We start from the raw sequence: 72,089 nt of genomic DNA on the forward strand, positions 1-72,089 counted from the left end.
AATCATCGTCATCCATAAACTCCTTCGTATAAAGCCCTAAAGCGACGTTGAACTCAGGTACGCTCAACTGGCCGACTAACTCGCTGAGACAAAACTGGACCGTTACGGGATCATCGAACTCCGATATAACTACTTGAAGGTGGAAGGTCGAATAGATTTTGAGTGTGAGCTCGAGGTACGTCGGCTTGACGATCTCAAAGAATAGTCCCCACGGGTCAGTCGTCAAGAGGGCTTGGACTGCATCAGCCAGTTGGATTTGTTCGAGTGTGGTCTAGTCAATGCAGCAACCCCACCTAGGGATTGGCCCCGTAGTATTTGAAAAAGTTCCTCCTATGGTCCCGGTGGGAATTGGAGGAATGGGTGCCTGGTTTCAGTAGTAGGACCAGAGGATGACGTTGCTCCTTTCCTTTTCTTCGAGACGGGTATGGCGGTTTTCTTGTCGCGTGGATTTGACATAGTATGCAATAGGTTGGTGGAGGGAGGAGCGGAAAGATAAGTTGGCCACGGGTATGGGTAGTGATTTCTTAGCCGTGCGTGTGCTATGGTGGAAGGGGAAAAAGAAGGAAAAAGAAAGGAGAGAAGGGAATGTGGAAAAGAGAAAAAGAAAGGAAGGTTGAAGAGTGGCCAGTCGGTTGGCGCACGGCCGTGGCAGGGAGGGCATGTGAAGAAGTTGCGGTGGCTAGGGTTATGGATTTTGGGGAAGGGGATGATGAATAGTGGGGGTTTATATAGGTATTGGGGCACACGGCTGTCAGACACGATCGTGTACCCTTATTTTAGCCCGTGTGTTTCGCGATTTCAAATTTGGGCGCATCTGAAATTCATCCCATGCCTGGGTTCTTTGGGCGTGTCGCTGCACACGGCCGTGTTGCACGGCCATCTTCTACTTTGTTCGCTTCTCCCACGCCCGAGTGTATAGGTGCATGCCCGTGTTGGTTTATCAGTATTGAGCACAAGTGGTGGGCACGGGTGTTTTGCACGCCCATGTTAAATTCTTAGTTTCAACCACGGTTTCTAGACATGGGCGTGTCGCACACCCGTGTTGTTTTGACAGACTCACCCACGGCCACGTCGTACGGTCGTGGCAACTTATCACATCTCGTGTTGGGAAAAAAATTTGCCTTGTTTTCACACAGCCGTATCGTATGGTCATGTCTCCGCCTGTGGTGTTAGCACAGCCTAAGGCACACCGGTGTGCCTGGCCTTATGGATTAGAAAACCTGTGTTTCAAGGACTTAGTTAGTGATTAGATGTTAAAAACTAAAATTTTAAAGATATCAATATTGTTAGTGGTCGAGTTGCCTCCCAAGAAGTGCTTATTTATAGTCTAAGGTCGACTTACCTCGAATTCGCATAGTCATGGTGGTTTGAGGAGTTTACACTCCTCATCCTTGTTATCAATTTCATCAAAATAAAGTTTTAGACAAGTATTATTTACCTTGAACGTACCGAATTTGGGATGAATTACCTTGACTGTGTCGTATGGGAAAATGCTAAGTACCGTAAGAGGGATTTCTCCATTAAGTTCAGAGGTGGCAATCCGAGGGTCTGCTGTATCTAGTAGTACTTTGTCTCCAACCTTGAGTTGATTTGGTGAGATATTGAGCTTGTCATGGCATGGTTTTGGTTTATCATGTGTCCTCAGTTTATGTGTCTGCCATTCATCTAGTTCCTCAACTCGTAGCCTTCGTTCTTCATAGATAGGTCCCTTATTGTTACTCAAACATAGCTCATGTGTGCTCTTCGAACGTGTTTCCTACACAGAGAGTTTCACCACATGATCAGTACTAGTAGCGTGATTACCCTCGATTTTTGAGGCGTTTTTCAAATTACGAGCTTAAAGAGTGATTGTTTCATCACCCACACAAAGTGTGAGTTCACCTGTACCAACGTCAATTATCGTTCTAGTAGTTACTAAAAAGGGTCTCCCTAAAATTAAAGGCACGTTACTATCCTCCTCTATGTCTAGAACAACGAAATCAACTAGGAATATAAATTTGTCAATTTTAACGAGTACATCTTCAATAATACCCCTAGGAAATCTGATTGTTTTATCTGCTAATTGAACGCTCATCCTAGTTTGTTTGGGTTTCCCAAGTCCTAGTTGCTTAAACATTTTATAAGGCATGACATTGATACTAGCCCCTAGATCAACCAAGGCATTATTAACATCTAAGCTACCAATTAAACAAGGAATCATAAAACTCCCTGGATCTTTCAATTTGTTGGCCAGCTTATTCTGCAGAATGGCTGAGCAAACTACATTCATCTCCACATGCGATGCCTCGTCTAACTTCCGCTAATTTTCTAAAAGCTCCTGTAAAAATTTGACTACGTTCGGCATTTATGAAAGAGCCTCAATAAACGGTAAGTTAATATGTAATTGCTTTAAAAGTTTAAGGAATTTACTGAATTGTTCGTCTGAGTGGTCTTTCCTTGTCGCATTAGGGTATGGTACACGTGGTTTGTACTATTTACTCACCCATTTTTGGTCAGTGTGGTCCACCTCACCTTTACCTTTACTTACCATAGTTTCTTACCTCGGTTCTGGTTCAAGTGCAACTAACCCTTCCACATCTTGAATGGTAATCGAATTGAGCTGCTCTCTTGGGTTAGATTCAGTGTTACCTAGTAGGCTACCTTGTGGTCGTTCAGATATCAATTTAGCGAGCTGGCCTATCTGAGTTTTGGGCCCTTGGATCGACGCTTGTTGATTCTTAAGTGTTGTTTCAGTATTCTGAAAATGAGTTTCTGACACCGAGATGAATTTTGTTAGTATCTTTTCAAGGTTCGGCTTTTTCTCTTGTTGGTAAGGTGGTTGTTGGAAGCCTGGAGGTGATGGTGGTCTCTGATTCCCTGGCCTCCCCATGAGAAATTTGGGTGGTTCCTCCATGCTGCATTGTAAGTGTTGCTATAGGGATTATTTTGAGGTTGAGGATTATTACCCATATAATTTAATTGCTCATTTTCCATGTTGTGGCCATAAAGTGGGTATTTTGAATTGCTCGCTCCTCCTTCACTTGCATTGTATTGCATCACTGGGTGAACCTGTAAAAAACCAAGAAAACCATTAATTTTTCTATTCAAAAGTTATACCTGATTAGAGAGCATGGTGACTGAATCGATGTTAAAAACGTCGAATACTTTCATTGGCTTTGTCCTCATGACTTGCCACTGATAATTATTCAGTGACATCTCTTTTATAAATTCATAAGCATCCTCAGGTGTCTTATTATTGATAGTCCCACTAGCAGTTGCGTCAACCATCTGTCTAGTTGAAGGATTCAGGCCATTGTGAAAAGTTTGAACATGTAGCCAGAGTGGTAGTCCTGGTGAGGGCACCTTCTCAATAGGTCCTTGTATCTCTCCCATGCATCATAGAGTGTTTCTAGATCCACCTACACAAAATAAGAGATATCATTCCTTACTTTAGCCGTTTTAGCCAGTGGAAAATATTTTAGTAAAAACATCTCGGTCATTTGTTCCCAAGTAGTGATTGACCGTCATGGTAACGAGTTTAACCACTGTTTAGCCTTATTCCTTAATGAAAAGGGAAATAACCGAAGATGTATGGCATCATCAGAAACGCCATTGATTTTAAATGTGTCGCAAAACTCCAGAAAATTCGCCAAGTGATTGTTTGGATCCTCATCCTGCAAACCATCAAACTGAACAAATTGCTGTATCATTTGAATCATGTTAGGTTTCAGTTCAAAATTATTTGCAGCAATAGCAAGACTAACTATACTTGACTCAGTTCCTATTAAATTTGGTTTAGCATAATCATACATAGTGCACGGAGTAGGATTCTAATTTACTGGATCAGCAGTAATTGCAGGAGGTAGCGAATTTTCTTGATTTTCAGCCATCTCCTCGTTTGTGGTTTGAATATCGTCCTCTTGCTCTTCCTTTGTGTATCTTAAGCTTCGCCTTATTTCTCTTCAATTTTTTCGAGCTGTGCGATCGATCTCACTATAAAAAAGTAATGGTCCTGACGAGTTTCTTCTGGTCATAAACTAGAAAAACCTGTCAGAAGCAAATAAAAGAGAAAATTAGGAAAGAAAAGAAAATTTTAAATTGCAAATAAAGTAAAATGGCTAAAGTAATAAAAATTGAGTGTTCCTAATATCTTAGTTCCCTGGCAACGGCGCCAAAAACTTGATATGTGATATTCGCGATAGGTTTTAAAAATTTATAATTAATCGTTCTTGAAACTAACTATTGTCACGATGAAGGCAAGTGTACCTATCGAACAGTAGTATAGCTTTAGCAAGACCGGATTATCGAACCCAAAGGAATGAAGAGTACTAGTAATTACTTTCTTTTTATTATCTAGCCTAAAAATTAAGGGATTTGTTTATCTAAACTAATGGTGCACAGAGAGAAAATTGAGAAAAGGATTTTGGGAAGACTCAATTGATTAAGACAATACCCAAGGAAAAATCTACTTAGACTTCACTTCTTATTTGACTCTGAATCAGATGAGTTATTCATTTGACTTGATCTGTAGAAATCCCTAAGTTATATTATTATCTCTCTCAAGACTAATAACATCTAACCCTAGGTTGATTAATTGAAATCTCTTTCTAATTAACACCCTAGTGTTGCATTAACTTGATCTATGGACTCCCTTATTAGGTTTCACCCTAATTCGGCAAAATCTTGTCACCCTATCTCTAGGCATGTAATCAACTCTGCTTAATTACGATAAATTTACTCTTAGACAGGGACTTTTGCTCCTCTGAATAACCGCATTTACTTGAATCAATATCCTGGAATATTAAAACAAGAATTAAGAACACATAATTAAGAAAGTCAAATATTTATCATACAATTCAGATAATAATAACAAGATTCGTCTTAGGTTTCATTCTCCATAGGTATTTAGGGGGTTTAGTTCATAATTATGGAAGAAAACATCTCAAACGGATAAAGATAACAAAACATAAAGAAATCCCAAAACTCCTGAAGGAAATTGAAGGGAGATCTTCAGTCTTGAAAATGAATCCTGCTTCTGAGATGGATCAATCGGCTTTCATTGAGTAATTCCTTGCCTCCTACTCTATGTGTGTCCCTCTAAGTGCCTCATCAGGTGTTTAAGTACGCTTTAGAATGCCTAAAATCCCTCAAAAGTAGCCTTTTTCGAATAGGACTAAACTTGGGCTCGATAGGGACACGCCCGTGTGACACGCCCATGTGACACGCCCGTGTGCTATTTCCCATGTCAGCCCGTTTTCTCCATTTTTTGGCTCGTTTGTCTCTCTTTTATCCCTCCTATGCTCACCTAAGTATAAAACATTAAATTAAATAATTAGGAGCATCGAATTCACCAAATCTAAGGAGAAATCATTCATAAATGTGCTAAGCATGGGATAAAAATATGTATAAGTTACGGTTTATCAAATATGCATAGCTATATGCTTGAAAGTATGATGCTTCTAGGTAGTGTGTATAAAAGCTATGATATTTTGAGATTATTTTCTAAGCTATGTGATTGTCTAACTTGAAAGGTTGTTGTTGTTTAGGCTAATGCCAAGTCATGTTGGATTATTTCAAATTGTTTTTATGCTTATAAATTGAAAAGGTAAGCTTTGTTTATGGATTACGAACTTACTAAGCATTACATGCTTACTTCATGTTATTCCTTTTGCTTTTCTAAAGAGTTGGAAGCTCGTTCGGATTGGAAGTTTGTTAGAGATCCATCACACTATTCATCGACTAAATCGATAGATTTTGATTTTTTTTGGGTAATGGTTATAATGGCATGTATAGGTGTCTTGTTTAATGAATTTAACCATTATATGTGGCTTGTATATATGTTATTTTGGTTGATTAACTAGTTGGTGTGATATTAAGATTAAATGGTGTGTTTTGTGGTTGTTAACTTGATGTTGTGATGGTTAAGATGATGGTAAGGAAATGTTGATGGAAATGGTATGGTAGCAATTAATGGTTGGAGTGAATGAATATAGCATGATGTTGAAAATGGCTAGGTTTGATAGTTTTAAAGTGATCATATTTTGGTAAAATTGGTATGATACATTTTAGTTGTAGAAATGGTCATTTGGTATTGGGTATGCATGCATTTTTTGGTATATGAACATATGGTAAAATATGGCTTACAAATTGTTTAATTGGTAATTTTTAGTGAATGAAATGGTTAGGTGTTAGGTAAGTTTTATTGTTGAAATTGAGGTGCTATTTTGGAATATTGTTTGAATGGATAGTTTCTATGTTGTGTAAGCTGGAATATGCAAATGTAAACTGTGTTTTGGAAGCTTGATTTTAGGAGTAAATAGCTTGTCCATGAGGTGTGAGTTTGGTGAGAAAAATGGCTTGGAAATGGCCTATTTTTCGTCCACACGTGGCTAGAGGCCCCATGGTTGAGACATATGGTCGTGTCTCTTCCCGTATGTTTACTACCATGCATGTTAACCTAAAATTCAATGTACAGAGGACACACGACCGAGCGACACGCCCATGGGGCTGACCGTGTGTCACACATGGCCTAGACACATGCCCGTGTGTCTACCCATGTGGACCATTTGGGGGCTACTCTCCAAGCCATTGGTCACCCTTAAAAAATCATACACTTCCATATGTTCAATGGCATATCCCATGATATATATGGACACTTAAACATGCAACATTATAGCATCACTATGACCCCTTTTCATACTAGTCCATTAGTATTCACACAACCTTATCTTTTAGTCATTCCACACCAATTTCATGGTTTACCATATTCCTTATTATCAATCCATTATTAGTGCTAAATCATGAAACCACATACTAGCAAATAAATAGACATCCATCAAACCAACACATGCACATCTTAGTATGCATGTAAAGGTAAACTTAGGGATACATCCCAATCATTAACATGGACCAAATCACATGGCCAAATACAAAATAATCAATGCCAAACTGAGCCATTACACTTGGCTACTTCAACATGACACATATACACAAAATATACAAGTTTCCTATACATGCCATGACCAAAACAATGAAACCCTTTTACACTCAAAATCCTTGAAGATAGTGTGATCCGAGGTCCGACGTCTCCCGATCCTTTGAGCTAGCTTGACGTATCTAAAGGGAAGGGAAAAGAGAGGAGGGTAATCTTTAAAGCTTAGTAAGTACACATACAAATAATCTACATTTTGCAACTATTGATAATCTAAGCATAATTACTTATCCATTATGATACTTTTCATCATGTCATATGTATAATTACCTTCTATATTCATATGCACATGCTTATCCAAATACATATCTTTCATAATATCATCATATATTAAGTCCTCATAGGGTTTTAGTACATACTTGTGCCATCTTGCACACATATGGCTTACTTAAATTTTACTTTCGAAATTCATATTACGTTACCCGTTGAACACTTGGAATATGATTCGGACACACGGAAGAAATGCATAGAAGTGCCTGAGTGTAGCCTTGGCTACCTGACAAAAAGTGCCCGAAAGTGCCTCATATCACAGAATCACATGCCGCTCTCAACGGGACTACTCAAATAGCTAAGAGAGTATTCGAACACAACTCAGGATACCCATCACCTGAGCCCTAGCATGTATCACATATTAAATGAGCTCATAACACACATGACTATCCTAGTGACATGTCACTTGTATCCTCAACTATTCCTAAGGTTCAAACGGGATTTTAAACTTCCAGACCTTTACCGAACGTACTCGCATAATGGTTTCTTTCACATAGCCAACGTCTCATAATTGTATAGCAAAGCATCAAAACATGATATATTATCAACATATCCAAATAAGCATATTAATCATACATATATCAATAAATCATTTAATAACAATATTAATGTATTTATTTGCATATGTACTTACCTCGGAACAAAATATTAGAAATTGAGCCTAAACTTGTAAACCTTATTCTTTCCGCAATCAAGGCCCGTGTCTCGTTTCTCTTGATCTATAATACCAAATTTAGCTCATTTGATACATACATTACTCAAAACGACCCAAAATTCAGACTTGGGTAAAATTACTATTTTACCCCTATACTTTCATATACTTGCAATTTAGTCCCTAGGTTCGAATAATACAATGTATGGGATTTCTTAGTTACCCAAGCCTAGCCGAACATTTTTCATGTTCATAAAAGTCCATATTTTCCTTCCTTTCACATTTTTCTACCCTTTTCTACAACTTTTACAAAATAGTCCTTAAAGCCCTTTTCATGAAAATCTACTTAGTAAAAGTTATTTACCATCCTTTAAACTCTCATATCCCTCCAAAAATCATCAAAACATAAGCTTCTCATGCATTGGTAAATTTCTTAACATGAACCCTAGCTTGAAATATGGGTAGAAAAAGAGAGAGCGAGTTACCGGGATTTTAAAAATACGAAGAACATTAAAAATGGGACTTGGGAACACTTACTATAGAGCTTGGAAAGCTTGAAAACCCTAGCTATGGAGAATCCTAAAATTTTAGCAGCAACATGGAGAGGATGATTTGATTTTTTACTTATTTTCCCTTTTTTTTTCATTGATATACCGAAGACCAAAATGCCTCTCAATACTAAACCTTCAAAAATTTCCATTCATGCCCATTTTTGTCCAAAAACTTAGAAATTGGGTAAATTGCTCTTTAATACCTCCTAATTAATAATCCAAAGCAATTTCATACAAATTTCTTCTAAAACACAAATTTTGCAACTTATTCAATTTGGTCCCTAATTTCCAATTGGACACCTTATACTTAGAATTTTTTCATGAAACTTTAACACATGCATATATTTATATTCTAAACCTCATAAAAATCATAAAATCAATATTTTAACATCAGATTTGTGGTCCCAAAACCACTATTCGGACTAGGCTCTATTTTGGGATGTTATAATTTTGGTCATTTGGTAATTAAAAGAATAAAAAGGGAAAAATAAGTCAAAATTGGTGTCCACCTTCTTCCTTCATTGCCAAATTGCAAGACACCATAGCTAGGGTTTGTTCAACATTTTCAAGCTTGATTGTAAGTGGATCCTGGCCTCGTTTTTAATGTTCTTTGCATTTTTGAAGTCCTTGAAGGATGATCTACCCATTTCTAACTATATTTTGAGCTAGGGTTTATGTATAAAATTTGACCCATGTGTAACATGCTTGTATTTTGATGATTAATGAAGGAATATGAATGTTTAATGCATGATAAACATCTTTTACTAGGTGATTTTTAGTGAAAACACCTGAACAAGGGACTGTTTGTAAAAGTGAAAGAGAATAGAAATAATGTGAAATAAAAGAAAATATGGGCTGATATGAGCATAGTAAAGGTTTTTCTAGGCTTGGGTAACCATGAAAATGCATGCATTTCATTTTGCGAGTCTAGGGACCAAAGTGCAAATATGTGAAAGTTTAAAGGTCAAAATGTAAATTTGAAAAGTATGAATTATGGACCCATATGAACAATGTGAATAATAAATAAGTTAAATTTGGCATTATAGATCAAGAAAAATGTGAATCGGGACTTGATCGATGAATGAATACATTACACGACGATTAAGCTCAATTCTCATCATTTTGTACTTAGGTAAGTACACATGCAAATAATGTGGTGTTGTAGTATGTTTTAATTCTTTAATATGTTACAATAAATGTTTCATTGTAATTATGAGTTATATGCTTGCTGATTATTATGAAAGCATGAATATTATTATGGTCCTTATCCACGACGTTACGAGCAAGTACAATGGAGATACTATATGCAAGTGCGGAAAAATCCCGTTTGAACCTTAGGAATAGTTTAGGATACAAGTGACATGTCACTAGGAACTAAGACATTCGAACTCGTTGAGTGGTCTGGGTTCGTGAGATATGTGGCATCCGAGCTTGTTGAGAGGTCCGAGTTCATTATAGATGTGTTACATGTTATGTGGTAGCTTTGGCTACGTTTGTATATGTGGCACTTATGTGCAAGGTTTTCGCTTATCCAATTGTATTTCGAGAGTTCAACGGGTAATGTAATGAATGTAATGAAAGTCCCGAGGAAGACATATGGATACTTTACGATGAGTACAGGTACGTATGCTAAACCTATGAGTAATGCCTTAATAAAATCGATTTACAATAAGCAAGTATATATGTGCGTATGATGAGTAAATAGAAAGGTTTGAATGATGAATAATCTTTATGTATATGTTGCTATGTTTCTGCATGTTTATTCCTTACTATCAATTCATATTATTTGTATGTGGACTTACTAAGCTATAATGCTTACTCCCCTCTCTTTTCCATCCTTTGTAGTTCTGCCAAGCTAACTTGGGGATCAGAAGCTGTCGGAATATTCGATCACACTTTCAAAAGACTATTGGGTATAGTGAAATTATTATTTTGAGTATGGCATGTATAGGAAACTTTGTCATTTTGTGATATGTGTCATGCTATTTGGCCAAATTGTGAAGGCCTATGATAATGATGATTCATTTTGTAATGGCCATGTGATATGACTCATATTTGATCATTTGGGTTGTAATCTAATTATCCATGCATGCATGTTCTAGTGTTTTGATGATAGAATATGTTGTTGCTTGGTGAGTGCAGGAAAATGCTGTGATATGTTGTTGATTGATGAATGTATGGAAAAGTATGAATTGGGTGCTAAAGGATAAGGGATGACCTAATGGCTTAAAATGACTATAAGTATGAATGCAGAATTTGAAGTCATGATAATAAGTTTAATAATGCGTGAAATTGGTGTGGAATGCCTATAATAGTGTAACAAATGAATGTGCAATAGGATGACTTTATGAAGACGTGAGAGTGCCATGGTGTGGAATATTTGAGTGCTTAAATATGTCATGTTGCATGTTATAAAGTATGTTTTAATGTATGAGTGATTGTGGGTGAATATTGGCTTGGGAAATAGCCTTTAAATGGTCCACACAGTCTGTCCCATGGGCATGTTGAATGGCTGTGTGTCCTCTGCACCTAAAATTTCTAAGTCAGTATGCATGGTAGTAGACACACGGGCAAAGATAGCCGTGTGGAGGACACGGCCTAGCACACGGGCGTGTGCCTTGGCTGTGTGCCCCTAAATGATTGATGACGTCATAAACAGAATGTCCAGGTTTCTAGACACGGGCGATGACACGGGCGTGTCTAGGCCCTGTGAGGGACACGGGCGTGTGCTCAGCCATGTGAAAACCCCTGTTGGTTTGAAATAAAAAATAAATTTTAGTAATTCCACACGGGTAAGGGACACGGGCATGTCCCAATGCACACGGGTGTGTACATTTCCTCCACACAGGTGTGTGAGGCTTAAATCTAGAAACTTTCTTAGAATTTTCTTAAGTTCTTAGTTTTGTTTCGGATTGCTTTTATTGTATGTTTTGGACCTCATAGGTCCATAATAAGGATAATATGATCTTGTTTGATCGGTTTAATGTGGAATGAAATTTTGTGACCCGGTTTTACATGTTTGTGAATGTTTAAGTCTGAAATGCCTCAAACCCTGTCATGGTGGCGGTTACGGGTAAGGGGTGTTACATTTAGTGGTATCAGAGCTATGGTTTAGTCAATTCTTGGACTAACCTAGCGTATTTGAGTCTAGCTATACATGTCATACATATATATATGTATAAGTAATGATAGTGTGATGACTCCTGAAAATATTCAAATGTGTTTTCATATAGCAAATGGATCCCGACAGAGTAGTGGTGGATGACATAGAAAGTAATGCATTTGCTCTAGCGGAAAGAGCGGTGCCATTAAAAAGTAAAGCCGAAACTGTCAGTAGAGGGGAAGGAGGTAGAAAGGTCACTCTCAACATGATGAATGCATGGTATATGGAGTTTGTTCGAACGAACCCGAATGCTCAACCTCCCCCAAATTCTCAACCTGCACCTGCGATACCTCAACATATGGATTTCATGAGATTTACTAGAATACCTATTGATAGAATCCGGAAACAAGGTGCTGAAGAATTTAGGGCAAATGCCAAAAATGACCCTGAAGGAGCGGAGTTCTGGTTAGAGAACTCGATAGGAGTATTTGATGAATTGTCATGTACACCTGAGGAGTGTTTAAAATGTACCATATCCCTGTTGAGAGATGCGGCGTATTACTGGTGGAGAACGCTGATATCTGTAGTACCACTAGAGAGGGTTACTTGGGAATTCTTTCAAGAGGAATTTCAAAAGAAATACATTTGTGAAAGATTCATTGAACAGAAGCATAAAGAATTCCTAGAATTGAAAGAAGGTCATATGACAGTTAGTGAATATAAGAGAGAATTCGTCAAACTTAGCAAATATGCTCGGGAGTGCGTACCCTCTGAGGCTAAAATGTGCAGAGGATTTCAAGATGGAGTCAATGAGGATATTAAGACATTAGTGGGTATTCTCGAGTTGAAAGAATTTGTGGTACTTTTTGAACGGGCCTGTAAAGCCGAAAACTTGGTTAAAGAAAGGAAGAAGGGCGAGTATGATGTAAGATACAAGAAAGAGGTACATGAGTAAGTCATTGCCGTCCTAGTCTAAGAAATCTAGAGAGATGTATTCTCATTCACATGTGTCAGCTGGACATTCATACGGGAATCATAAAAAGTAGAATTCAAGTTTCAGATCTCAAGTTACGTCTGTGGCAAGCATGGATAACGCTAAACCTTCCAAGGCTGAATGTCCGCAATGTGGTAGATGTCATTCTCGTAACTGTAGAGTGTGTGAAGGATCATGTTTTAAATGTGGTTCTTTAGACCACTTTATAAAGGACTATCCCGAGATGATGGAAAAAGAAAGATTTCAGAGTCCAAGACTGAGTGGCGCAGCTTCTAGAGGAAGACCCTCGAGAAATGCTGGGCATGGGTTCGATAGTAAGAATGTGATACGAGACACAGCAGTGAGGTCTGAGGCTAAGGCTCTGGCTAGAGCCTATGCTATACGTGCATGCGAAGATGCAACTTCTCCTCATGTGATCACTGGTAAATTTTCTCTCTATGATACTAATGTTTTCTTTGATAGACCCTGGCTCCACTCATTCGTATGTGTGTATGAAATTGGCATCTAGTTTGAATATTTCTATATAGTCTACAGAATTTGTAATCAAGGTGTCTAACCTATTAGGAAAGCATGTGATAGTTTTTTCCAACATCTACCGATATGGTATTGTAACCTGGATTTCTGAATCTTGGGAGTTTTTTTATCTTGGATTTCTTTGTCTCGGACTACTTTACTGGGTTTTCTTGCCATATCTATTCCATAAATTATTGATCGTAGCTCGTTCCTAAAGTGCATCTTTTGGCTTATAATGACTATGTCAACTATGGTTATGTTTCTAGTTTGATTATAGAACATGATGATTCTAGTATATGGATTTCTATTCTAAAGTAAGTTAATCAAGTTAATACTTTTTGTCAGAATATTCTTGTAATTATGAGTTAATGTAGTTGAAATGGATTTTGATTGACATGAGAAGTGAATTTTGAATGATTTCATGTTGAATCGTTCTATCGATCGGAAGGGAGGATTTCTTGAAATGTTATCATTGATGATTGAGACTAACTTGGTTGTTAATTTGGTATTGGTTTTTGTTTGGAAAATTAAATAGGATATTAACATCTGTGAATGAAATTTTATTTCTTTTCGGGTAAAAGACAGATAGCCTGAATGAAGAGTGTATATATCTTAAAAGATTTCGATATGATGAAAAGCTGCTTTGAATGATAAAATTTTTGTCTTGTGAAAGTTGAAAGGTTTATAACATGTTAATAAAGCTTTGAATAGACGAGAACATTGTTAACCGAAGCTTTAGAACTGGTTAGTCTGCATTAGGCAGAGACTTCTAGATTTTGAACGATATGCTGTTAAGTTGTTTATGATGCGTTATAAAACAAAAGGTAGTGTAATAACTCAACATATCTGATGTTATAGCCAGATCTGAGTTTGTGATAGTATAGATGAATTGAGTTAGTTATTGTATGGTCTTTGAGAAACGAAAATGTGATTTCAAGTGCTTGGGTAGAAAATCCTGAGCTTATACAGAGAGTTTGCAAGAAAATTCACAGGAGTGATGTGTTGGTGCTCAAGTTTTGAACTCGACGTTTCTGATCTTTGTATTTGGATACATGAATTATTATTAGGATTATTCTTATCTTTGAAAGAGAAAGATGTTTTGTGGCTTGTTGTTGAATGTTTGATGAAATCTACAAATCATTTCGGTATGTGTTGAATTCTCGCTTAACGGATCAATGGAATCATGTATCTTTGAGATTGTCAAATTTTGTAGTATGTTAGGTCTCTTTAAGCGGATTGAGATCATGACTCTAGTATGAGAAATTAAAGAGCGGAGTGTTAAGCATAGCCTGAGTAAAAGTTCTTTAGCAATGATTATGTGATAGTGGAGTTTATGTGAAAACCAAACCACTCTTTTGGAAAGATTTTCGAGGATGAAAATCCCTAAAGGGGGGAGAATTGTAACATCCCAAATTAAGGCCTAGTCAGAATAGTGGTTTCGGGACCACAAATTTGACGTAAGAAAATTTATTTTTATTATATTTTTATGGTCTATGATTTCACGGAATGACTTCGTGAAAATTTTGTTCGAAAATGTTGACGTTTGGGCACTCAATTTAGTCAAAAGAACTAAATTGTAAAAAGTGAAAAAGTTGAGTTCCACATGTAAGAAGTGTCCAATTGTTATGAGCTTTTAAATTGGAGGTCCTTAAATGGTAATACGACCATTGGTTAATTGTTGGAAAAATATGAACATGAAATGGGTGTAACAAAATATTTTTAAGTTAGGGGCATTTTGTTAATCTAATAATTAAAAGAATTAAAAAGGGAAAATAAGCACAAATTGGCTATCATCTTCTCCATCCAGCCGAAACTAGCATGGACACCATGGCTAGGGTTTGGTTCAAGCTTCCTAACTCATTTGTAAGTGATCTCGAGCCCTGTTTTTAATGTTCTTTACATTTTTGAAGTCCCAGTAACATGATCTACTCATTTCTACCATTATTTTGAGCTAGGTTTTATGTTTAAAAATTTACCCATGAATGTCTAATGGTAGAAAATGAGTGTTGGGTGTTAGATAAATGGCTTTTACTAAACGATTTTTGACGAAAACATCTGAAAGGATCATTTTGTAAAAGTTGTAAAAATGGTATAAAAGGGTGTTATGATGAGAATTTTAGTTTGCTAAAGTTATGAAAATGGTTCGGCTAGGCCTATAGAATAGGAAAATTGAATAAAAATCACTTTACGAGCCTAGGGGCAAAAGTGTAATTTTGACAAAGTTTAGGGGAAAAAATATAATTTTTCCAAAATATGATTTTGGGTCAATTTGAATAATGTGAGTCCTAAATAGGCTAAATTTGAAATGATAGATCAAGGAAATCGAGATTCAGGCTTAAATTGGGAAAATATAAGTTTTGGACTAAAATGGTAATTTTGTCGTTTCTGTATTCGAGGCAAGTTCACCTGATTTAATAAGCATATTATTCATGTTATTATTGTTATAGATGAAATATATCTTGCTATGATTGTATTGAATTTGACGTTAATGGACATTTGATGAAATTGACATTTTAAATGAAATGAATAAGTTTGTATGGAAACTAGATGATATGTTATTTTTTGTTGTATGGACTAATGCCCAAATAAACATGAAAATTTGTTGAATTGAATGTACATTGCATGATCATCTATGCATATTGATATGCTAGATGATAAGAGAAAGTCTTGGTTGAATAAAAAGGGATATCCGATGGATAAATCATTGTTTATATGACATGAGATCCTGCATGTGTTGCAGAAAAGGATTTAGCCCGGGTGGGTAATCCGTTGATCTCAATATAGAAAGGATGTAGCCCGGACGGGTGTTCCTCAAGTGATCAAGCCTCCCGAAGAATATGGGTGCATTAAGGATTTAGCCCAGATGGGTAATCTGATTAAAGACTAAATTTAGCCTAGACTGGTAATTCAGATCTGAACTTATGAGAGTGTATGTCATTGTAAGGGATTTAACTTGAACTGGTAATCTCGACAACACTGTGGGAGTTATGATAGGGGGGATTTAGCCTAGAATGGTAATCCCGCTGTAACAAGTGAGGTTCATGGGAGTGCATACTTGAAATGATCGCTTGCCTAACTTGACAATAAATGTGATATGCATCGAGATTTCGAGGAATTCAACAAGAATTAATATGAGAAATGGAATGGAAATACTTGAAATGGTAAACTCATCTATGCTTAAATGATACTAGTATGATGTATATGATTGTCATGTTTTGATGAGTGGTTGTGCTAAGAGATAGCACAGGTACGTACTCGAAATTCATGAGCATGTGTTTGCCATGTGAAACCCACGGACTTGTGATAAGAATGAAAGTGAATGAGTGATACTTATGAGAGTAATTTCATGAAAATCTTGTGATGGTATCACTATATTGTACTAAAATAGTTTGGACAGCTGCAGTAGTCCTATTTTGAGAATCTACCAAAAATTTTGGAAACGGAATTAGGGACTAAATAAAATTTCAAATTAAAGCTTATCGAGTCTAGTTTCAGATAAAGGAAAGTGTAAGAAAAGGAATCTCATATGATGAGGTATTTGAATTTTTGTGAAATAGGGTCAGAATGATCTCAGACTCCCCTATCTTAACTTTGGAAAATCATTAAAAATTGTACAATAATGATTATAGGTTATAATTTATATGCTTAAAATCCTTAATGAGTCTATTTTCAAAAGAAATAGATGGAAGTGTCATCTGATTCCTGTACTATGTGATAATTAATTCAAATTGAGGAGAGTTCGGAACTATTAGATAGCAAAATAGGGGTAAATTTAAGGAATAAATTGTACTTATTGGCTAGACCAAAAATTATAAAAATTTTATAGTAAGAAGATATGTGAGTCTAGTTTTAGGGAAAATTAATGGTTCTCAAATAAGAGTCCCATAGATCTATATACGAATAATTTAGTGACTATGACTCAGAAAAGTAGCTTGACAGGACTTTGAATAAATAGAAAGAAATTTAAAAATAGCATGTTATCACATTGCTTATTATTTCTCATTCGAGCTTACTAAACGTAAAGCTTACTCCCTCATTTCCATTTCCTTTGCATTTTTAGGTCGGCTCAGGGTTCAAGATCGTCAGAGGCAGCATCACCTATCAAGACATCATCATTGGAATATCAATATATTTATGGTAGCGATTCCAAGTGAGTGGCATGTATAGGGATTTAGTTTTATGATAGATGTTGTTATGAGTATCTAGATGTATTGGCTTATAATGATTCGTTGTATATATCCATGAGATACGGCTTATAATGATTATGGCTTGTAATCCTATTTATTCATGTTAATCCCTAATGTTTGTGATGTGGATATGCTTGTTGAAAATGTATGTTGGTGTATAACATGTGTGTATGATGAATGCTTCATGACCAATCGAACTGGTCATTGCTATGAGAAAATGCATGATATAGAAAAAAAAACATGATGATGTTGATTGAACTTGAATGCTCAAGGTCTAATGACACAAGTGATAAGTGAATAATTCTAGATTATTAGTAAAGGTTGTGCGATAGTAAGATTAATGGTCATGGATGTTTGCATTTAGACTTAATATTGCACGAGCATGCAAAATACATGAACAACGACATGTTAATGTTAAGAATATATCTTAATAAAGGAGGTTAAATCATTAAAATAATGCCATGATATGTGTCCTTAATATATGTAATAAACTGTGGAAATTAAGGGTAACACAAAGGCTTGGAAAATAGCCTAAGTGTTAGTCACACGAGCAGAAACACGATCATGTGTCTCATCTGTGTGGAGGGCACGGCCTAGCACACAGGCATGTGGCTTGGCCGTGTGGTTCATTTTGCGTAATGATGTCATAGTCAGAAAGTTACACGGCTTGAGGACATGGGCGTGCTGAAGACACACAGGCATGTCCCTATGTCCACACAGGCGTGTGGCTCCGCTTCATGGAAAAATTTCATAAATTTTCTCGAACCTTCCAAATTTCTCGATTTAGTCCCTAATTACTTTCATAGCACGCTTAAGGCCTTGTAGGCCCAAATAAGGGACTTTAAGATAGAAATTGAAAATTTTTAAATTTGAACAAAATTTTATGGTCCGGTTTGCATGATTGTTTATGTTTAAGTCTGGTAATGCCTCATATCCTGTCCCGACGTAGGACATGGGTAGGGGGCGTCACAGGAAAATTGGTCATTTTATGATATGTGCCATGCTATTTGGCCAAATTGTGAAGGCCTATGATAATGATGATTCATTTTGTAATAGCCATGTGATATGGATCATATTTGATCATTTGGGTTGTAATCTAATTACCCATGCATGCATGTGCTAGTGTTTTGATGGTAGGATATGTTGTTGCTTGGTGAGTGAAGGATAATGATTTGATATGTTTTTGATTGATGAATGTATGGTAAAGTATGAATTGGGTGCTAAAGGATAAGAGATGACCTAATGGCTTAAAATGACTATAAGTATGAATGCAGAACTTCAAGTCATGATAATAAGTTTAATAATGCATGAAATTGGTGTGGAATGCCTATAAATAGTGTAACAAATGAATGTGCAATAGGATGACTTTATGAAGACTTGAGAGTGCCATGGTGTGGAATATTTGAGTGCTTAAATATGTCATGTTGCATGTTATAAAGAATGTTTTTGGAAAATAACCTTTAAATGGTCCACAGGGGTAGACACACGGGCATGTGTCTAGACCGTGTGTCACACACGATTTGTCCCATCGGCGTGTTGAATGCCGTGTGTCCTCTGCACCTAAAATTTTTAACTCAGTATGCGTCGTAGTAAACACATGGGCAGAGACCTGGCTGTGTGTCTCAGCCGTGTGGAGGACACGGCCTAGCACACGGGTGTGTGCCTTGTCTGTGCGCCCCTAAATGAGTGATGATGTCATAAATAAAATGTCCAGGTTTTAGGACATGGGCAATGGCACGGGCGTGACTAGGCCGTGTGAGGGACACGGGCGTGTGCTCGGTCATGTGAAAACCCATGTAGGTTCAAAATGAAAAATAAATTTTAGTAATTTTACACGGGTAAAGGACACGGGCATGTCCCAATACACACAAGCGTGTCCCAATGCACACAAGCATTCTCGATTGCTTTTATTGTACGTTTTGGACCTCGTAGGTCCATAATAAGGATAACATGATCTTGTTTGATCGATTTTAATTTGGAATGAAATTTTGTGATCCAGTTTTGCATGTTTGTGAATGTTTAAGTCCAGTAACACCTCGAACCCTGTCTTGGTGTCGATTACAGGTAAAGGGTGTTACATTGATTGTGTTTCTGTATGTTTTGACTCTTAGCTAAGTCTTAATAAGGGTGGTCGAGACTTTTTTTTAGCTTTAACTTGTGTGTTTTATTAGTTATAGCTTTATGGAAGCAACTCTTTCGTGTGTTGTTCGATGTTATTATGAAATTGATTCTGAATCCGGGTTAGTGATTGTACACATTTCTGAATCTATTTGATCAGTGTGTGGGTGTTTGTTTGTAGTGCTTATTCTATGGCTGTAGAAGAATTCTGTGATTAATTGACTGGATGTGGGCTTCTGTGTCCGTATGACTATCTAAAAGTTATGTATTTTGATTCTGTATGTAAGACCCCTCACCTGTATTCAACGCCGGAATAGGGTTACGGAGCATTACCAAACTTATAATACAATTAAAGATTCATTTCACATACATTTTCAAATTTCAAATAAACATTATTCAAATTCAAACACATTGCCCCTATTACGAGCCTACGAGGTCCAAAACATGCATTCGGGGTGGTTTGGGACTAAACCGATAAACTCAAGAGATTTTTACAAGACTTAGAAAATTTTTCAAACTATAGGGGACACACGCCCGTGTGGCCCAGCCGTGTGTCTCACACGGCCAAAGACATGCCCGTGTCACAGGCCGTGTGGACATTCGAAATGGGATCACATGGTCATGTCTCAGCCCGTGTCCAACCCCGTGTAACTCTCTGACTTGGGTCACACAGCCAACACACATGATCGTATGACTATCCTGTGTGCCCTAAAAATGGCCATTCACACCTGTGTGCCAGGTCGTGTGCTAGGTCATGCCAATCATGTAGGGTATACTGACTTATGCCACACGGCCAAGTCACACGCCCGTGTGCTGGGTCGTGTGGAGCTTACTGACTTTATTTTTAAATCAACACTAGGGGACACATGGCTGTGCAACATAATCGTGTGTCATACACGACAGAGATACATGCCCATATGGATAAAAATAGACTATTTACCAAGCCATTTTGCCACCCAATTTGCATGTACCTACATCAGCTCAAATGGCACAAAACATGGCTAGCTAGGCATATAAATCAACTCCAATCAAACTCAATTCATACCATTTCAATACCAACCATTACAAGTCACCCAATTACCACAACATACCAACCAATTTCATACCAAAACTCACTTTTACAATACATCAAGATAACCAATTCCAAATATGCATTATTTGCTCAGATTCACTAGCATACCAAATCACTTCTCAATCATTTAATACCTATAGTTACCAAATATTAATAAGCATAACAAAACCATATTTAAACACCTAACCAAATTCATATACACATATATAAATATACAATCAAAACAACCAAATTAAGCCAAATCTCATGGCTATATACAAAACCAAAACATTTACATTTACAAGCCAATTCAAATGGCTAAAGTCATTACCAATCCATATACCAAAATGACCAAACTCCTATACATGCCATATACTTAAAACACTTAAGTTCAAAAGTACCAAGAGATAGTTGGATAGTGTGATGAAATCTCTGACAATCCCGAATCCAAGCGAGCTTTGATTTCACTATAAAACATAGAAAATTAAACAAAGTAAGCTATAAAGCTTAGTAAGTTCGTATAACATTTAAATCAACTCATCATATATGCTAATTTTAAGTAAATAAACCATAATATAACATATCTTATAATGAGTCACCAACCTACCACATTTTCATTTACAAAGTTAGATGTAACTTTCATAATTTTCCTTCATTTCAATATATTGTTCGGTTCATGTACATACCTATACCATCCTGTATCAATCTCATACTTATCCACATCTTTGACATACCTTTGAACCACTCGGAATGCTATTGGATACTCGAGAAACTTGCACCCTAAGTGCCACATATATATAGCCGAAGCTATCTCGATCTCATATCACATATAATGCTCAAAGTAGAGGTATCAACGGGTCTACTCACACAAGCTGACGAGTATCCACAACACATGCCAAATAACTTAGCCACCGATAGGATGTACAGACCAGCACCCAAATCACATAACCCCTAATGACATGTCATTTGTATCCTAAACTATTCCTAAGGTTCAATCAGGATTTCACACTTGCTGAATTGTCACCGAACATGTTCGCAGTGTCGTATTTACAATTTATACAATATCAAATCATTTAAAGCACAATTATAATAATGTTTAATTCAATGAACTTACCTCAGATACAAAAACGATGAATTAAGTCGATTAATTCGAAACTTTGTTCTTTCCATGATCTCAATCTGTATTTTACCTTTATTGATCTAAATGTATCAAAATTAACTTATTTAATTATCACTCTATTCAATTTAGTCCAAAATACACTTTAAAGCCACTTTACACTTTTGCCCCTAATATTTCACATTTTTACAATTTAGTCCTTATTTCATAAAATCACAAATTCATGCAATTCAATCAAAACCTGTATTGCCTTAAATTTTGGGCCTAGAAGTATTAGCTCTTGAGCATGGGAACAATTAGGAGGTTGCACATAAATGTTTAGTTGTGCAAGAAAGTGACACAACTGTGTATCTACTTCAATGGTTATGTGTTTTGGGAGAGTCTGAGAAGTCTTGGGTTCAAGCTTTGGCTTGTGTAAAAATTTTGTTTTAAATGGATAAACCCTTGTCCCTAGTCAGTAGGATTTTAAATAAAAGTGGGTAAAACATGTTAGAGTGAGCATGCTGGTCTGGTAGTCAATAGGAGTGGTAGTGAGCAGGAGGTCTGAAGTTCGAGTACTGACGCAAGCACATAATTTATTTTTTTATTACAAGTCCATGGAGGTGTTTAGTCTAACCAAAATTGGAGTGTTTGAGGGGATTGGGGGTTGTATCCGAATTTTAGGAGATTATTGAGGAATTTCGGTTGTTAGGGGAATTTGAGAAGTGTTTTGGGGAGGAAAATATGGATAGAAGAGGTTGTGTAGAGTTCAAATTAGTTGGGGGAGTGATGTAAGGTGATTTTCAAGGAAGGGGTCAAGGGAAGGGAAGTAGTGTGCCAAAATTGAACTCTTTCTCAAAAGAATTCGGCTTGGCTTTTGTCCTCTCAACATTCGGCCAACTATCTTCTTCTGGTCGAAATTGCTTCTACTACTTCCTCTCTCTTTTCTCTCTCTTTTGCAAATTGAGTTTGTTTTCAGTGATCTCTATTCTCAAGTCTATCGGTTCCCCTATTTTCTTTTTCTTTCTGTTAAATTTTGGGAGGTGTGTTTCGGCTAGAGTCTTGCTTAACAATTATTTCTTTCTTCTTCATTGCTGACTACCGTTTTCTTATTGCTATCGAAAATCCTTTTTCCCTTCTCCTTATTCGAAAATCCATTACTTTTCCTCTGCCGAATTGATACTGCTTCTTCTTCCTCTTATACATTTCAAGCCTCCACTGTGTGTAAGGGTTAATCTCATTTCTTTCATTGTAAATCTAGGGTGAGGGGCTATGCTAGTTCCAATTTTGCTTTCTCTCTAATCTCATTATTTTCGTTTCACTCCTTGGCCATCTCGTTTATACTTCCATTAGTTGGGTCTCTTGATCTTTTTGGTAAGTACTATAGACGAGATCTTGATTTCCTTTCTTCTTCGGCTCTTAGGTGGTGACTAATAGAGATTGTTATGTCAATTGAGGAAGATATAGAAAACTCTTAATCAATCACCAAGGATTAAATTCACGGGAATCGTAATGGTTCGATTGGAGGTAACTCTAAAATGTTCATGGTTGGAGTATTGGTTTTGGGTTTCGTTTAAATTGTAAAGTAGGACTGATCATGGGGTTTGAATGGTCTAATGCAAGTTCGTAAGGTCCCGAGTGACTGTGCGTGATGAATCGAAACTAGGTGTATAGGTGTGTAAAAACACTACCCCTAATCGTAAATCGGCAAAAGCCGAAATAAGTAACCAATGACACTACATAGGTGTGGGTGATCGTGTGATTCATAACAAGTAATAAATATTTATAATGAAAATCAAACCTAGACTAACTATTATCACGACGAAAAGGCAAGCGCACCTATCGAACAATAGTATAGTAATGGCAAGACCAGGATATCGTATCTAAGGGAACCAAAAGTACTAGTAATAACTATCTTTTTATTATCTAGCCTAGGAATAAAAGGGTTTGTTTTAATTAGCTAATTATTTAAACTATGAATGCACAGAGAAAAGAATTGGGGAATTGCTTTTGGGAAAATCGATTGACTTGAGACAATACTTGAGGAAAAATCCACCTAGACTTTATTTGTTATTCTAGCTCCGAATCGGACAATTTATTCATTCAACTTGTTTCGTAGAGATCCCTAAGTTATGTTATTATCCCTATTCAAGACTAATAACGTCTAATCCCTAGATTGAATAACCGAGACTTTTCTCTAATTAACACTCTAGGGTTGCATTAACTCGATCTATGGATCCCCTTATTAGGTTTCACCCTAATCCGGCAAAATCTTGTCACCCTATTTCTAGGCGCGCAATCAACTCTGCTTATTTATGACAAATGTACTCTTAGACAGGGTTTATTCCTCCTCTGAATAAGAGCATGTCTTGAATCAGTATCCTCGGATATCAAAACAAGAATTAAGAGCACATAATTAAGAACAAGTTAAATATTTATCATACGATTTAGAAGATAATAACAAGATTTGTCTTAGGTTTCATTCCCCTTAGGTATCGAAGGGGTTTAGTTCATAATAAAATAAGAGTACATCTCAAAAGTATAAAAATAACAAAACATGAAGAAATCTCTAAAACCCCTGAAGGAATTCTGAGAGAGATTTCAGTCTTGGAGTAGCTCCGGCTTTTTTTGGGATGGATCGTCTGGCTTCCTTCAAGTAATTCCTGGCGCGTGGTTCTGTATTCCAAAAAAGTTCTGGAAGAGGCCCCCCTCTAGGTCATACTTAGGGTGTTTATATAGGCTTTGGATTGGCTGTCTTCCTCCCTAAGTACCCTTTTTCGTGTAAAATACAACTCTTTGAAAAAGGTACACGCCTGTGTGCCACAGCCGTGTGATGTGATTGCCAAGCCGTGTTTGATCCGTTAAATTGCCACGGCCGTGTGGGCTCAATGGCCAGGCCGTGTGAATCGTGTAAACCTTGGTTGACACCCCCGAAGGCCACGAGCGTGTGAGATGCCTGTGTGGCAAGGCTTAGGCCGTGTGATCTTTTCGATTCGATCTGTTTTGTCCTTTTTTAGCTCGTTTTTGGCTTTTTTTCACTCTTGGTGCTCTCCTGAGTACAAAACATGAAATAATCGGATTAAGAGCACCAAAATCCACAAATCTAGTAGTAAACATCCATGAATATGCTAAGTATTTGGGGTAAAACTTTGTATAATTTGGCGTTTATCAAATACCCTCACACTTAAGCATTTGCTTGTCCTCAAGCAAAACTCTCATTTACTGCTAGAATTCATTCTTTTCAATCACATGATCAGTATTGATAATGTTACAAACTATTCCACGAAAAATCATATAGTGAGAATTTAACTATAGGGTCATTAAAAGCCTCAAACAATCTAAATCGAATATTTTGATAATAAAATCATAGGTAATCTCCTTCCTCTAAGTAATTAACTTTAGTCCTAAATATGCAAGAGATGACATCCTCACTAAAGATTCACTCAAATCACTCAAAGTGTTTAAGGTTCAAGATTAAGCACTCGATTGTCTAACATGAAAAGTTATTACCATAGGCTTGCATGAAAATCAAATCTCCACCACTTATAAATGATATGATACACTAATCAAAAGGTCTTTGCATGGTTGTAATGGGGTGTAGGTTACAGGTATGGATACAAGCTGAAGAATAGGGGTTAGAATCGAGATAATTTCAATATGTTACCCCACTATCAAAAACTTAATTACTGAACCACAAACAAATATCTAGAACTATTTTACATGAGTTCATGACAACTTTAGCTTGCTGAGAATTACATTTTTTTTATCAACTCATCAAGTTAATACAATATAGAAATCATATTTCATGATTCAGTAACAAAAAATGGGAACATAGTGAGGTAATAATATTAAATTTAATCTCGATAAAAAGGTAAATTAAGTAAGAAGATTTCAACAATAATGGGTTAAAGGTTAATATTAAGGGTAATACAAGAATTGCTTTGTTGGGCTCAAGGGGGTTTACTAGGGGTTAATTGTGGAAGTAGGCTTTTCATGGCATGAGTGGGTTAATCGTAAGTGCCTTAATCATTTAGATATATCAAATCAAATGGTGTGGTCTCGACATGCATAATTAAGCAAGTTCTAGTATAACAGTTCAATACTGACGCACTCAAAGCAATAATAAAAGTGAGCATGAAAAGATGAATAGATGCTCAAAAGGCTCAAAAATCTCACAAAAAATTATGGCTTTTTGATGTTTAGACTCATGAATTCTAATTAAAAGTAATACATAGACTTGGAGAAACAACCTATAATTTTAATTTCTTAAAAATCAACTTATCATGCATGATTCTCTAATGTCCTAAAGTTTAAATAATCAATGCATAAATCCCTATGTTTTAATTCAAGATATATCAATCAAAATCATAAATCAATTAAAATTTATCCTAAATATGATATGCGAGTTTTTCATGAGAACAAGGTGATTATTCAATGATCTTTTTCTGATAGTGAAATAAATATCTCCCACACTTAAGATGTACATTGCCCTCAATGTACAAAGATAGATGTTAGAGTATAAAAAGAATATAGGAGAGAAGTGAAACTTCCTGTATGATGAATTCCTCGAACTTAGAGTTTTGGAGAGTGATCAGTTTGACAGTGGAGGAGGATACTCCAGATGTCATAGAGGTTCATTAGGCCATAAGTCCTGTGCCAAAAGAATATTATATCTAGTGGTAGCTATGATCGTGGTCGAGCAAGACATGGCAGTCGTGGAGAACCTTCCCCGGTGGAGTTGTAGTTCCTATGTGATGATGAGCTTAGGAGTTCTCTATAACTGTGATAAAATCAGGAACTTTTTAGGAGATATTAGGTAGTATAAGGATTCGAAAAGAAATAACCAAAATAAAGAATAAAAAAAATTCTAAAATCTAATAAAAATAATAGAAATAGTTTCAATAATAAGTAAAAACAGAAAATAATAAATAAATATTTCTAAACATCTTCATCGCTGGATGGTTTACGAAGCGAGACTGGTAATGAGATGGGAAGGTGCTGACAACTCTACTGTAGAGTAGCATCAATGTTGTCAAATTGTTGAAAACACTGAAGCTCAAATCGGGTGAGGTGCTCAGAGATGTTAGCATATGAAGCTGCCACATGAACTGGACGAGAGGGTAGTGGTGGCTGAAAATAGGGATCAGGGAGTGGAGAAGGGGAGATTTCGGCTAGGGCTTTTGAAAGGAAGAAGAAAATGAATAGCGATTTGCTTATATAGGGGAGGGCCACACAGCTTAGGGCCACGCGCATGTACTTATGAGGGTGAGCTCGTATGTTTCGAATTTTACAATTTTAGGTCATGCTTGGCTATTCTCCCACGCCCGTGTGTCTTGGACGTGTGTGGTACACGGCCATATCGTACGGCCGTGCCTAGCGTTGTTCGCTTCTCTCCCGCCCTTGTTAAGGTACCACGCCCGTGTATTATTATCCACGGCTTAACGGCACGAGTGTGTGTCACACCCGTGTCGAAGAACAAAATCGAGCCTTATCCCTGGCATGCCCGTGGGTTTCCATTCCCACGCCCGTATACGTATCAAGTTCACCCACGACCATGTCGCACGACCGTGGGGATTTATCACATCCAATCATTTACCTTGTTTTCGCACAGCCGTAACCCACGGTCATGTTCCCCTTTGTGTTGGTCACACGACCTTAAGCACGACCGTGTGATAGGCCGTGTGGCGTTGGGAACCTGTGCTTCAAAAACCCTGTGAGTGACCTAAATGTTTATAAAACTTGAATTTAAAATAAGTTAAAATCGTTAGTACTTGGGTTGCCTCCCGAGAAGCACTTGTTTATAGTCTAAGCTCGACTGTTACCTTGTTGGTATATTCAGGGCGGTTTGTGGAGTCGTAATTCCTCTCCATCGACTTTAAAATTCTCACCATTATAAAGTTTGAGACGGTGTCCATTTTCTTTGAAAGTACCGTATGATGGGTGACTTACCTCCACCGTACTGAATGGAAAAATACTAAGTACCGTAAGAGGGATTTCCTCATTCGGCGTGGTAGTGACAATGTGAGGATCTGTGGCATCTAGTAAGACTTTATCGCCAACCTTAAGTTGATTTGGAGAGGTGTCGGCCTTATTTTGGCATAGTTTCGATTTATCATGTGTTCTCGGATTGTGTGCTCGCCATTCATCTAGCTCCTCTATCCGTAGCCTTCATTCTTCATGAGTGTGTCCTCCATCATTTCTGGAACATGGCTCGTGAACTTCTTTGAAGCTCAATTTCTGCAAAGTCATATTGTCAGTTTTAGTAGATTGGTGTGGGTTATTACCTGCAATGTTTGATGTGATGCCAGAATTATGAGCTTGAAGGGTGATCGTGCCGTCTCCTACGTGAAGCGTGGGCTCACCTGTGCCAACATCAATAATGGTTTTAGCAGTTGCTAAAACGGGCCTCCCTAAAATCGAAGGGGTGTTATTATCCTCCTCATGTCTAGAACAACGAAATCAACGGGAAATATAAACTTATCTACTTTCGCTAGTACATCTTCAATAATACCCCTAGGAAATCTTATAGTTTTATCTGCCAATTGAATGCTCATCCTAGTTTGTTTAGGTTTCCCAAGACCTAGTTGCTTAAACATTTTGTATGGCACGACGTTAATACTAGCCCCTAAATCAGCTAATGCATGACTTATATCTAAACTACCAATTAAGCAAGGAATTGTAAAACTCCCTAGATCTTTCAATTTTTCGGGTAGATTATTCTGTAGAATAGCTGAGCAGACTGCATTTAGCTCCATATGCTACGCTTCGTCCATCTTCCGCTTGTTTACTAAAAGCTCTTTTAAAAATTTCATTGCATTTGGAATCTACGACAAAGATTCAATAAACGGTAAGTTAATATGTAATTTTTCCAAAAGTCTGAGGAATTTACCGAATTGTTTGTCTGAGCGGTCTTTCATTGTCGCGTTAGGGTATGGGACACGAGATCTATATTCTTCATTCACCGGTTTGTTTGTATTTTGATCTACCTCACCTTGACCCTTGCTTACCACAGTTTCTTGCCTCGGTTCTGGTTCAGGCTCAATGACTCCTTCGTCATCTTGAATATTAATTGCGTTGAGTTGTTCCCTTGGGTTAGGTTTAGTATTACTTGGAAAACTACCTTGTGGTCGTTCGTAGATTAGTTTGGAAAGCTGGCCTATCTGAGGTTCGAGTCCTTGGATCGATGCTTGTTGATTTTTAAGTGCTGTCTCGGTGTTCTGAAAATGAGTTTCCGACAACAAAATAAACTTTGAGAGCACTCTTCAAGGTTTGGCTTCTTTTCCTATTGGTAGGGTGGTTGTTGGTAGCCCGAAGGATGTTGTGGTCTTTGATTTCCTTGACCGCCCCATGAGAAATTTGGGTGGTTCCTCCAACCTGCATTATAAGTATTACTGTATGGGTTATTTTGAGATCGAAAGTTTTTTTTACCCATATAGTTGATTTGTTCTTCTTCGGTTGTGGGATTGAAGGATTGATATTCTGTATGCACACCTCCTCCACTTGAGTCACACCTCATTACTGGATGTATTTGTGTAGAACCAAGTAAACCATCAATCTTTTTATTGAGAAGTTCTACCTGATTTGACAGCATCGTAACTGAGTCGACGTTATAAACACCGACTATTTTTGTTGGCTTAGTCCTCATGACTTGCCAGTGATAGTTATTCAGTGACATTTCTTCAATGAATTCATAAGCCTCTTCAGGTGTTTTGTTGTTGATGGTTCTGCCAGCAGCTGTGTCAACCATTTACCGAGTCGAGGGATTCAAACCATTATGGAATGTTTGTACATGAAGCGAAAGAGGTAACCCATGGTGAGGGCACCTTCTCAGTAAGTCCTTGTATCTCTCCCATGCATCGTAAAATGTTTCTAAATCCATCTGCAGAAAAAAAGAGATATCTTTACGTAATTTAGCCGTTTTAGCCGGCAAAAAATATTTTAGTAAAAATTTCTTGGTCATTTGTTCCTAAGTAGTGATAGACCCTCGTGGTAACGAGTTCAACCACTATTTAGCTTTGTTTCTTAGTGAAAAGGGAAATAACCGAAGATGAATGGCATCATCAGAAACGCCATTGATTTTTAATGTATCGTAAAATTTCAAAAAGTTTGCTAAACGAGCGTTGGGATCTTCATCCTGTAAACCATCAAACTGAATGAATTGCTGTATCATCTGAATACTGTTAGGTTTTAGTTCCAAAGTATTTACTGCTACAGCAGGTCTAACTATGCTAGATTCAGTTCCTGTTAAAGAATGTTTAGCATAATCATACATAGTACGTGGAGCAGGATTTTGATTAACCGCAATTGCAGGAGGTAGCTGATTGCCTTGGCTTTCAGCCATCTCGTCGGTTGGAGTTTGAGTATCGTCTTCTCGCTCATTCTCCGTGTATCGTAAGCTATGCCTTATTTCTCTTTGATTTTTACGAATTGTACGATCGATTTCTTCGTCAAAAAGTAATGGTTCTGACGGGTTTCTTCTAGTCATAAACTATAAAAACATGCCAAAAAAAGAGAAAAAGTAAATTAATAAATAATAAAATAAAATAAAATTGCAAGAAAAATAAATGGCTAAAGTAATAAAAATTTATATTCCTAATATTTCAGCTCCCTAGCAACGGCGCCAAAAACTTGATCGCGTGATTCGTAACAAGTAATAAATATTTATAATGAAGATCAAACCTAGACTAACTATTATCAAGATGAAAAGGCAAGCGTACTTATTGAACAATAGTATAGTAATGGCAAGACCGGGATATCGTACCCAAAGGAACCAAAAGTACTAGTAATAACTATCTTTTTATTATCTAGCCTAGGAATAAAAGGGTTTGTTTTAATTAGCTAATTATTTAAACTATGAATGCACAGAGAAAAGAATTGGGGAATTGCTTTTGGGAAAATCGATTGACTTGAGACAATACCTAAGGAAAAAACCACCTAGACTTTACTTGTTATTCTGGCTCCGAATCGGACGATTTATTCATTCAACTTGTTCCGTAGAGATCCCTAAGTTATGTTATTATCCCTATTCAAGACTAATAACGTCTAATCTCTAGATTGAATAACCGAGACTTTTCTCTAATTAACACTCTAGGGTTGCATTAACTCGATCTATGGATCCCCTTATTAGGTTTCACCCTAATCCAGCAAAATCTTGTCACCCTATTTATAGGCGCGCAATCAACTCTGCTTATTTATGACAAATGTACTCTTAGACAGGGTTTGTTCCTCCTCTGAATAAGAGCGTGTCTTGAATCAGTATCTTGGGATATCAAAACAAGAATTAAGAACACATAATTAAGAACAAGTTAAATATTTTATCATACGATTTAGAAAATAATAACAAGATTTGTCTTAGGTTTCATTCCTCTTAGATATCTAAAGGGTTTAATTCATAATAAAATAAGAGTACATCTCAAAAGTATAAAATAACAAAACATGAAGAAAACTCTAAAACCCCTGAAGGAATTCTGAGAGAGATATTCAGTCTTAGAGTAGCTCCGGCTTTTGGGATGGATCGTCTGGCTTCCTTCAAGTAATTCTTGGCATATGGTTCTGTATTCCAGAAAAGTTCTGGAAAAGGCCTCCCTCTCTAGGTCATACTTAGGGTGTTTATATAGGCTTTGGATTGGCTTTCTTCCTCCCTATGTACCCTTTTCAATGTAAAATACAACTCTTTGAAAAAGGGACACGCCCGTGTGCCACGGCTGTGTGACGTGATTGCCAGGCCGTGTTCGATCCTTTAAATTGCCACAGCCGTATGGGCTCAATGGCTAGGCCGTGTGAATCGTGTAAACCTTGGTCGACACCTTCGAAGGCCACGGGCATGTGAGATGCCCGTATGGCAAGGCTTAGGCTGTGTGATCTTCTCGATTTGGTCCGTTTTGCCTTTTTTTAGTTCGTTTTTATCTCTTTTTGACTCTTGGTGCTCTCCTGAGTACAAAACATGAAATAATTGGATTAAGAGCACCAAAATCCACAAATCTAGTGGTAAACATCCATAAATATGCTAAGTATTTGGGGTAAAACTATGTATAATTTGGCGTTTATCAGTGGGTTGCTTGTGTAGTAGTTCATATGCCTAAGTATGGCCGTATGACCGTTGAGGCCGGCCATGAGCGATATCATGGGTCGAGGCCGCTTTAAACCATAGTGGGCTGAAATGGGTCGTGTGGGCCCTACGGGAGCATTGGCCCCACACGGGTAAACTACACGGATGTGTGAAGAATAGTGGACCAGGTTGTGTAACCCATACGACTAAGGCCATTCCTGGGCTGTGTGGGCCACACGGGCGTGTGGGCCCACATGGGCCCATATTCACTGTTTGACTGTTAAGGTTACATGGGTCGCCCGAGACGACTGTGGACCTATTGTTGGGTCGGTATATTTACCTAGACCCCCTATATGATAAAATGACCATTTTGCCCTTATGTGAGGTATATATATGTGTGCATGTATGACCGTATTTTAGCATGTTATTTAAACTGTAATGGATACATGTATGATTCTATGACATGACGTGACATGATTGTATGATGCATTGCATGGGGATGGGTTTATACTGATGGGAGGAAGTGTACTGAAAGGCTTCGAGCCTAAACTACTGGCAGCCCAGCTGCATATTACTGTATAGTGCCGCAACCGGTGCTAATTCTGGAGTGTAAGGATGGGTGGGTTGATTGTATCCCCACATGGAGTGTAGGGTTGGATGGAGTTGGAGTGTAGAGGCTGGATGGGTAGGACTTATATATTGTTTAAACTATTACACTGATTATTGTTACTGTAATGGGTGAATCCCTAAACACATGACTATTTTTGTATTGAGATGGGCTAAAGCCCAAGCTGATATTGTCGTTGTTACAAAAAAAGGCTTAGGCCCAGTCTGTACTTGTTTTCTGACTATTTTCTTATATGGGATGAGACACTGAGTTTTCCTAAACTCACCCATTTGTTCGTCTGTACAGGTAATCCCAAAGCTGAGGTGGATTAGTGCTGCGAGGGACTCAAAGGCGACCACACAACCATATTTACTATCATATTTGCCTTATTTTTATAAATAATTTTTGAATTGGGTATTTTGACTATAATAAGGCCTCTATGGATTTTAACTTTAATTTGGGTTTTTATTTGCTTTGGTTTATAACTGCTAGAGATACAAAAACTCGAGTTTTCAAAAGAAACAATATTTTTACAAAGTAAATGCAAGTACGCATTTGTTTTAAAAATCTTCCGCTATAGAATGATGTTTTTGGAAATAAATAACTATTTTGAAGTAAATAATTTTTGGATAGTAATGCAAGTTTCAAAAAGATAACTATTTTTCAAAAACACACAATGAGGTTAAATATTTATTAAGAGTTTTCATCGATATAACATTTTACGGAAAACACTTCAATGTGACATTGCCAGATTCGGTAATAACGTCCAGGCCGGGTTTGGGCTGTTACAAAACCCATGCTAGCCGAATTTTAATTAGGTCCCTAGCAGTCCAAATTTTTCATTTATTTCACAATTTAACCACCAAATTTCAACATTTCACAAATTAATCCCTATTTGGACATTTTACTAAAAATCACTTAACAAATGTTGTTTATCTAACAACAAACATGCATTTTCTATCATCAAACATCAAAACACACATACATTCATGAATGCCAAAACCTTAAACCTTTATCAGTTTTACAAAATAGTCCTTGTGTAATAGCCCGATTTAGACCCTATTCAGAACGCAATTTCGAGACCATGAATCTGAGTCAGAAAAATATTTTAAAATTATCTTCTATGTTTATTATGTGTGAATTTATATCTGTGAAATTTTTGTGTTTTAATTTTGTTGTGTGAGTGCTGATTTAATAAAAAGGGCTCAATCGCGTAAAATGAAAATTTGATGGTTTAATGTGTAAGGGCCAAATTGATAGTTTCTTTATAATTTGAAGAATTTATAATGCAATTTTTCCATGAGAACATGATATGGACGGTTGTGGCCAAGAATTATATTGGTTTTATATTTTATTTTAAAGGTTAAATATGTAAAATGATTATTAAGTTATAATAATATAAAACATAAAACCAAAACCTAAGTGTTCATCATCTTGGTTTGACCAAAAAACAAAAATAAAGAAATAAAAATAAAGCTTTTAAGGGTTCGGCCAAAGACTAGCTTGATTAAGGTATGTAACTAGCTTGGTTTTTGATAATTTTTACATTTTTGAGATCGTTGCAGTGTAATTTCCAAAGCTCATGCTTGAATTTTTTATTTTGATGAATATTTTGAGTTATGCCATTGATGAATAATTGAGCTTTGTGATGTTAGATGATGAATTATGAAAGATATGTTTTGGATTAATATGTTCTGTATTGGAGTTTTTGATGAATTTGTGTAATTAGGGCTAAATTGGAAAAATAATAAATTGAGGGACTAAAATGTGAAATAAATGAAATGTATGGACTTGTATGAACATAAGGAACATTCGGCCTAAGCATAGTGTATTCAAATTTTGGACGTTTTGTGTTTTGTGCAATCTAGACTAACTTGTAAAAAGTGCGAAATGTCAGGGGCAAAATGGTAATTTTCCCATTTATGTGTTTTTGGATTAAATTGAATGAAATTATGATTGATTGGGTTTAATTTGAATATGTTTTGATCAATAACCAAAGAAATCAAATTTGGATCAGGGAAAAACAAAAGTTGTCGACTAATCGTTCTATTCCGATTATCGTTGTTCGAGGTAAGTTTATAAGTAAATAGATGTTATTTATTTGATTAAATATGAACTATATAAGCTGAAATGAATAATGTGATAGTATATATATGTGGAAGCCAAATATGAATAAGCTTGAAAGTTATGTGTATGAGTTCGATTCGATCGAGTTTCGACATCCGAAAGCCCGTATGAAGCTTAGGAATAGCTAGGATACATATGTCATGCCATAGGATTTCCGATATGTGTTCTCATGTAAGACCATGTCTAGGACATTGGCATCGATAAGTGATTACGTGTAAGACCCTGTCTGGGACAGTGGCATCGATATGTGATTAGATGTAAGACCACGTCTGGGATGTTGGGATTGTACGATATGTGTGATTATCCTTGTATCCTATTCAATTCCAAATGGTTCAACGGGCAATGATAAGTTGTGATCGAATGTGTAAATTGAGCTAAAGTGAACAGGTATGTGATAGTTGATTACCTATTTGAAAATAAGGTAAGTTGGTTATTTGATATGTGATGCAAATTATACATGATGTTAATGTAAATATATGTGTATTTTTGTGAAGTATATTCGGACACATGTTATGTATAAGTATGTGATATTAAAGTTTGATTCATGAGTTTATGCATATGAGTGTATATATATATTTGATTATATAATGATATTATGCCTTTGAAATTGAATGATACTATGATAATAGATATGTATATTCGGCTAAGATAAAGTTTATATATATATGAAAGTATATATTGTATATGAAACTGTAAGCATGAAGTGATTATGATAGCATGAATTGGTTTGGTTAAATTGAGTTGATTATGTCAATTAGTTATTTATTTGCTTATGACTTACTAAGCTATGATAGCTTACTGTTTATGTATGTTTGCCTCTGTTTTATAGATTTTGGAGACAAGTTACGAGCTCGGGGATCGTCAGTGAAGTTTATCACACTATCGACTGTTCCGATACTTTTATAAGTTTGAACTTGAACCTATGGCATGTATAGGCTAGTTTATATATTTTATTTTGGGGTATGTAAATATGAGCCATGCGAAAATGGCTTATTATTTTGTTAAGATTGGATTTTATGCTTTGATCAAATGATGGTTATGTTTGGTTTTAATGTTTCGGCTATGGTTTATTAATATTTGAGGCTTGAGTAATGATGTAAATAATGGATGTGTTTTTTTATTTTTGGTACATGTTGATAAGCTATGAGATGACTTTGCTATATCTTGTGAATTTGGTTATTTTGTGTGGTTCATTATTGACATGAAATTTGATATATAATTCGTCTTGTAAATTGACTTGGAATTGGTAGATGATGTGCATGCATATCCGGCTAATGATACATAAATTAAATATATATGCATATGACATATTTATTTGTGGTTTGATATTTAAAGGTCAAGTGATAAGTGTAATGTTTGATTTTTGTTATGTGTATAAAGGGTTAATGGAAAATTATTGAAGTAAAATGGCTACTTTGATTCGATTACTTATTAGTAAATAATGACTATGTATTAGGTAAGTTTTGTTAGCTAAATGGATAGTCATAGAGTGACAAGTTGTCTTTTGTATTTGGTTATGCAATGATAAATTTAATTTAAGATTGAATGGTTGAATTGGTATGACTTTAGGGGTTAATTTTGATAGTCGAATAGGTGAGAAATGAATTGGTTGTGTACTTGTAATTTTGTCATGATGTTAGCATATAAAATTTGGTATATTTTGATTTGATAATTATGCTTAGAAATGATTCATAAATTGGTTGAATATATGATGGTTAGACATGTTATTTAGTTTACGAATTAGGTATGATATGATTTGACATTTGTGTTCAAAAATGGTCCATATTGATATGGTAATATGCACATGAATTTGCAATATAAAAGAAGTATATTTGGCCATGTTGTAATGTTAGCTGCTATCTTTTATGCTAATAAATATTATGCTGTGTGATATGGGGCGATATGGTATAATATTCGAATGATATAGAATTGATGGCCATATAGTTCAAACTTTGTAATTATGAAACATATGCAAATTTTGGTTTTGACGTATAATAGCTTGGTTCAAATACTTGAATAGGCTGACGATATTGATGTAATTGAATTGTAAAGCATGTTTAATTTTAATTGCTTGAATTGTTTACATATGCACATTTGATTTATATGAATCAGTAAATGGTTGTTGTTCGAGTTTGAGAATTACTAGAAAGAAGTTGATATACCTTTGTACATGTGATGTATTATATGAATGTTCTGAGTTGTGTTTTTTCCAGTAATGCCTCGTAACCCTAATCTGGCGACGAATACAAGTTAGGGGTGTTACACCCTGGGCTAGCTAGGTTAAACTGCAACAATCTCAAAAACATAGAAATCGCTAAAAATCGAGTCAAAATCACTTACGAATTTAACCATGAAATTGCCGAACCCTAAATAGCATTCATGGATCTTTTTCTTTTCTTAATTTTGGCTAGAAGGAAGAAGATGGACTAAAATATATGGTTTATTAAACTTATTAAATTTTAATTAATCAATTACCAGTACCATTATAACCTTTAATAAAACATTAATAAATCATAAAGACCATGTACATAAATGTCCAATAATGTTAATAATGGTCTAATTATCACATAAGGACCTCCACTTTAATATTTCATAGCTATTAGACACCTTTAGCTAATAGAACATAAGTTTTACATTTTACACGATAAGCATTCAAACGATAAAATTTCTTAACAAAAATTTCACACAATCATAATATCATGCTTTAAACATTAAAATATTAATAAAATAATTATTTCGACTTCAGATTTGGGGTCCCGAAACTACTATTCCAATTTGACTAAAAATGGGTTGTTACACTGTACACCTGTCTGCATACATACATTTGCATAAAACATTTGGGGTTTGGTTGTGAAGAGAAGGAAGACTGATTCTGATCTGATTTGAGAGTTCAACTGCAACATATCTGTACAACGATTTACCGCAATGCACTATACTACATATACGTCAGCTTTGCTCGGTATTATCTGAGTGGCCTAGACCACATACATTGTGTGTAGGGTTAGATGGGCCTTTCGATGTAATGCCCCAAATTTGGGCCTAAAAGTATTGGACCTTGAGTATGGGTCCATAAGGAGGTTGTATATAAGCATTTAATTGTGTAAGTAAATGACACAATTAAATGTCTGCTTTAGTGGTTAATGGCTCTGAGAAGTGTTGGAAAAATCTTGGGTTCAAACTTGGGCTTTAGCAAAAATTTTGGTTTTAAGTGAATAAAACCTGAGGTGCTTGGATGAAGGCCTTTTAAATTATTATGGTAAATAAATGACACAAGGAAGCATGTGGTCTAGTGGTTGTGGCGTCATTAAGGTTGTAAGGGAGCCTGGGTTCAAGTCTTGGCTCTTGCAATTTATTTTGGTTTTTCTTTTAAAAGAACCTGAACTTTGGCCTATAGACTTTATAATTAATTGAGGCTAAAATGGTGACAGAAAGAGCCTTGTGGTGTAGTGGCAAGGTGGCGTGTTGTGTAACTGTGAGGTCTAAGGTTCAAGTCTTGGGATGCGCAATGGGGTATTTATTTTGCTGTTTGAGCTGTGTAGGAGGTGGAGTTGGACTGGAACTCTGTGGTTGAAGTGGTCATATAAAAATAAGGAATTTTCCTAATGGTTGAAAGTAATCCCACATTGGGAAGCTAACATGGGAATTGGCGAGAAGCTGGCTTTAAATAGAGTGAACCAGATGAGTTCGGGAAGGGAAAAAGTGATTAAGACTCAATGCACGATGTGCCAAAGTTGGTGATCATGGACTTCGGTGCATTCTCATAAACAGGTGTGTATTCATGCCCTTCTTTTTTGGAAGTCGGCAAAAGCTGAAAAGCTGAAACCGTAGCATTCGGGGCCTCAGGAGCATGCGAATGTATGAGGGGAGAACCGAGCCCACAAATCATGGGCGATAGACTGTAGAGGCCGCCATGAGTTTTCTCGTGTGCTAGGGCTATTCTGGGCCTCGATGGGCCTAATAGGCCCATGGGCCTGCTTGTGTAAACTTCAGTGTTAAGTGGGATTAGATAGACTTGTCATGTCATGCAAACGAATTAGGTAGTTCTGGGCCACACTAGGCCTAGATGTACCGAGTGGGCCCAACGGACAGATTAAATCTGTAACTTGTGATAATTATTGGACTGGGCTATGTAGGTCACATAGTCGTAACTAAATTTGGGCTAAATGGGCCACACGAGGGTGTGGGCCCACTTGGGCCGAGTATGGGTCTTAGGCCCATTTACACCGTTATGTTTGTTTAGGTTACTTAAGTCTCTCAAGGCGACGATGGACCTTCTGTTAGGTCGTTAAAACCCCAGTTTGTAAAATTACTGAAATATCCTTTTAGGGTAAATTACCGAAATACCCCTATAGGGTAAATTATCGAAATACCCCTGTAGGGTAAATTACAGAAATACCCCTGTATGGTAAAATGACGTTTTACCCCTATTAGGTGAAAATAACCAATATACCCCTAGAGGTAGAACGATTGTTTAAGTTGTTTTAAGTATGACTGATGTGCTTCTGATATGTACGTAAATGATTGTTACTGAGCATTGCCATACTGCATACATGTGTAATGAGTGAGCAAGACATTCTACATGCACGACATAATGCATGGGGTTGGGACACTGTTATGGAGAAAGATTCTATACTAAAGGCTTTTAGCCTGTTATTCTGATTATAGCTTTGTGCCAGTATGCTATTGAAGGCTTTGTGCTGATATGCTATCGAAGGCTTCGTGCCGGTATGTTATTGATGGCTTTGTGCCGAAATGATATTGATGGCTATGTGTCGATCTGTTATTGATGGCTTTGTGCCGATATGATATTGATGGCTATGTGCCGATCTGTTATCAATGGCTTTGTGCTAATATTATTATTGTAATAATGGCTTTAAGCCATGCATATTGCTAGCAGTTTTGCTGCGATTTCGGTTAGTGTTGCAACCGGTGCTAACATTATAAGTGTAGGGATGACGTGGGTGAGTTATTCCCCACAGGTAGTGCAGGGTTGGATGGAGGCAAGTGCAGGGTTGGATGGGATAACATGTATCGATACATTCACACATTATGTTCTGTTATTAGTTTGGGCTAGGCCCACCAGATTCTGTTATAGGCTGTGACCCAAATGTTATTGCAATAGGCTTTGGCCCACATATGCTCTAAACTGGACTATACTGTTTCTGTTAATGGGCTCTAGCCAGACTGTTTCTGTTTCTATTTCGGTATGCTGACTGCTACTCTAGTAAGGGGATTACAAACTGAGTTTTTGTAAACTCACCCCGTTTATTAACTGTGCAGGTAATCCCCAGCGTTAGGTGGATCAGTGTCGTAGAGGGACTCGGAGATGACCACACAACTGCACATGTTTTTCTATTTCGTTTATTTAGTTAAGCACTTTGGTTTTTATTTGGGTTGTAATAAGGCCTCTTTATTTTCTTAACTTTTTATTTGGGAAGTTTATTTAGTATGTTTAATATCTGTTAGAAGTAGGACATGGTTTTCCAAAACAATAACTGTTTTCAAACACTACGTTTCCGTAACATTTTAAAAATGCTTTCGCAACTTAACTTTTTAACATCAAGTTTTTAGTAATTAATTTAAAACTAGATTCAACAACTAAAAGAGATTTTGGGAATAAAATTTTGTATTTTTCAATGAACCACGTGTTGAAAATAAACTAACGTAACAGGGATTTTACTCAAGTTTTCAAATAAGAAGGGTTTTTGAAAAACACTTCAATGTGACACGTCAGATTCGGGCCTAACTTCTAGGCTGGGTTTGGGGTGTTACATTTGAGGTCCTATGTGGTGTGTTTGATTGGATGAGCTTAATTAGCTCGTTTAGGGTGTGATTTGTAATAGCCTGATTTAGACCCTAATCAAAATGGTGGTTTCGGGACCACGAATATGAGTCAGAAAAATATTTAAAAAGTATTTTTCGTGTTTATTATGTGTGAATTTATGTTTGTGAAATTTTTGTGTTTTAATTTTATCGTTTGAGTGTCCGATTTAATAAAAGGACTTAATCGCATAAATTACAAACTTGATAGTTAAAAGCATAATGGCCAAATTGTTAGTGGCTTTCTAAGTTGGAGCTTTTATGTTGTAAATAACCCATTTAAGTTGGTAATAGCCAATTGTGTCCTAGATTAATACATTTTGTTATTATATAATAAAGGTTAATAAGGTAAAATAATAATAAGTTAATATATATGATATAATATATGATCATTAAAATAGGTGTTCATATTTTTATATCATTGCCGAAACTAAAACAAGAGAAAAAAAGAAAAGAAAAGCTAGGTTCGACACTGCAAGCTTGATTCAGGGTAAGTTCTAGCTCGGTTTTTGATAATTTTTACGTTTCTGAGATCGTTGCTTCGAGTACTACAAAACCCATGCATGAATTTTTTATTTTGATGAATATTTTGAGTTGTGCCGTTGTTGAGAGCTTGTGATTTTTTCTGTTTGATGATGAAATATGAAAGATATGTTTTAGATTAACATGTTTTGTATTGGAGTTTTTGAATGTTTTGAGTAATTAGGACTAACTTGCAAAAATAATAATTTGAGGGACTAAAATGTGAAATAAATGAATTATATGAGCTTGTATGGATATGGGTAGTATTCAGACTAGCTTAGGTATAGGGAAATTTTGTGTATTTTGTGTTTATGCAATAGGGACTAAATTGTAAAAAGTGTAAATGTCAGGGATAAAATGGTAATTTGCCCATATATGTGTTTTTGGACTAAATTGAATGAAAATATGTTTGAATGAGATTAATTTGAATATGTCTAGATCAAGAGCCAAAGAAATCGGATTTGGATCGGGGAAAAATGAAAGTTATCGACTAACTGCTCTGTTCTATTTTATATCGTCCGAGGTAAGTTTATAAGCAAATAGACGTGTTTAATTATAGTTAAATGCTAGAAATATATGGTGTTATGAAATGTATGGATTTATGTTTATTATGGCCAAACATGAAAAGGCTTGACTACTACATTTCCGAATTCGTTTCGACCGAGGTACGACGTCCGAAAGCCCCGTATGAACCTTAGGAATAGTTAGGATACATATGTCATGACATAGGATTTCGATTTATGTGTGCGGGTAAGACCATGCCATCGATATGTGATTCTGATATATGTGTGTGAGTAAGACCCTGTCAGGGACAATGGCATTGATATTTGATTACATGTAAAACCACGTCTGGGACGTTGGCATTGTACGATGTGTGTGATTATCCGAGTGTCCTATCCAATTCCAAATGGTTCATCGGGCATCGATAAGTGGTGAAGAAATATGTAAAATTAGCTAAGTGATCAGAGGTAGTTAATTGAAATAAGGTAAGTGAGTATTATGATATTAGTTACAAATATGTCTAACATGAATGAAAAGTATATGTGAATATGACATGTGTATTCGGCCTTGTGAACAAGAAGTATGATTCTTGTTGAAATGATTTTTATTATGCATTCGGCCATTTAGTTAATGTATGTATATAAAATTTTATCTTGATTTAAGAGCTTACATATACAAATGTATGTGCATTAGGTTTTATAATGACAATTTGGATTTTGAAAATTGAACAATGATTTGATGACTTAACCTTGTGAACATTTGGCCAAGGTAATGGTTATGTGTGCAGGTATATTATTCATGAAACTTGTAAGTTGAGAATAAGCTTGATATTGATAATGTAATTTGGTTAGATAGAATGAGTTGATTACATCGTCAGTTTTTTTGTTTGCTTATGACTTACTAAGCTTAATAGCTTATTGTGTGTGTATGTTTGTCTCTATTTTATAGATTTTGGATTCAAGTTACAAGCTCGGGGATCATCAGCAAAGCCTATCACACTATCGACAGTCTTCGGTATTTTATAATTTACATTTTGGAACTATGGCACGTATAGGCTGGAATATGTTTTGGAATGCTGTACTTTAGTTTTGTATAAAGGCCATGCGAAAATGGCTAACCTTTTATTGTTAAATTCGGTTATGTTAAGTTCAGTTTATGCTCACTTTGGTTTTATAGTTATGTTCCATGTATGTGTAATTTATGTTTTAGGTACCACGTGCTTTGAGAATAGTTTGCTTGTTATGTCTAAATTCAGTTTTATATGCTTTTGGTTTAATGTTCATGGAGCTTAATAGTTGATAAATATTGTATATCTTCATAGATAAGTTTGGCAAATTGTTCGGTATGTATTTTATGTTAAATGTGATCCTTATTTTAGGTAAGCCGTATATATTTTATATGTGCAACATTAACAGGATCGGCTATGGTATGATGTATGGAAAACATATATGATTGTTTATTAGATTATATAAAATGATTGTATGTGTTAATTTGGTTACAATGGAATTGCTGTATGAGTTAGGTTAAGAATGTTAATAAGCAATCAATAATTTCTAAAAGTCCAAATATTGACTAATATTTTGTTATTGAGCAAGTAATTTTAGATGTATTAACTAGTATATGTAACAAGTGTATATTAAATATTGTGAGCATAAAATAGTTAAATTTACTAAGACCAATTGTTTATAATTTGATGATTAAATAGTATGTACAATCTTTAATGATAACTCACTTTAAATAGCGTATTTAAAAAAGCATGTTCATTACTATACGAATGCTTTAATATGTATCAAAGTGAAAGGCATGCATGTTTAAATTGCACATGACCTAAACCGTATAGGTAAGTACTTTAAGACGAGTATTATGGCTTGTTAAGTTTTGAAGACGTGATCATGATTCGGTAGCTACATGTATAGATACATAAGTGATATTAGAAATATGTTCAGCCATGTTGATGATAGTTTTGATGATAGTTTAAGCTGTGCATATAAATATATTAGAGTTACTGTTAGTTGTAAAATTGAAATTGGTTATGACTTATATGCAAGGTGAATATGGATATATATTCTGAAATGAAATTTGATTGTGTTTTAATTATAAATGAGATTGACTTGAGGGAATATATATATATTAGTGTTTGAAATTTTGCCTTTGATCGGTAATGCGTCGCAACCCAGTCTAACGATGGATACAGGTTAGGGGTTTTACATTTAATTGGTATCAGAGTTACGGTTTAGTCGATTCTAGCGCTAACGTAGCGCGTGTGAGTCTGGCTATACATGCCATAATATATACTGCGAAACTGTGATGACTTCTAACCTTTTAAAATGTGTTTTCATATAGTAAATGGATCCCGGCAGAGCTGTAGCTAATGATGTTGAGAGTGTAGCGGGAGCAGCGCCGATTGAGTCTCGACTGATTTCATGTAACCAGGTAGACAAGCCTTTTACCAAATGGTGCATGAATGGTTTACTCGGTATATCTGGACTAACCCAGCTGCACAACAACCTCCACCCCGACTAATCCATCTTCGATGCCTACTGTACCTCAAGTAAGTAATCCGCAGAGATTATATAAGAGACCTGTCGATAAAATCAGAAAGCACAGGGCTGAAGAATTTAAAGCTACTGATGATGATGATGCTGAGCAGGCTGGGTTTTGGCTCGACAATACTATCTATGTGTTTGATGAGCTATCCTGTACCCAGATGAATGTTTGAAATGTGCTATATCTTTGCTTCGAGACATAGCATATCACTGGTGGAATACCCTAGTATCAGTGTGTCTGAAAGAATGGGTGACCTGGGAATTCTTTCAGACTGAGTTTCTAAGAAGTATATCGGCTAGAAATTTATTGATCAGAAGCGAAAAGAATTTCTGGAGCTGAAATAGGGTCGGATGTCCGTGATAGAGTATGAACGAAAATTTGTGAGACTCAGTTGATATGCCCGAGAGTGTGTTTCTACCGAAGCTATAATGTGTAAAAGATTTGAAGATGGGCTGAACGAAGACATTAAACTATTATTTAGCATTCTGGAGATAAAAAAGTTCGTAGTACTGGTTGAGTGAGCCTGTGAAGATGAAGAGCTCAGGAAAGAGAAAAGAAAAGCTGACTTTGAAGCTAGAGATCCACAAAAAGAACGTCTGATAAGTCATTCCAATCAGTACCAAAGAAGTTCTGAGATGATTTTAGCCATTCCAAAGCCACTTTAGGTTATTCTAGACGGGATCAGAGTGGACCACCTATGAGCTCGAGAGATACCTCAGTAGCTAGTGTGGGGAATGGCAGATCAAATCAACCCGAGTGTAAACACTATGGTAACAACATCCCAGCAGTTGCAGATTGTATGATCGGGCCTGTTTTAAATGCAGATCGACAGATCATTATATTCATGACTGCTAATGTTAGCTGAAGAAAATCCAGTGCAGAATACGAGATCGGGTAATACTGCAGCTAGAGGTAGACCACCCAAAAATGCAGGCAATGCGAGTGGCAGTCAGAGAGGGGCTAAAGATATAGCAGTCAAATCTGAGGCCCGTGCCCCTCCCAGAGCCAATGCTATTCATGCACGAGAGGAGGCTTCATCCCCAGATGTCATTATTGGTACATTCACTCTTTATGATACTGATATTTCATTGATTGATCCTGGTTCTACTCATTCTTATATGTGTGAGACATTAGTATTCAGTAAGACTTTACCTGTTGGTCTACTGAGTTTGTGATTAGAGTGTCAAATCCCTTGGGCCGGTGTGTTATGGTTGACAAAGTGTGTAAGAATTGTCCCTTGATGGTTTGAGATCTATGGTTTCCAACTGACTTGATGTTGTTGTCGTTTGATGAGTTCGACATGATTTTGGGTATGGATTGGTTGACTTTACATAATGCTGTTGTGAACTCTAAAAGAAATGCCATTGATTTACGGAGCTAGAATAATGAGGTTATTCAGATTGTATCTAGTGATTTTAATGGGTTACCAGCAGTGACTTCTTCAATGTTAGCTCAGAAAAATGTGAGAAAAGGCTGCGAAGTTACTTTGCATATGTGCTTGACAGTAAAGTGACTGAAAGAAACATTGAATCAGTGTCAGTTGTATGTGAGTATCCAGATGTGTTTCCTGAAGAATTACTGGGTTTGCCACCTATTCGGGACGTAGAGTTTGGTATTGAGTTAATGTGTGGGATGACTCTGATATCCCAAACTCCGTACTGAATGGCACCTATGGAATTAAAAGAATTGAATGCTCAGTTGCAAGAGTTGACAGATAGAGGTTTCACGCGACTGAGTTTCTCACCTTGAGGTGCACCAATGTTGTTTGTCAAAAAGAAAGACAGAACTATGAGAATGTATATTGATTATAGATAGCTCAATAAGGTGACTATAAAGAATAAGTATCCATTGCCATGAATTGATGATTTGTTTGATCAGCTGAAATGGGCTACAGTGTTTTCGAAGATAGATCTGAGATTTGGCTACTATCAATTATTAGTTAAAGACTCTGATGTGCCAAAGACTGCGTTTCAAACGAGGTACGGACACTATGAAGTCTTGGTTATGCCTTTCAGACCTACTAATACACCTGCTGTTTTTATGGATTCGATGAATCGGATCTTCAGATCGTTTCTAGATCGATTTGTGGTTGTATTCATAGATGATATTATGATCTGCTCCCGTGATGAAATCGAACATGCCGATCATTTGAGACTTGTGTTATAGACTTTGCGAGATAAGTAGTTGTATGCGAAGTTCAGTAAACTGAGTTCTGGTTAAGTGAAGTCAGTTTTCTAGGCCATGTGGTATCAGCATCGGGTATTCGGGTTGATCCGAGCAAAATTTCAGCTATACTTTATCAGAAACCTTCGAGGAATGTTTCTAAAGTCTGAAGTTTTCTAGGACTTGCTAGTTACTATAGACGGTTCGTGAAAGTTTTCTCTATGATTGCAGCTCTGATGATGAAGCTATTACAGAAAGATGTTAAGTTTTAATGGTCAGAGAAGTGCCAGAAAAGTTTTGATCAGTTGAAAGCCCTTTTGATCGAAGCTCCAGTGCTAGTTCAGCCAGAATCGGGTAAAGAATTTGTTATCTATAGTGATGCATCTTTAAATGGCTTGGGCTGTGTTTTGATGCAGGAAGGTGAAGTTATAGCTTATGCCTCGAGACAGTTAAAGCCACATGAAAAGAACTATCCGACACACGACCTAGAGTTGGTAGCTATGGTGTTTGCATTAAAAATTTGGCATCACTATCTGTTCGGTGAGAAATGCCATGTTTATTCTGACGACAAAAGCCTGAAATACTTGATGATTCAGAAAGATCTGAATTTGAGACAACGCCGATGGTTAGAATTGCTAAAAGACGACAAGACTATCACCCGAGAAAGGCTAATGTTGTTGCTAATACTTTAAGCAGAAAATCACTGTTTGCTTTGTATACAATGAATGCACATATGGCTATGTCTGATGATGGTTTGATAATAACTGAATTGAAAGCAAGACCATTATTTGTACAACAAATTTGTGAGGCCCAGAAGGTTGATAATGAATTGTTAGCAAAACAAGCTCAATGTGATTCAAATGCTAGTTCAAAGTTTTGAGTTGATACTGATGACTGCTTGAGATTTAGAAACTGAATATGCGTTCCAAGGAATTCAAAATTGATTCAAATGATTTTGAATCAAGCTCACAACAGTCGGTTATCTGTTCACCTAGGTAGTACGAAGATGTATAATGAACAGAAACCGCTTTATTGGTGGCATGGTATGAAACGAGGCATTTTTGACTTTGTTTCAAAATGTTTAATCTGTCAACAAGTAAAAGCCGAGCATCAGGTACCTTCTGGATTGCTTCAGTCATTATGATACTGGAGTGGAAATGGGACAGAGTTATTATGGACTTTGTATCTGGTTTACTGTTGACACTGAGCAAGAAAGATGCAATCTGGGTTGTTGTGGATAGATTGACTAAATCAGCTCACTTTGTTCCGATACGTACAGATTACTCGCTTGATAAGCTGGCTGAATTATATGTCTCTCAAATTGTGAGATTACATGGTGTGCCCATTTTTATTGTTTCGAATAGAGATCTGAGGTTTACATCATGATTTGGAAGAAACTACAAGATGCACTAGGTACGAAATTACATTTAGACTCTGCTTTCCATTCGCAAATGGATGGTCAGTCTAGGTAAATCATCCAAATACTTGAGGATATGTTGAGATGTTGCATACTCGAGTTCTAAGGTACGCGGGAACGATACCTACCTTGATTGAATTTGTGTATAATAATAGCTTTCAATCGAGTATCAAAATGGCACCCTATGAGGCTTTGTATGGCCATAAATGTCGAACACCATTGTACTAGACAGAGCTTAGTGAAAGTAAGATATACGGGGTCGATTTGATCAAAGAAATTGAACAGATGGTGAATGTGATCCGTGAAAGTCTAAAAGCAGTGTTAGATCGTCAGAAATCATATGCGGACTTGAAACGTAAAGATATAGAGTTTCAGATAGGAGATAAAGTTTTCTTGAAAGTCTCGCCGTGGAAGAAAATACTCAGATTCAGTCGTAAAGGCAAATTGAGTCCGAGATTCATTGGGCCGTATGAGATTATAGAGCGTATTGGGCCAGTTGCTTACAAACTATTGTTGCCATCTGAGTTAGAAAAGATCCACAATGTATTCCATGTTTCGATGGTTCGTAGATATTGATCTGATCCTTTACATGTGATTAGTCCGTCTGAGGTTGAGATTAAGCCCGATATGACGTACGAGGAAGAATCGATTCGTATTTTGGCTCTGGAGATTAAAGAGTTGCGAAAGAAGAAAATTCTGTTAGTTAAAGTACTGTGGCATAAACACGGAGTTGAGGAAGCAATGTGGGAGCTAGAGGATGCAATGAGAGGATGTTATCCGAACCTATTCATTGGTAAGATTTTCGGGGACGAAAATCCCTAAAGGGGAGAGTTGGAACAGCCCAATTTAGACCCTAATCAGAATGGTGGATTCGGAACCACGAATCTGAGTCAGAAAATATTTAAAAATTATATTTTGTGTTTATTATGTGTGAATTTATGTTTGTGAAATTTTCGTGATTTAATTTTATCGTTTGAGTGTCCGATTTTATAAAAGGACTTAATCGCGTAAATTAAGAGCTTGATAGTTAAAAGCATAAGGGCCAACTTGTTAGTGGTTTTCTAAGTTGGAGCTTTTATGTTGTAAATAACCCATTTAAGTTGGTAATGGTCGGTTGTGTCCTTGATTAATACATTTTGTTATTTAATAGTAAATGTTAATAAGGTAAAATAATAATAAGTTCAAATATATGATATAATATATGATAATTGAAATAGGTGTTCATATTATTATATCATTGCTGAAACTAAAATGAGAGAGAAAAAGAAATGAAAACCTAGGTTTGACACTTTCAAGCTTGATTCCTAGCTCGGTTTGTGATAATGTTTACGTTTCTGAGATCGTTGCTTCGAATACTACAAAACCCATGCTTGAATTTTTGATTTTGATGAATATTTTTAGTTTTGCCATTGTTGAGAGCTTGTGATTTTTGTTGTTTGATGATGAAATATGAAAGATATGTTTTAGATTAACATGTTTTCTATTGGAGTTTATGATGATTTTGAGTAGTTAGAACTAAATTGAAAAAATAATAATTTGAGGGACTAGAATGTGAAATAAATGAATTATATGGGCTTGTATAGATATGGGTAGTATTCGGCCTAGCTTGGGTATAGGGAAATTTTGTGTATTTTGTGTTTTATGCAATAGGGGCTAAATTGTAAAAAGTGTAAATGTCAGGGGTAAAATGGTAATTTTCCCATTAATGTGTTTTTGAACTAAATTGAATGAAAATATGATTGAATGAGCTTAATTTGAATATGGCTAGATCAAGAACCAAAGAAATCGGATTTGGATTAGGGAAAAATGAAAGTTGTCGACTAGCCACTCCGTTTTATTTTATATTGTCCGAGGTAAGTTTATGAGCAAATAGACGTGTTTAATTGTAGCTAAATGCTAGATATAATTGCTGTTATGAAATGTATGAATTTATATTTATTATGGCCAAACATGACAAGGCTTGACTACTACATTTTTGAATTTGTCTCGACCGAGTTACGACGTCTGAAAGCCTTGTATGAACCTTAGGAATAGTTAGGATACATATGTCATGACATAGCATTTCTATTTATGTGTGCGAGTAAGACCATGGCATCAATATGCGATTCCGATATATGTGTGCGAGTAAGACCCTGTTAGGGACAGTGGCACCGATATGTGAATACATGTAAGACCATGTCTAGGACGTTGGCATTGTACAATGTGTGTGATTATCCGAGTGTCCTATCCAATTCCGAATGGTTCATCGGGCATCGATAAGTGGTGAACAAATATGTAAAATTAGCTAAGTGATCAGGTATGTATTAGCTTGGTACTTAATTGAAATAAGGTAAGTGAGTATTATAATATTAGTTACAAATATGTGTAACATGAATGAAAAGTATATGTGAATATGACATTAGTATTCGGCCTTGTGAACAAGAAGTATGATTCCTATTGAAATGATTTTTATTATGTATATATATATGATATTGCATATTCGGCCATTCAGTTAATGTATGTATATAAAATTTATCTTGATTTAAGAGCTTACGTATACAAATGTATGTGCATTAGATTTTATAATGACAATTTGGCTTTTAAAAATTGAACAATGATTTGATGACTTAACCTTGTGAATATTCGGCCAAGGTAATGGTTATGTGTGCAGGTATATTATTCATGAAACTTGTAAGTTGAGAATAAGCTTGATATTGATAATGTAATTTGGTTAGATAAAATTAGTTGATTACATCATCGGTTTGTTTGTTTGCTTATGAGTTACTAAGCTTAAATAGCTTATTGTGTGTGTATGTTTGTCTCTGTTTTATAGATTTTGGATTCAAGTTACAAGCTCGGGGATCGTCAGCAAAGCCTATTACATTATTGACTGTCTTCGGTATTTTATAAGTTACATTTTGGAACTATGGCATGTATAGGCTGGAATATGTTTTGGAATGTTGTACTTTAGTTTTGTATAACGGCCACGCGAAAATGGCTAAACTTTTATTGTTAAATTCGATTATGTTAAGTTCGATTTATGCTCACTTTGGTTTTATAGTTGTGTGCCATGTATGTGTAATGTATGCGTTAGGTACTACGTGCTTTGAGAATAGTTTGCTTATTATGTCTAAATTCTGTTTTATATGTTCTTGGTTAAATGTTCATGGAGCTTAATAGTTGATAAATATTGTATATGCTTCATGGATAAATTTGGCCAATTGTTTGGTATGTATTTTATGTTAAATGTGATCATTATTTTAGGTAAGCTGTATATATTATATATGTGCAACATTAACAGGTTTGGCTATGGAATAATGTATGGAAAACATATATGATTGTTTAATAAATTATATAAAATGATTGTATGTGTTAATTTGGTTACAATGGAATTGCTATATGAGTTAGGCCAAGAATGTTAATAAGTAATCAATAATTTCTAAAAGTCCGAATATTGACTAATATTTTGTCATTGAACAAGTAATTTTAGATCTATTAACTATTATATGTAACAAGTGTATATTAAATAGTGTGAGCATAAAATAGTTATATTTACTAAGACCAATTGTTTATAATTTAATGATTAAATAGTATGTATAATCTTTAATGATGACTCACTTTAATAGTGTATTTAGAAAAGCATGTTCATTACCATACAAATGCTTTAATATGTATCAAAGTGAAAGGCATGCATGTTTAAATTGCACATGACCTAAACCGTATAGGTAAGTACCTTAAGACTAGTATTATAGCTTGTTAAGTTTTGAGGACGTGATCATGATTCGGTAGCTACATGTATAGATACATAAGTGATATTAGAAATATGTTCAGCCATGTTGATGATAGTTTAAGCCGTGCATATAAATACATTATAGGTACTGTTAGTTGTAAAATTGAAATTGGTTGTGACTTATATGCAAGGTGTATATGGATATATATTCTGAAATGAGATTGACTTGAGTGAATATATATATATTAGTGTTTGAAATTTTTCCTTTGATCGGTAATGCTTCGCAACCCAGTCCGACGACGGATACGGGTTAGGGGTGTTACATGATTGGGGGACGGAGAGGTGTTTGGCTGGATGGGTGGGTGCACATTGGTGCATTTCTTTTTCTACATTCTGTCTGATTGTCTGATTGTAAGTTTAATTATTTATAGGCCGTTGTGTTTTAGTATTGATATGTTTGATTTGTTTGTGATGGTAAGTGTTTTGGTATCGACCCATTGATGGGTTTACTAATGGAGCCTTCTGGTTGTATGATATGGTGTGCTTGATTGTAACGTAAAATTGAGAGGTTAGTACTGTGTGTACCTTTAGGTTCTGTATGTGCATTCCACTCTTGAACTACTATTTGGATTTCTATTTTATAATTATGTTGTTAGTCACCTTTTGAGCTCACACCGAGCTTGTGTAACTCACCCCATTAGTGTTTCCCCTTTCAGGTACATTTACGTGTTCTGATACTGGCCTCGGTATGCGCAGGTCTCAGGCAATCATAGTAAAAAACAGGCTTTAATAGTTTTTTTATTTATTATAATTTGCAAGTTTATAATTAAACACTTTTGAATTGTAACTACTGTTTTGAAAATTATGGTTCGTGGTTTCATTCGAGGTTCATTAGGTAAGTAGAACTAGGGTAAAAAATTAGGTGATGGGGAATTTACATATACGATCGGCTTTTTGGCTCTAATGGCGACCAAAAAATGCCTTAGGTCATCCCCAAATGTCTCAATTCATGAAATGAATTAACTAAATTTTAATATTCTAACAAATTATCATTCAAACAAACATATATGCTTTCATGTACTTATTTGTCATTTGGTATACTTAACACACTTTCACCTATTTATAATATAACAAAGTGAACTAAATAGTTAAATCTTAACCAACCTAAAATCAATCACTATCAAACAAATTTATAGTTTAAACAAAAAATCCTATTTACATGATTCTAACCAATCACTTGTATTTCTACAAGCTCGCGCACAAAAATAAAATTTAACTACTAAAATAAATAAATAAAAAGCAACAAAAATTTAAAACTTTGTAAAATTTCTATGTTACTGTAATGACCCACAAGTCAGTGGTGTCGAAAAGTGTGGTTTTGGAACCTCATTTTCGTGAACTAGATTCGTAAATATTATTATTAAATATTTACGAGTTATATTAGAAGCGAATTAAATTTCAGTTGAACGATTTTTTTGAATTAGTTTTTAATTAAGGTTAAGAGACTAACTTGAAAATTTGATAAAGTTTTAATTACTATATGTTTTTATTAATTAGAATGGAATAATGACTAAAGTAGTAATTATACCACTTTATAAACATAGCAAAAAAAAAAGACATATCTTTCATTTTGTCTTTTTCATGCAAATCGAAACAAAGTGAAGAAGAAAAAAAGAACATTCGACCGTTCAGTTCAAAAATTTCAAGCTTTAATTGGTTATTGCAATTTAGTCTTTTTCTTGTAATTTTTATATTTTCAGAATCCCGGTAGTTCAAGTTAACCACACATGTTGAAATTTTCAGTATGGTTAAATATGTAACACTCTGAATTTGAGCCTAGAAGTATTGGGCCTTGAGTATGGGTCCGTAAGGAGGTTGTATATAGGCATTTAACTGTGCAAGGAAATGACACAATTAAATGTCTGCTTTGGTGCTTAATGGCTCTGTGAAGTGTCTGAGAAATCTTGGGTTCAAACTTGGGCTTTAGCAAAAATTTTGGTTTTAAGTGAATAAAACCTTGGGTGCTTGGATGAGGGCCTTTTAAATTATTGTGGTAAATAAATGACACAAGGGAGCATGTGGTCTAGTGGTTGTGGCATCATTAAGGTTGCAAGGGAGCATGGGTTCAAGTCTTGGCTCTTGCAATTTATTTTGGTTTTTCTTTTAAAGGAACCTGGACTTTGGCCTATAGACCTTATAATTAATTGAGGCTTAAATGGTGACATGAAGAGCCTTGTGGTGTAGTGGCAAGGTGGCGTGTTGTGTAACTGTGAGGTCTAAAGTTCAAGTCTTGGGATGCACAATGGGGTATTTATTTTGCTGGTTGAGCTGTGTAGGAGGTGGAGTTGGACTGGAACTCTGTGGTTGAAGTGGTCATATAAAAATAAGGAATTTTCCTAATGAGTTGGTGATAACTGGTTTTAGGAGGGATTATTTCATACTTGCTTAACCAAGGTTGGTGATCATGGACTTCGACGCGTTCTTATTAACAGGTGTGTATTCACACCCTACTTTATTGGAAGTCGGCAAAAGCCGAAAAGTCAAAACAATGACATTCAGGGCCTCATGAGCGTGCGAACGTACGTAAGGCGAATTGAGCCCACAAATCATGGGCAATAGACTGTAGAGGCCGCCATGAGCATTCTCGTGTCCTGGGGCTATTCTGGGCCTGAATGGGCCCGATGGGCTCGTGGCTCGCTTGTGTAAACTTCACTGTTAAGTGGGATGTAGATAGACTTATCATGTCGCGCACACGACTTAGGTAGTTCTGGGCCACTTGGGACTAGATGGGGCGTGTGGGGCCAATGGGCTCGTGGGCCCCACACGAATTGAATATGTAACTTGTGATAATTGTTGGACTGGGCTATGTAGGTCACACGAGGGTGTGGGCCCACTTGGGCCGAGTAATGGACCTTAGGCCCATTTGCACCGTTATGTCTGTTTAGGTTACTTAAGTCGCTAGAAGCGACGGTGGACCTTCTGTTGGGTCGTTAAGACCCCAGCTTGTAAAATCACCGAAATACCCTTGCAGTGCAAAATGACCATAATATCCTTGTATGGTAAAATGACGATTAGGCCCTTATGTTCCGTATGACTGATGTGCCTATGATTTACATATATGATTGTGCTGAGTATGACTTTGCATGCACGTAATATTTATGACATGACATATTGCATGGGGTTAGGTTATTATGGACGGAGGAAGTGTACGGCCTGTAGCCATTCTGTATAAGGCTTTCATCCTTTCTATGATACTTATGGCTTACAGTCGTTCTGTTAATTGGCAGCGTTGCTGCGATATTTACGGTGTTGAGCCGTCCTTTCTACGGCATTGAGCCGCAACCGGTGCTAAACTTGGTGTGTTGGCTGGGTGAGTCGATTTTATCCCCACATGGTATGTTGGTTGGTACGGGTGGTGTGTTGGTTGGACTGGGCTGGGAATCTGTCTGCATATCTGCATCAGATACTGATTCTGTACTGGGCTTAGGCCCATCTGATTTTGTTAATGGGCTAGGCCCAACTGTTATTGATTTTGAGAAAGGGCTAAGGCCAATTGATTCTGATGAGGGCTGAGACCCAAGTGAAATTGTACTGGGCTTTGGCCCACACACATTGTTTTGTTACTGTACTGGGCTCCAGCCGAGATTGATTCAGAATTCTATCTGTTTACTAACTGTTTTAATTTAGGAGGGGATTACACACTGAGTTTTCATAAGCTCATCCTGTTTATTAACTGTGCTGGTAATCCCCAACATTAGGAAGATCGGTGCTGCGAGGGACTCGGAGGTGGCCACACAACTGCTATTGTTTTCGACTTTCTTTTAATTTATCTATTTACAAGTACTTATATTTGATTTGGGTTGTAACAATGCCTCTTTTAATTTCTGGTTCTAAATTTGGAATTTTATATGTTCTTTTATAACTGCTGGAGTAGAACACAGTTTTCTTTTCCAAAACAATAACTGTTTTTCAAAATATCACGTTTCCGCAAAACTTTAAACTAAGCTTCCGTAGTAAATAAAGTTTTAAAGGTGATAATGTTTTACAAGAGAATGACTTTTAATAAACCAAAGGAAATTGAGGTTTCCATAAGTTTTAAAATGGCCAGAGGTTTTAAATAGTAAGAAGGGTTTTCAATGAGAACATGCTTTTCAAAAAACACTTCAATGTGACACGATAGATTTCGACCGTAGTGTCTAAGCAAGGTTTGAGGTGTTACAAAATAATTAAAAAGTTTCCATTGTTAGATAATTGAAGCTTTTGGTGATATTTTGATGGATTTTAAGTTTAGAGTTGAAAAAAGGGTTAAATTGTAAAACAAATTGATGACTTTGTGAACAAAGGACTAAAAGGCACAAAGTTGAATTTAGTTGTAGAAATGTGAAATAGTAATTTAAATTAGGCCTACAGTAAAATTGGTATAAAGATTGGAGGTTAAATTTGAAAGTTATGATAGTCCCTATTTTAGGGACTAAACTGAATAAAATGAAAGAGTGGCATAATTCAGTAATTGAATGCAAAATTGGCTATGTATTGATAATTTACTATGTTTTTTTTAATCTGTAGCTAACGCTATTCTAGATTTCTCGAAAAAGAAAGGAAAAGACAAAGTTGTCTATGAATAGCTCGAAGTTTATGATTTTTGTTTCTATAATCTGAACTACTTGTGGATTGCTGCATTTTGAACTGTGTATGCATGGTAAGAGTATGAGGTGAGTCATTTTGTGATAATGAGATTAATTGAATTAAATTGAATTAATTTATATATCTAAGGACTAAATTGAATGTTATGAAAAGTGTATATATATTGTTCAAATGTGAAATTGAGTATGTGATGTGATGATTGAATGTTGCCATATGTAAATTTATATGTGAAATGAGATATATTTTGTTAATGAAACATGAAACGGGAACCTACTAACTATTCGGGCCAAGTTGGATATAGTTGGCATGCCATAGGATAGGAAGGTTTAGGGTTACTTCGACTATGAGCCGATAAGGCACTGGGTGCCAAATTGTTTTGGTTTAAGCGATGACACACTGGGTGTCAATTTACTTATATCATTGGACGTAAATATTTGCTTCAAATTTATCTAGTGAGGCACTGGGTACCAAACTGGTGTATTGGTTGGATCTGTGTATCCATCGGGGTCCAAGTCGTGTTACTAGGGATGTTAAGCAACAGTTAAGAAATGGAAATGAAATGTGGAAACATGAAATGGTGGATTGAACTATGAATATTGATTGTACATAATCAATGAACTCTTGATATGAGAAATTGAGATGAAATGTGCCATTATATTAGTTGAATTAACAATTGACTATGTGAATTAACCTATTGGATTTGTATATTGCTTATAATCTTTATTAAATTTATGCACTATTATGCCTTATATTATGTTTAAGATGTTCGGATCACAGAAATACCATTGAGTTATACTCAATAAACGATTTTGTTTTTCCCTGCACAGGTTAGGTACTGCATATTTCAATAATTGACTCAGCATCCAGTAGTAAATCCCAGACTCAATTGTTAGTAATATGTTCATTTTGGTTTTGGAATGTACCTAGGATGTCTTATAGTTATATAATGTTTATTTTGTTTGTTTTGGCTTTTTGAGAAATCTTATGTATATATACATGTATGTGTGTGATGACATTGATCATGAAGATGATATGTTGGGGAGTATTTCATTGGTTTGGTTGATGGCTTAAATGGTGATTAGGTAATATGCCTTAGAATAATTACGTAAAAGTGATTCATATGCTTATGCTATACTTGAAATAGTTTGGTAGCTTTATTGCATATGATATTAATTTGAATTTGAGTCACTTTGAAAAATGTTTTGAATAGTTAGTTGGTGCTAAATGGAGTCATTGTTGGAGGTGTCTTGAAAGGCATATTAAATTGATATGTATATGATGTTTTATTTGTTTTTAGATTGGTTATGTTTGAGTGCCTTATGAGGCATATTGATATGCTCTTATTGATGTTTTTCAAGTCTACAATCATAGATATGGTACCATTTGAGTTGAAGGTAATTTGGGTATGAAATGAACAATTTAAAGATTGAATTTTACCATTTCTAAACTTAGGTGTCGCTATTTTTGTATGTGGCATCGATACTTGACCATATGAATAGTTTTTAAAACTAACAGAATACTAAAACGGTATCACTTTTTATACTAGTATCAATATTTTTAATAAAATATTGATACCATTGTTTTGCATAACAAACAGAAACGTGATTTGGTATTGATTTTTAATAAGGTATCGATACCCAATATTTATTAAATATAAATGCTAATTTTGAAACTTTAAGATTTTGAATTCTTTACAATTAAACCCTATTTCATACTTGAATTTTTATGAATAGACCTATATAGATTACCGATTTACTGCTTTTGTTTTTATGTAATTTGATGATGATTAATGGGGTTTTGAATAATAAATTACATGTAAATTTTGGTAATTGTTCATAGCATCCTTTTACTCAAGTTTGATGATCAGACCGGGTAAGGAGTGTTTCAGTTACCCCCACACTTTATTTGGCACATTTTCCCTAATGTGATACAATGTGCCCTCAAAAGCTAAAAGAAGAGACTACCCAGTTTAAGCATTGAAGGTCCTCAAAAGTAGTCTGGTGGTCTTCCTCTTACCTGTTTAGCTCCAATTTGTAGTGCCGCTTAATGAATGGGGTTCCTACACAAAATAAACACATTTTTATAGGAAATTAAAATTAATTTCTAACTAATAGTAGACAAAATTGAAAATCTATCCTAAATTTTTTTAAGAGGAAAATAAATTGAAAAAGAAAGGAAAACTCCCTCATAGATCAACAAAAAGGTTATCGTCGAACTTGTCTGTGCTGCTCTCACACTTGTCCGAGACAACCCCTGTAACACCCTTCACCTGTTTCCGTCGTTGAATTAGGGTTACAGGATGCTATAGTAATTAACAAAACAAGAACATGCAAATTTAATTCAAAACTTAACATTCATTAACCATCAAACATTTTCAGTTAAACATGTTATACATGCATGATCGGGCTTGAATCGAGCTTATGAAAGCTCTAAAAACAATTAAGAACTAAATAGGGACTAATTTGAAACTTTCCAGGAAAATATGTAAAAAATACAAAACAGAGGTCACACAGTCATGTGGCTAGGCTATGTGACATGTTGAGGCCGTTTGGAACTGAGCCACACAATCGTTTACTCCAACCGTGTACAAGGTTGAGCCGTGTAATGCAAGGTCACACGGCCGTGTTGTCAAGCCGTGTAACTAACTGTGATTGTGTCGACCTAATTGAAAAGATCTACAAACATTCACACGATCGTGTGGCTAAGCCATGTCAATTATCCTGCACCAAAATTACTAGTGGCACACAATCGTGTTAACTAGCCATGTGACATCAAAATGGTCATTGTTCAAATGATGCAATCCAAACCTATGCACATTAAAACATAAGTACATTATATCTTGCCTAAAACACTTTATAAATTCAATCCAAAGCATGATATAACACAACATAGTGATGCCTAACCAATATGCCATTTGACACCATCACAACCAAATTCAAAACATAACACTCAATTATATATACAAGCATGTATCATCATAGTACAATTTACCAATAATACCTCCTAAACTTTACCTTTTAGCAAACCCAAAATATGCTTAAACTCCTACAAGGTTGACAGATAAATATATATGTCTCAATCACACATTTACCTTTTTACATAATAAAAACTTAGCATATCACCGAAACAACTTAATTTAATTAATGCATTTACCTTACATTTCACCCAAGATTAGCATTCCCAACCATTTCATGATCCAAAATCAAGCATACCATTACCACACATGCTATCATCATTTACAATATGTACATACCATATAATCATTCAAAACACAAACCATAATCAAGAACCAAAATACCAACATTCAAGATTAACTAAAATTGAATCGCCTATATGCATGCCATAAAATCGAGTTTTAAACTATAGAAAGACTTCTGAATCAATACCAAGATAGTGTGAGCTTCTCGACGATCTGCCTGACACGTTTTGCAAGTTTACAATCTACAAGAAAAAAAATGAACCAAGACAGTAAGCATTACAAATACTTAGTAAGTTCACAATTATTAAAACAACTTACCTCATTTTATGAATTTATACAACAAGTTGTTCAACTTGACGATTTTTCCTAATTCCGACAATCCTATATCAACAAGGTGAGTTCATCAATTCATATAATAATCTGAACATTTAGCATTTCAAATAATTATAATACCAATCGCATGCAAAACAACAAATCAATACCATTTAGATCATTCCAATCAACATTTCAATTCATAAATAAAACTAACAGTCTCAATGGTACCCATGTATCAATGTATACAAGATTCAGTTAATGAATATAAAGATTATATCGTATCATTCCATTTTATTTTCAATAGTACATCCAATTTCAATATAATGGCAGTCATTAATCCATTTTATTGCTCAAATTCTGCATCAAATTCATAAATTTATCACATTTCCATATTGGCTATCCGACTCTTATATCCGACACGTATGAGCATTCAACATTGTCGATATTCATATATATCGTTAATCAAATTTGTATTACCATGTCACAATTGTAACGCCCCGAGCCCGAGACCGTTGCCAGAGTCGAACACGAGGTATTTATGGACTTATTTCATTGATTAACACAGTTCATTTAAAATTTCCAGACAAGCTGGCTAACTGCGTCACTGTCACCTTAAAAACCATATCTTGAGTTTCAAAACTCGAAAACCACTTTCGTAAATTTTACCTGAAACTAGACTCACATATCCTTCTAAAAAATTTTTTCTAGAATTTTTGGTCAAGCCAATTAGTACAGTTTATTAGTTAAAGTCTCCCCTGTTACAGGGTTCGACTACTCTGACCTTCATGCAATACGACTTAGCTATCTTCCTGTACAGGGCTTAAATACTTATGCCGTTTGTTTCTAACGAAACTGGACTCAAAAAGGAATCTATACATATATGGAATGACTTCTAATTTTCCCTGGTTAATTTATAGTGAATTTCCAAAGTCAGATAAGGGGATCCAGAAATCGCTCTGGCCCTGTTACACAAAAACTTAAATATCTCTTAAAATACGGCTCATATGATTGTTTCGTTTCTTCCATATGAAAGTATATTCATCAAGGTTCGATTACATAAGTTATTCACTATTTAATTCCAATCGTACTATTTTTAGTGATTTTTAAAATCCACACCACTGCTGCTGTCAGCATCTGTTTTTAAGGTAAACTTTACCTATTTCATGGTTTTCCATGAATCAACTGGAATTTGTCATACAAAGCACCAAAATGATCATGATTAACCATTTCAATGGCTAATCGTTACCAAACATTTCCATGCCTCTCAAGGTACAACATACAAAACAATTATAATGCTATGCTCAAAGTATATATAAGCCATTTTCGCATGGCTATCCAAATTTATACAAAACCAAAGGGTACATGACTAACAACAAAGAGGGTAGTCCTATACACGCCATTTTCAGAGTTCAACCAAAAATGTACCAAAAGGGTTTTGATAGTGTGGACGACTTCGACTTCGACAATCCCGAGCCCGACAGCTGACGAACCAAAATCTATAAAACAGAGAATCAAAGGAACGGAGTAAACATTTAATGCTTAGTAAGTTTTGAGCAATGAAATCGTGCACATCTGAAGTATAGCATTCATACGACTAAACGAATAATTTCATATACACATATTCTCACAATCATACCTACTTCACATTTCCAACCCTTATATTCATACATAAGGAATCGACCTGACTAAAAGCCGGAAGCTTGTTAATCGATTGAGCAAATACTATTTAGAAGGAATCAATTATCTCAATGCACATACGAAACATACCTCATCGTTGGGATTTTACGAGCGTATTAATTGAAATCATTATAGCAAGATCGCTCATTCCCAAACCCAAGTATCTTCGGGATTTAGCCGGATATAACCACTCGCACAAGGCCTTCGGGTCTTAGCCCGGATATGGTCACTAGCATAAATGCCTTCGGGACTTAGCCGGGATATAATCGCTAGCACAAATGCCTTCGGGGCTTAGCCCGGATATAGCAACTCGCACAAATGCCTTCGGATCTTAGTCTGGATATAGTCACTAGCATAAAAGCGTTCGAGACTTAGCTTGGATATCATTCAAATAACCATGCACATATATCAATAATCATGACACATCCATATTTCATTTTCATTACCAAAGCTCAAACACAAGACACTTATCATATCTTACTAATTTCGGCTCAATAGCCACATACAAAGAGCACAATTTTGATTTGCTTTATGACATGATCTCTATGCACATACGGCTACCCATCATACGTATAGACTAATTAATTCAACATATAATTCAAGTAGAATCATTATATCACCGTATTTTTGTTATGACTATACGTCATGACTTAATCAAATCATAAACTAAGTTTCATTACTCGAAAACTTACCTCGGATGTTGTCGAACGATTTCTGCGGCTATTCGATCACTTTTTCCTTTCCCTTGTCCAACTTTGGTCCTCTAAGCTCTTGAGCTAATTCAAGCAAATTTAACTTATTAAGGTCTCATTATGCTAGCTTATGGCCGAATATGACAAGGAGTTGATAGGTCATATGGCCACCTTTAGCTCAAATACAAAGCGGTCATATGCATTTTTAATCACATTGAGCAATTTAGTACAATTAATCTAACATTTCCTCATGTGCACCTTCATGACCGAATACACACATCATTAACCTAATATCAATTAACGAAGCACTTTAACAAATTCTCCTTGAGCCGATTATCTAAGTCAAGATAGAAGCATCAATATGCTTGCCCCTAACCGAATACATGCAACACCAATCTATCTCATGTGGCCGAATATGCATGTCTATGTTGAGGCCAATTATATGCTTAATACTTCCTACAAATATGGTTACTTGTATTAACTACATACCATTTTGTTTCAAGTTCAAAACTCGGCTAATACACATATGTACACTAGTAATCAAATACTAATATTTGCACTTCACCTTACTACCATTTCTCATGCAAATAACATGAACAACAACCATATTTCCTACTATGGCCGAATTCATCAAGACACCATACCATTTCAATTTTGGTCATGGGTTAAACAAAGAACCTAATGTCTATCTCAAAAAAATGCTAAAAAGAAAATCCAAGAGGCATCAATCCACCATCACATGTATCATTATAAAGCTTCACATTTAGCATGCAAATGACATCAACACAAATCCACCTTAGCTGAAACTTAACTCATCTTCATGCATCATCACCAACATCAAACACCACCCAAGAAGACAACACCCATGGCCGAATATCATCTCCATCACATAGCAAAGATTTAAACCATGGGCTAGGTAGAACTCAAGCTAACAACTAAAACATGCATGTATCTCATGGAACATCATCAAACATACCTTAATCTAGATACAAGTATGGCCGAACCTCCTCCTTTTCTTCCCCTTCTTCCTTTGATTTTTCGGTCATGAAGAAACAAATGAGAACCTTTTTTTTTTTTCATCATCCTACTAACCATTATTATTTTATCATTTCTAACATAAACCATTAACACAACATGTTTATGACATGTTTTACCCATCACACTTTGTCCACCCTTATTGTCATGGCCGGCCACTACTAATTAAATGGGGGAAATTGACATGCAAGTCCATCCCTTTGATTACATGCACTAATAGATCCTTATAGATTGACCTATCACATTTCAAAAGTGTCACACATAAGTCCTATTAACTAAATTCACATGCAATTAACTAAATCAAAGATTAAAACTTTCACACATTCATATTCACATATTTTAGACAATAATTATCATATTCAAATAATTTGGTGACTCGGTTTAGCGGTCCCGAAACCGCTTTCCGACTAGGGTCACTTTCGGGCTGTCACAACTCTCCCCCACTTAAGAAATTTTCGTCCCCGAAAATCTTACCGGTAAATAGGTTTGGGTATCGTTCTCTCATAGAGTTCTCGGTTTCCCAAGTAGCTTCTTTGATTCCGTGTTTGAGCCATAACACCTTTACTAACGGAACCCTTTTGTTTCGCAACTCTTTCACTTCACGAGCTAGGATACGAATCGATTCTTCTTCATAACTCAAGTCAGATTGAATTTCAACCTCTGATGGACTAATTATGTGCGAAGGATCAGATCTGTAACGTTGAAGCATCGAAACATGAAAAACGTTGTGGATCCTTTCAAGTTCAGGGGGCAAAATCAATCTATACGCAACTGGACCGACTCGTTCGGATATTTCATATGGCCCGATGAACCTCGGACTCAATTTGCCCTTATGCCCAAATCTGAGTATCTTTTTCCAAGGTGAAACTTTAAGAAACACTTTATCTCCCACATGATACTCAATGTCCTTTCGTTTCAAATCCGCGTACGACTTCTGACGATCTGATGCTGCCTTCAGACTTTCACGAATTATTTTTACTTTCTGCTCAGCATCTTTAATCAAATCAACTCCGAAAATTTTAGTTTCACCGAGCTCGGTCCAAAAAAATGGTGTACGGCATTTTCGACCATACAAAGCCTCGTAAGGTGCCATCTTAATACTTGATTGAAAACTATTGTTGTAAGCGAATTCAATCAAAGGTAAATACCGTTCCCATGAACCACTAAACTCAAGGATGCAACATCTTAACATATCCTCGAGTATCTGAATTATCCGCTCGGATTGACCATCGGTTTGGGGATGAAAAGCGGTGATAAAATGCAACTTGGTACCCAAAGCTTCTTGCAATTTCTTCCAAAATCGCGAGGTGAATCTCGGATCTCTATCCGACACAATAGAAATAGGTACCCCATGTAATCTCACAATCTGAGAAACATACAATTCAGCTAATTTATCCAATGAAAAATCCGTGCGTACGGGGATAAAGTGAGCCGATTTAGTCAGTCTATCAACAACAACCCAAATCGCATCTTTCTTACTTGCCGACACTGGTAACCCAGATACAAAATCCATCGTGACTCGATCCCATTTCCATTTAGGTATCATGATCGGCTGAAGTAAACCCGTAGGCACTTGATGTTCCACCTTCACTTGCTGACATACTATGCACTTCGAAACAAAATCGGAAATGTCTCATTTCATACCATGCCACCAAAACTGACGTCTTAGATCGTTGTACATTTTCGTACTCCCCGAGTGAATTGACATTCGCCTACAATGAGCTTCGTTCAGAATCATCGAAATAAGTTCTGAACTTCTTGGAACACACAAACGATTTCTGAACCTCAAACAATCGTCATCATCAATTTGAAACTCTGATTCCATATTTGAAACACATTCAGCCCGTTTTGCAACAAATTCATCATCGACTTTCTGAGCTTCACGAATTTGATGAATCAAAAATGGTTTGGCCCTTAATTCTGCCACTAACACATTGTCGGGTAGAACAGACAAGTGTACATTCATCGCTCGTAAAGCAAACAGTGATTTTCGGCTTAAGGCGTCCGCAACCACATTAGCCTTTCCCGGGTGATAATCAATGACAAGCTCATAATCTTTCAACAACTCAAGCCAACGCCTTTGTCGCAGATTCAAGTCTCTTTGAGTCATCAAATATTTGAGACTTTTGTGATCCGAATATACATGGCACTTCTCACCAAATAAGTAATGTCGCCATATTTTCAAAGCGAATACGATGGCAGCTAGTTCGAGATCATGGGTTGGATAATTTTTCTCATGTGGCTTCAGTTGCCTCGACGCATAAGCTACAACTCGACCTTCTTGCATCAATACACAACCCAACCCAAGTAAGGATGCATCACTGTAAATGACAAACTCCTTGCCTGATTCGGGCTGCACTAGTACTGGAGCTTCCGTCAAATGAGTTTTCAATTGATCGAAACTTTTCTGACACTTTTCTGTCCATTCAAACTTAACATCTTTCTGAAGTAGTTTAGTCATTGGTGTGGCTATCATCGAGAAACCTTTTACAAACCGTCGGTAGTAACCGGCAAGTCCCAAAAAGCTCCGAACCTCAGTAATATTTCTCGGAGGTTTCCAGTTAAGTATGGCTGAAATTTTGCTCGGATCAACTCGAATACCCGACGCGGATACCACATGACCCAAGAAGCTCACCTCTCTCAACCAGAACTCACACTTACTGAACTTAGCATATAATTGTTTATCTCGTAAAATCTGCAACACTAATCTCAGGTGCTCAGCATGCTCAGTTTCGTCTCTTGAGTAGACCAAGATTTCATCAATAAACACAACTACAAACCAGTCTAAATACGGTCTGAAGATCCGATTCATCAGATCCATAAATACCGCGGGGGCATTAGTGAGCCCAAACGGCATCACTAAGAATTCGTAGTGACCGTATCTCGTTCTGAAAGCAGTTTTGGGTATGTCCGAATCTCGAATTCGCAACTGATAATAACCCGATCTCAAATCTATCTTTGAAAACACCGAGGCTCCCTTTAGTTGATCAAACAAATTATCAATACGCGGTAACGGATATTTATTCTTTATTGTCACTTTATTCAGCTAACGATAGTCGATGCACAACCTCATGGTTCCGTCCTTCTTTTTCACAAACAATACTGGTGCACCCCAAGGTGAGAAACTTGGTCGAGCGAAACCTCTATCCGTCAACTCTTGCAACTGAGCTTTCAACTCTTTTAACTCGGTTGGTGCCATACGATACGGAGCTATCGAAATCGGTGTAGTCCCAGGTACAAGCTCAATACCAAACTCTACCTCCCGAACAGGTGGTAAACCCGGTAATTCTTCGGGAAAAACATCCGGGTATTCACAAACCACTGGCACAGATTCAAGTTTCCTTTCTGGCTCTTTATTATCAAGTACATACGCAAGGATCAAATCCATACCGAGGATAACATCAAATTCGTCAAACGGTAAAAGCATCAAATCGGCCGGAAAATGGGATCCTCGGATTACTAGGGGACATTTCATGCACACTTTGTCGACAAGCACGTAACGACCCAAAGGATTTGACACCCGAATTACAAACTCAGTAGACTCAACAGGTAGAGTCTTACTGGATGCTAAGGTTTCACATATATAAGAATGAGTAGAACCAGGGTCAATCAAAGCAATCGCATTAGTATCAAAGAGAGTAAAAGTACCGGTAATAACATCTGGCGAATAAGCATCCTCGCGTGCGCGTATGGCATAAGCTCTCGCAGGAGCACGAGCCTCAAATCTGGTTGTAGCATCTCTAGATCCTCTCTGACTGCCACTAGTATTGCCCGGTTTCTAGACGGTCTACCCCGAGCAGTAGTAGCACCTGGTTTCCCACTCTGATTCACATTTTGTTCAGACAGTCTCGGGCAATCCTTGATAAAATGGTCAACTGATCCGCATTTATAACAGGAGCGGTCATGGAATCTACAACTCCCCAAATGCCATTTACCACAATACTGGCACTCCGTTCTGTCTCGACGATCGTTTCCAACACTGGCGACCGAAGTGACTCGTGTACTCACAGGGGGTCGGCCGCGATCTCGTCTAGAAAAACCTGAAGTGTCTCTAGACCGGCCTAAGTCATGTCTAAATTTCTTCGAGGACTGTTGGAAGGGCTTCCCCAAAGACCTCTTATGAAACTCCTTTGCTCCCACCTCAACTTTGCAGGCTCGCTCGACAAGTACCACAAATTCTCGAATTTCCAAAATGCCAACATACAGCTTTATATCATCATTCAGCCCATCCTCGAAACGTTTACACATCACGGCTTCTGAAGAAATACATTCTCGAGCGTACCGGCTAAGCCTTACAAACTTCGCTCATAGTCGGTAACCGACATGGAACCTTGTTAAAGTTCAAGAAATTCCTTCCGTTTTTGATCCATGAATCTCTGACTGATATACTTTTTCCGAAACTCGGTTTGGAAAAACTCCCAAGTTACTTGCTCTCTGGGCACAACAGAAGTCAACGTATTCCACCAATAGTAGGCAGAATCACGTAGCAAGGAGATAGTACACTTTAGGCACTCATCGGGTGTGCAAGATAGCTCATCGAGTACCCGAATAGAATTGTCCAACCAAAATTCAGCTTGCTCGGCATCATCGCTGTCCGTAGCTTTAAATTCAGTAGCCCCGTGTTTTCGAATTCTGTCAACTGGGGGCTTATTTGACCTTATTTGGTCAGTTACCGGAGGTATTGTAGGTGCGGGGGTGGTATTAGTCGGGAATGGAGGTTGTGGAACAGCTGTATTAGTTCGAATGTATTGGTTGAACCAATCATTCATCACGCTATAAAAAGCTTGTCTAGCCTCATCATTCGGATTACTAGCAATAGGTTGAGAGTCTGCCGGCGCTGTCCCTTGTGCGGGAGCAGGCGCTACACTCTCAAGATCATCAGCTACTGCTCAGTTGGGATCGGGATCCATTACTATAAATAAACACATTTTCAATTGTCAGAAATCACCACACTATCAAATAATCACATAATGGCATGTATAGCTAGACCCAAACGTATTACGGTAGTCCTAGAATCGACTAAACCGTGCTCTGATACCAATAAAATTGTAACGCCCCAAGCCCGAGACCGTTGCCGGAGTCGAACACGAGGTATTTACGGACTTATTTCATTGATTAACACAGTTCATTTAAAATTTCTAGACAAGCTGGCTAACTGCGTCACTGTCACCTTAAAAACCATATCTTGAGTTCCAAAACTCGAAAACCAGTTTCGTAAATTTTACCTGAAACTAGACTCACATATCCTTCTACAAATTGTTTTCTAGAATTTTTGGTCAAGCCAATTAGTACAGTTTATTAGTTAAAGTCTTCCCTGTTACAGGGTTCGACTACTCTGACCTTCATGCAATACGACTTAGCTATCTTCCTGTACAGGGCTTCAATACTTATGCCATTTGTTTCTAACGAAACTAGACTCAAAAAGGAATATATAAATATATGGCATGACTTCTAATTTTCCCTGGTTAATTTATAGTGAATTTCTAAAGTCAGATCAGGGGATCCAGAAATTGCTCTGGCCCTGTTCCACAAAAACTTAAATATCACTTAAAACACGACTCATATGATCGTTTCGTTTCTTCCATATGAAAGTAGATTCATCAAGGTTCGATTACATAATTTATTCACTATTTAATTCCAATCCTACTATTTTTAGTGATTTTCAAATCCACACCACTACTGCTGTCAGCATCTGTTTTTAAGGTAAACTTTACCTATTTCATGGTTTTCCATGAATCAACTGGAATTTGTCATACAAAGCACCAAAATGATCATGATTAACCATTCCAATGGCTAATCGTTACCAAACATTTCCATACCTCTCAAGGTACAACATACAAAACGATTATAATGCTATGCTCAAAGTATATATAAGCCATTTTCGCATGGCTATCCAAATTTATACAAAACCAAAGGGTACATGACTAACAACAAAGAGGGTAGTCCTATACACGCCATTTTCAGAGTTCAACCAAAAATGTACCAAAAGGGTTTTGATAGTGTGGACGACTTCGACTTCGACAATCCCGAGCCCGATAGCTGACGAACCAAAATCTATAAAACAGAGAATCAAAGAAATGGAGTAAGCATTTAATGCTTAGTAAGGTTTGAGCAATGAAATCGTGCACAACTGAAGTATAGCATTCATACGACTAAACGAATAATTTCATATACACATATTCTCACAATCATACCTACTTCACATTTCCAACCCTTATATTCATACATAAGGAATCGACCTGACTAAAAGCCGGAAGCTTGTTAATCGATTGAGCAAATACTATTTAGAAGGAATCAATTATCTCAATGCACATACGAAACATACCTCATCGTTGGGATTTTACGAGCGTATTAATTGAAATCATTACAGCAAGATCGCTCATTCCCAAACCCAAGTATCTTCGGGATTTAGCCAGATATAACCACTCGCACAAGGCCTTTGGGTCTTAGCCCGGATATGGTCACTAGCATAAATGCCTTCGGGACTTAGCCCGGATATAATCGCTAGCACAAATGCCTTCGGGTCTTAGCCCGGATATAACAACTCGCACAAATGCCTTCGGATCTTAGTCCGGATATAGTCACTAGCATAAAAGCCTTCGGGACTTAGCTCGGATATCATTTGAATAACCATGCACATATATCAATAATCATGACACATCCATATTTCATTTTCATTACCAAAGCTCAAACACAAGACACTTATCACACTTACTAATTTCAGCTCAATAGCCACATACAAAGAGCACGATTTTGATTTGCTTTATGACATGATCTCTATGCACATACGGCTACCCATCATACGTATAGACTAATTAATTCAACATATAATTCAAGTAGAATCATTATATCACCGTATTTTTGTTATGACTATACGTCATGACTTAATCAAATCGTAAACTAAGTTTCAGTACTCGAAAACTTACCTCGGATGTTGTCGAACGATTTCGGCGGCTATTCGATCACGTTTTCCTTTCCCTTGTCCAACTTTGGTCCTCTAAGCTCTTGAGCTAATTCAAGCAAATTTAACTTATTAAGGTCTCATTATGCTAGCTTATGGCCGAATATGACAAGGAGTTGATAGGTCATATCGCCACCTTTAGCTCAAATACAAAGCGGTCATACGCATTTTTAATCACATTGAGCAATTTAGTACAATTAATCTAACATTTCCTCATGTGCACCTTCATGACCGAATACACACATCATTAACCTAATATCAATTAACTAAGCACTTTAACAAATTCTCCTTGAGCCGATTATCTAAGTCAAGATAAAAGCATCAATATGCTTGCCCTTAACCGAATACATGCAACACCAATCTATCTCATGTGGCCGAATATGCATGTCTATGTTGAGGCCAATTATATGCTTAATACTTCCTACAAATATGGTTACTTGTATTAACTACATACCATTTTGTTTCAAGTTCAAAACTCGGCTAATACACAGATGTACACTAGTAATCAAATACTAATATTTGCACTTCACCTTACTACCATTTCTCATGCAAATAACATTAACAACAACCATATTTCCTACTATGGCCGAATGCATCAAGACACCATACCATTTCACTTTTGGTCATGGGTTAAACAAAGAACCTAATGTCTATATCAAAAAAAATGCTAAAAAGAAAATCCAAGAGGCATCAATCCACCATCACATGTATCATTATAAAGCTTCACATTTAGCATGCAAATGACATCAACACAAATCCACCTTAGCCGAAACTTAACTCATCTTCATGCATCATCACCAACATCAAACACCACCCAAGAACACAACACCCATGGCCGAATATCATATCCATCACATAGCAAAGATTTAAACCATGGGCTAGGTAGAACTCAAGCTAACAACTAAAACATGCATGCATCTCTTGGAACATCATCAAACATACCTTAATCTAGATACAAGTATGGCCGAACCTCCTCAACCTTTTCTTCCCCTTCTTCCTTTGATTTTTCGGTCATGAAGAAACAAATGAGAACCTTTTCTTTCTTTTTTTTTCATCATCCTACTAACCATTATTATTTTATCATTTCTAACATAAACCATTAACAACATGTTTATGACATGTTTTACCCATCACACTTTGTCCACCCTTATTGTCATGGCCGGCCACTACTAATTAAATGGGGGAAATTGACATGCAAGTCCACCCCTTTGATTACATGCACTAATAGATCCTTATAGATTAACCTATCACATTTCAAAAGTGTCACACATAAGTCCTATTAACTAAATTCACATGCAATTAACTAAATCAAAGATTAAAACTTTCACACATTCATATTCACATATTTTAGATAATAATTATCATATTCAAATAATTTGGTGACTCGGTTTAGCGGTCCCGAAACTGCTTTCCGACTAGGGTCACTTTAGGGCTGTCACAACAATTATCAATCCAGTTTATATCTCACAAATCAAATATCACATTACTTTCCATTTCATATCTATTTGAAATCTTAATTATCAAATAACACTCTTCATTTTAAAATTTCAATCTCATGATTTCGAACACTCTATCATTATTGTTTCAATTATATTTATTTCGCTTTTACCATTTATTCCCTCCATTAACACGACTCAGCCTCGGACAAATACACAGAACCAACCAATACACCAATTTGGCACCTGGTTCCTTATCAGATAAATCCCAATGTCTCATCAGTATAACCAAAGTTATTTGGCAACCAGTGCCTCATCGACTCATAATCGAAACAACCTTAAACTCTTCCTATCCTATGACATGCAAACTATATTTGACTCTACCCAAACAGTTACTAGGGTAACCATTTTTAGTTTCCATTATAAGCCTATTTCTTAATTTACTTATATATGTTCAATAATAATTCATCAATGTATATCAATGTACCAACATAATTCGATTAGCTATAATCAATTATCAATTCATTTTTATTTTAGATATCAATTCATCATTTTAAGTTTTGACCATTAACTTATTATTTTTCTATGTTTTAGTTCATAACTCACCTGTTGTACCAAATTGTGCACAATTCAAACTATTATAAAAAAAATACAAAATCACAAACCAAATATAAAACAATTTAAATACAATTATACTATGTGAACTTACCTGGAAAACAACAAATGATTAATTTTCTAAGGAATAATAAGTAAATTTTCCTTTTTCCTCGATTAATTCTGATTTGGTCCAATTCTCGATCTATAAAATTATTCAATTCAATTTATCAAATTCAACCCTTTTATTTCATCCAATTATAAACATGTATCATGTAACACCCCTAACTCGTATCCGTCGCCGAAATAGGATTACGAGGCATTACCGATCAAAGCACAACATATAATATAGATTTCTCATACATGATTCAATTTGACATAAATATCAATCTAACATAACCATATTGTCCATTATAAGGTTCTAAGAGACCTTAAAACATGTTTAAACGAGGTTCAGGACTAAACCGATAACATTTGCAAACTTTGGGAAACTTATAAAATTTTCATGCATACAGGGTTCACATGCTCGTGTGCCTCACACGACCACCAGACACGCCCATGTCATAGGCC

General features: G+C 36.2%; 1 protein-coding gene and 2 non-coding genes across 3 annotated transcripts; all 3 read left to right on the top strand.

Annotated features, from left to right (window-relative positions):
• Positions 1-3,324: 3,324 nt before the first annotated feature.
• On the top strand, positions 3,325-3,431 carry LOC121205155 (small nucleolar RNA R71). Its single transcript, XR_005900240.1, has one exon. It is a non-coding gene; the product is annotated as a small nucleolar RNA R71 (small nucleolar RNA).
• An 8,248-nt stretch (positions 3,432-11,679) lies between these two features.
• Positions 11,680-54,539, top strand: LOC121205012 (uncharacterized). The gene is made up of 4 exons (XM_041075945.1): positions 11,680-11,799; positions 12,214-12,489; positions 12,593-12,962; positions 54,430-54,539. Exons 1-4 carry the CDS (start codon positions 11,680-11,682, stop codon positions 54,537-54,539), a joined length of 876 nt encoding a protein of 291 aa, XP_040931879.1.
• Positions 29,311-29,417, top strand: LOC121205663 (small nucleolar RNA R71). The gene has a single exon (XR_005900739.1). It is a non-coding gene; the product is annotated as a small nucleolar RNA R71 (small nucleolar RNA).
• Positions 54,540-72,089: the final 17,550 nt, after the last annotated feature.

Source organism: Gossypium hirsutum, chromosome A08, assembly GCF_007990345.1.
Source record: "Gossypium hirsutum isolate 1008001.06 chromosome A08, Gossypium_hirsutum_v2.1, whole genome shotgun sequence".
Taxonomy (NCBI): Eukaryota; Viridiplantae; Streptophyta; class Magnoliopsida; order Malvales; family Malvaceae; genus Gossypium; species Gossypium hirsutum.

Excerpts from the sequence above, each read along its gene's own strand:
- LOC121205012 (XM_041075945.1), top strand. The coding sequence starts at position 11,680 with ATGGATCCCGACAGAGTAGTGGTGGATGACATAGAAAGTAATGCATTT. Across the intron at positions 11,800-12,213 it reads GAGGGGAAGGAGGTAGAAAG|AAGCATAAAGAATTCCTAGA; the intron begins GTCACTCTCAAC and ends TTCATTGAACAG. Across the intron at positions 12,490-12,592 it reads ATGTAAGATACAAGAAAGAG|AATTCAAGTTTCAGATCTCA; the intron begins GTACATGAGTAA and ends CATAAAAAGTAG.